Raw genomic sequence first — 56,754 nt, forward strand, 5'->3', positions numbered from 1 at the left:
GGGCTGCTGGGGGACTGTTGGTTCCTGTGTGCCTGCGCCGCCCTGCAGAAGAGCCGCCGCCTCCTGGACCAGGTGTCTGCCTGCCGCCCGCGGCCTCCTCTCCTCTCTCTTCCTGTCTGACCGCGTAGGAAGGAAGCAGGGTGGGGAGGGGGCTCCGCCATCAGGCCCAGCGGCCCCCTCCCCCGCAGGGGCTGGCAGGGCGCTTTCTGCTGCACCCGCTCCACTATCTCCCAAGCCCTGGGCCAGCCGCGTGTGTGTGACACACGCGCGTGCACACACACGTGTACATATGTGTTTTAATTTGACGGCACTGGGTTTTAGTTGCAGCATGTAGGATGTAGTTCCTTGACCAGGGATTAAATCCAAGCCCCTTGAGTTGGGAGCACGAAGATTTAGCCCCCGACCACCAGGGAAGTCCCAGGCAGGCATTTGGAAGAAAAAGACAAACATGCCAGCCCAAAGTAGGAGAGGGACAGTTGAGGGACCCTGTGCTCGTTTGGAGTAAGTTTCCTGGCTAGTTGGGGTGGTGGTTCTCTTTTCTTATAGATTTTGAATATCAATTGGCAAAAGGTGGTTAGAACTGTCTCAGATGTAGGTGGACCCCACAGGAATAGGAGGCTACTCAGACTCCTTCCCCAGGAGCGCTCGCGGCCTGGCTGAGTGTGGCCAGTGAAAGCAGCAGTGTTGACCCCTTTCCCAGCGGCCCCCATGTCCCCGGTGCCGGGCCAAGCCCACCACAGTTGCCAGCTTTCATTCTCACAGGCCTTGCTGGCCTGGACCCCCTCTTACAAACGAGGCGCTGAAACCATGGTCACGTCCCAGCTGACAAGGGCAGAGCCGGGATGCAATGGGGCTGTCTGGGTGTAGACCCCCTCCTGTCTCAGCCCTGGGCCAGAGTCGCAGCCCCAGCCGTGAGCACAGGCCGGGCGCTGGTGGCACTGAGTGCCCAGGCTCCAGCTGGGGTAGCTGCCACCTCCACCATGCAGGCCTCTGAAGTCACGCTTGCCGTGGACTCAGGGCCCGTGCTACCGGGGGGCACAAGCTCATGATGGCTGGCTAGAGCTTTGGGAGGCACCGGTCGCTCACAGCGGCCCTGGCACCTTTCACTGGAAGGTCTGTGACCTTCTGTCCCCCAAGTGGTGTTCGCACGAGCCGGACAGTGAGGCGCGTGCCGGGGGGGGGGGGGCGGCAGCGTCTGGCGCGGTCACGCTCTGGCCAGGGCCGGGACGCACCGCCTGGGCCTTCTCTCACCGTCTCCTTTTTGCCTCCCCCCACGCGCGCTAGGTCTTCCCTCCAGGACAGCCGAGCTGGCTCGACCAGACGTACCGGGGCTCCTTCACCTGTCGAGTCTGGCAGTTTGGACGCTGGGTGGAGGTGACCGTGGATGACCGTCTGCCTTGTCTTGCAGGGAGACTCTGCTTCTCCCGGTGCCAGAGAGAGGACGTGTTCTGGCTCCCCTTGCTGGAGAAGGTCTACGCCAAGTACGCCAGCCGGCGTGGATGGGCTGGGCGGGCAGGCGGGTGGGGGTCCCGGGCCGCGGCACCCTTGTGGGCTCTGAGGGCCTCCAGGGTGGGCTGGCCCGTCCAGACACCGCAGCTCTGAGGCTTGGCCCATGGGCTGCTGCACCCTCGCCCTGCCCTCATGTCACAGTCAGGCACGGGAGCACCGCCTCTAGAGAGAGGGTGTATGTTGTCCTCTCTCCTCAAACCCAAGCGAGACAAGTCTCTCTGTCCACCTGGTTCTCTGGGGACGGGCGGCCTCTCTGCAGGTCTCTGGGAAGGAGTGAGGCGTCCGAGGCGTCAGGCTTGTCTGTCGTGGTCCTGAGACCATGGATGCCCTCTCTGGACGCACTCGCTGGTGGTCGTGCTGAAGGAGGCTGGGTCGGGAGGTGGGCCTTTGCTGCAGGAGTGAGCCCCTCCGTCAGCCTCCCGTTGGGCCCAGGGCCTTGATCACGAGAGGCAGAGGGGTGGGTGCCCACGGCCACTGTGCCCACTCTGCTGGTGCCTGCGTGGGCATTGTGCCCTGGAGGCGAGCTTGTGCCTGGACGTGGTGGGGACAGGGCGGGGTGGAAAGAGAGGTGATCCAGGTGGGTCAGAGGCAGGCCAGGGGGGCAGGAGGCCTGGGGGCCCAGTGCCGGGCCTCACGCCACCTGGCTGTCTCCCCAGGGTCCACGGCTCCTATGAACAGCTGTGGGCAGGGCAGGTGGCAGACGCCCTGGTGGACCTCACTGGTGGCCTGGCCGAAAGGTGGAACCTGAAGGACGTGGCTGGATCCAGTGGCCAGCAGGACAGGCCCCGCGGCACGGAACGCAGGACTTGCCGGCAGCTGCTCAGCTTGAAGGACCGCTGTCTGCTGAGCTGCTCGGTGCTCGGCCCCAGGACAGGTAGTGTGGAGCGGGTGGCGCCCTCGCGGGCCTGCTCACCTGAGCCCTTGCTGGCTCCTGCTGGAGCTTGATACTCGGGTCCTGTTGGGACTGAGTCGAGAGAGGACTTCTGTCCTCAGAGCTGGGGTCCCAGGTGTGCCCTTCCCTCCTGACCAGCCTTCTCCGGAGGGCAGTGTCCCGCCTTCCCTTGACCGGCACTGGCCTCCAGGGCGAGAGGGCATCTGCACTGGGGTCCCAGGCACGCAGAGTGGTGGCACCATCTCTGGCACAGCTGGTGACCGGGCAAAACCAGCACTCAGGTTTCCATGTTAGTGATACATGTGCTCACGAAGCAAGTCTGTTGAAAGAAAAAGTCACCCAAGCTTGATCACCCTGACTTGGTGCCCTTTCTCAGCTGTTTTCTTCGTGAGACGCTCGTGTCCTGTGTTACGTATCACTCTGTGCGCCGTGTGGACTTTGTCAGGATTCTACTTAATCCCTGTATCTGCCGTGCTTTTCTGAATCCGTCCCTTAGTGTCCGATAGTTACGGTCTTTCCAGTCTCACGCTGTTAGAGATGACATTGCAGTGAGCATCTTTGTGCACAACTGCTTTCATATTTAAGGTTATTTCTGTAACGGACTTTTGTCCAAAGTGTCATCTGAGCGAGGACCAAGGCCCAGAGAAGGCGATGGGTAGCAGGGCTGGTGGCAGCTGAGCCCAAATCCACGGCCAGGCGCTCCCAGTGGCCCCACGCTGGATCAGGTCACGCCCCAGCTGACTTGCCCGCCATGGTCAGGATACAGTCACGCCCCAGCTGACTTGCCCGCCCTGGTCAGGATACAGTGCCCGTGCAGTGCAGCTGGGTGGGCTGTGTGTCCGCTCAGTGTGGACTTTGCGGCTGTTCCTCCCCCAGGGACCCGGGAGCTGGGCGAGTTTCATGCTTTCATCGTGTCGGATCTGCACGAGCTCCAGGATCGGGCTGGCCGGAGTGTCCTGCTGCTGCGCATTCAGAACCCCTGGGGCCGGCGGTGCTGGCAGGGGCCCTGGAGGGAGGGGTGAGTGCAAGCGGGCGCTCTGGGCCTCCCTCTGCCCGCGGTGGGCCGTGGGGTGGGGCGGGGCCGCCGTGGCCCAGAGCCGTCTCGATGGTGCGTGCCCAGTGCCTGCGGCTTGGACCAGGGTCAGGACAGTGCCTGCTTGGCCTCCAGCAAGGCCCCCCTGGTACCTGCTTGTGGGCCGCCTGCTCTGTGCAGGGCCCCGGACGGCCTTGGGAGGCTGGCTTCCTGCTGGACCCCGGGACCCCAGTGACGCTGAGGGGCGGGGCCTGTGCTGAGGGCACCCACGGACGGAGGATGGCCCCTGGGCTGCAGGTGGGCGCTTGCTCCTGGGCTTCCGCTCCGCTGAAGGGGGTTCCTTGCAGCGGCGAAGGGTGGAGCCAGGTGGAGCCGGCGGCCCAGGCCGAGCTGCTGTCGCAGCTGCAGGACGGGGAGTTCTGGGTGGAGGAGGACGAGTTTCTGCGGGAGTTTGACGAGGTCACCATCGGCTTCCCCAGCACGGAGGCTGGCCACCTGCAGAGCCTGCACTCAGGTGAGGGAGGCCCGGGCAGACCGCCCGCCTTCTGAAGGGGGGCGGGCCCCCCGACTCCACTCTTGCCCCCCCGGCTTCTCTCGAGGGCGGAGCAATGGCCTCATCCCCGCTGCCCTGGAGGGGACAGGTGACCGGGTGGGAGGTCCTCATGGTGCAGGGGTCCTGATGTCAAGGTGGGGCTGGGGGCGTGAGGGGGACCCCGTCCCTGTGTCTGAGCAGTGTATTCCCGCCCAGGAAAGGTGCTGTGCCACACTCAGGAGTTGCCCGGGGCCTGGGTCAAGGGCCAGTCTGCAGGAGGCTGCCGGAACAACAGCGGCTTCCCCAGCAACCCCAAGTTCTGGCTGCGGGTCTGCGAGCCCAGCGAGGTGTACCTGGGCGTCCTGCAGAGGCCCCGGGGGCGCACAGCTGGCTGCCCGGGCAGAGACTACCAGGCCGTGGGCCTGCACCTCTGGAAGGTAGCCCCACCTGGCACCCTACCCCGTGGGACGTGGAGGCCTGAGCCCCCGGAGCCCTCGAAGGCCCCTTTCTACCCCCACCCCATCAGATCTGAGTCCACAGGATGCGCCTCCCTCCCCAGGCCTGGCTGTGTCTTCTGGCCAAAGGCAAACAGCAGGGAAGGAGCCTGGCTGGGGGGGCCCCTCCTGTGAGCAGAGCTGCTGGGAGGGCTCCAGGGGCGGTCCCGGCCAGCGCCCGGCTCTGCTGCTGCCCACGTGCCCCTGGGAGCTCCTGTCCGCTCCCTGAGCCCCCTCCCTCCAGTGCGGATGGGAGGTCCCGGTTCGTGGGTCACCGCGTTGCTGGCAAGCCTGGCAGGCCCAGGTGGCGTCAGCCACGGGTCTTTACCGGCACGTGTGTCTCACGTGGGACGCAGCTACAGGTTCTCAGGGAGGGACCCGAAGGCCTGGGTACTCCCCGGGGGCCTCCGGCTCTGACGGGCGCCCCGGGGCCTTCCTGCAGGTGGAGAAGCGGCGGGTCAACCTGCCCAGGGCCCTGTCGGCGCCCCCCGTGGCGGGCACCGCGTGCCATGCCTACGACCGTGAGGTGCACCTGCACTGTGAGCTCGGCCCGGGCTTCTACCTGGCCGTGCCCAGCACCTTCCTGAAGGACGCGCCAGGGCGGTTCCTGCTCCGCGTCTTCTCCACCGGGAGAGTCGCCCTCAGGTGAGGGGCGGGGCGGGCAGGGGGCGGGGCGGGGCGGGCAGGGGGCGGGGCGGGGTAGTCCCTTGCTGGCGCCTCGCTCACCAGCCCCTCTTGCTGGTCCCCGCAGCGCCGTCCAGCCGGCCGCCCCAAGCCCCGGCCGCCGGGAGGCGCCGCCGGCGGGCGAGTGGGAGACTGTGCGGCTGCGGGGCTCCTGGAGAGCCGGCCAAACTGCTGGGGGCAGCCGCAACTTCGCCTCCTACGCCAGCAACCCCCGCTTCCCGCTGTCAGTGCCGGCGGGCGCGGGCCCGCGCTGCGTGCGCATCTCCCTGCGCCAGCACTGCCGCGACCACCAGTGCCTCCCCATCGGCTTCCACGTTTTCCAGGCAGGCGGCGGGCGCGGCGCGCGGGGCCGGGGGCGCGGGGGCACCGGCAGCCAGGCAGGCTTGTCCACACCTGGGCTCAGAGCAGCTGGACGCTGGGTCCTGTGTGCGGTGTGAAAGTGGGCTCTGTTGTGTCCGACTCTGCGACCTGGATTCTCATGGTCAGAATACTGGAGGGGGTAGCCTTTCCCTTCTCCAGGGGGTGTTTCCAACCCTGGGATCGAACCCAGGTTTCCTGCATTTCAGGCGGATTCTTTACCAGCTGAGCCACCAGGGAAGCCCCCCTGAGTCCTGAGCTGCCCCCAGAACTGTGCCTGCAGCCAGGAGCCCCCACAGGGTGTGCTGGGCACAGGGTTGAGCGGGAGCCTCCCGAAGGCCACATGAGTCCCCGGCCCCCACCCACCTAGTGCCTGGACCAGCGGGGGCCTCAGCTCGTGGGGACAAGCAGGGAGGGAGGGGCGGCCCACACCGCCCCAGACAGGACAGACGGATGCTCTACCTGCCCATGAGCGCTTCTGGGTCAGAAAGGAAGCGTAGAGCGCGGCCCCGAGGCGCTCAGAGCCCAGGAGTTCAAGGTGGGCCGAGTCCCCAGCAGGAGAGGAGGGAGGCTCTTGGGAGAGAGTGCCATGTCCCCAGCCCCACGTGGCCGGGAGCCGGGGCCCCACAGAGGGCAGACTGGCCCTGGGTGGCCAGGTGGCAGGCGGCCGGGAGATGGCCCGGGAGTCACAGCACCACCCAGAGTGCCTTCCCGGCCTCAGTCTGCCCTGAAATACAGGCAGGACGTCCTTTGCAGACCTGCATTTGGAGTATTGGGGGGGAGGTGAAGTGCCAGAGGTCGCAAACTCCCCACCCCTTCTGTGGGCCCCGCTTGAGGATGGGGCTGGGCAGGGGCCGGTGCCCCGAGGAGGGTATGGGCAGAAGGTGGCCCAGAGCCGTGCTGTCATGGGGCCTTGGGGGCGGCTCTCCTCAAGAAGCTCCTGTGCTCTTGGGCTCCCAACTGCTGTGGGCACCACACTGGCCGTGCTCCACCCAGGCCACCCGGGGCAGGTCCCCAGGGGCTTCGAGAGAAGGGCCAGGGCACGGACAGTGAGATGCCCGCCTGGGGCAGCCAGCACGGCAGCGCTTCTTCAGGTCACTGGGCACGGGGCCACATGGGCGGTGGGGCCCAGTGAGCAGCCTGGCGTGTGACAAGGGCCAGGCTGACTGCCGGCTGTCCCCAGCCAGGGCAGTCCTGCCGGGAAGGAAGCCGGGTCAAGGCTGCAGGAAGGGGACAGGCCTTTGCGGTTCTGGCGGCCGCAGCCAGTCCGGTCACCCACAAGCGGGCCTGCTATCTGAGCCCCGGCCTCCCCCAGGTTCCAGCAGATGGCGGGGGCCAGGACGCATCCTCCCTGCTGCTGCAGGAGCCTCTGCTGAGCTGCGTGCCACACTGCTATGCCCAGGAGGTGAGCCGGCTCTGCCACCTGCCTGCCGGCGCCTATTGCATCGTGCCCTCCACCTACCTGCCAGACACAGAGGGCGCCTTTACGGTGACCGTGGAGACCAGAATCGACAGGTGGGCGCCTGTCCACGCGGCTGTGTGCGGGTGTGGGGCGTGTCCCCAGCACCCCCACCCCTGGTTCTTTCCCAGCGACCCACACACCCCGACTCACACCTGTCCTGCAGAGCACGAGGCCTGTGGGAGGAGAGCCGATGGGCCTGGAGCTCACTGCCCCCTACTCCCTGGGGTGTGGGGAGGCCCAGGGTGAGGGGCCTGGAGCTCACTGCCCCCTACTCCCTGGGGTGTGGGGAGGCCCAGGGTGAGGGGCCTGGTCTTCACTGTCCCCCACACCCACCAGGGTATGGGAGGCCCAGGGGTGAGGGGCCTGGAGCTCACTGCCCCCCACCCCACGCCCCCGGGGTGCGGGGAGGCCTCAGGTGAGAGCCCTAGAACTCACTGCCCCCCACACCCACCGGGGTACGGGAGGCCCAGGGGTGAGGAGCCTGGAGCTTACTGCCCCCCACCCCATGCACTGGTGTGCAGTGAGGCCCAGGGTGAGGGATCTGGAGCTCACTGCCCCCCACACCCCACGCCCCAGATTGTGGGGAGGCCCAGGGTGAGGGGCCTGAAGCTCACTGCCCCCCACTCCCTGGGTTGCAAGGAGGCCCAGGGTGAGGGGCCTGGTCCTCACTGTCCCCCACGCCCACTGGGGTATGGGAAGCCCAGGGGTGAGGGGCCTGGAGCTCACTGCCCCCCACCCCATGCCCCCGGGGTGCGGGGAGGCCCAGGGTGAGGGGCCTGGAGCTCACTGCCCCCCACCCCATGCCCCCGGGGTGTGGGGAGGCCCAGGGTGAGGGGCCTGGAGCTCACTGCCCCCCACCCCATGCCCCCGGGGTGCGGGGAGGCCCAGGGTGAGGGGCCTGGAGCTCACTGCCCCCCACCCCACGCCCCCAGGGTGCGGGGAGGCCCAGGGTGACAGTGGCATCCTCTCGTGCAGGCGCTCCATTCACAGCCAGGAGATGCTGGGGCAGCCCCTCCAGGAGGTGCGTGTTGGGTGCAGAGGGGAGGGCTCTCCCAGTGCCCTGGGGTCTTTGCTGCCTCCCAGACCCTCCCAGCAGCCACCCCACAGGCTAGGCTGGGCCCTCGGACAGAAGGGGCCCTCGTCCCCCCCGGGAGCCCCAGGCAGAGATTCTCAGGGTGGTGGCAGCCCCGCAGTAGGTGAGGAGGCTGGTCGTCTCCCGCCAGCCGGGGCAGCGCCTCCCAGCCCTCGCGCCCTCCATCCGCAGGCCTCCTTCATGGCGGTGATGAAAGCCTGAGCGGCTGACCCTGTGTGCGGGCTCTGGTGACCCACGGTGGCCGGCCTGCGCATGTCCCAGGAGCAGCAGCCCTGCGGTCTAACAGGCGCGGGAAGAGCCCAGGCGGGCACCAGGGTCCTTGTGGCTGAGCCTCCTGGAATCCTCCACGTGGTCTCTCCACTGCCCAGGAAACAGGCCATACAGCGGATGGAGTGCGTCGGGACACACCTTGTTTGAACTATTTGTTAGAAACATTTTTAGGATCCAGTTTATAAATAAACACGAGCACTGAGCAGTGTCCAGCGGGTTCAGGTGGCCAGCAGGAGCAGGTGGGGGCTCACACCGGCCGCTGACACTCGGGGGGTGATGCGGGGCCAGGCAGGGCTGGTGAGGGGAGGAGGTGGTGGGTGGGAGAAGGTGGGCGCAGGGCAGGTCTTGGGCGGGAGCTGGAGGGTTTCCATCCACACAGGTCCCCCCCTCCGACCGTGTCCAGTCTCCTGTCTCCCGGCCGGTGGCGCTCAGGGGTGGACGCTGCCCAGTGGCCGTGTCGGAGCTGCAGGCTGCAGCCCTCTGCTTGTGACTTGGCAGGGGTGTCCCTGCAGGCCTCGACCCCGGGCCCCCAAACCCCTAACCCCTTTGGAGTGGGGGCCCTGACCTTGGCCTGGCGTGTCTCCTGTCCCCACGCGTCCCCCGACTCCGCACCATGTTGTCACTGTGGTCGGGGTGCCTGCCCTGTTGGGCTCCTTGTCCCGAGTTACAACGTCATTTCCTGGGAGGGGCTGCAGGGCCTCTGGTCCTGGCGGGAGTCTTCCCACCCGTTCCTGACTTGCACCCTCGAGGCCGCACCACTAGTCTGCGGCTCCCTGGGAGCAGGCTGCATGCTCTGGAAACCCCAATTCTGAGTCAGGGGGAGATAGGGTGGGACCACTGCCCCTGAGGGGACCATCCCGCAGCTTCAGTGCCTCGGGGGGGGTCCCCGTCCCCACCCTCCCCAAGGTACGGTCTGTGATTTGTCATCTTGGGGGGCGGGGCAGAGGCGTCAGTCTCACCCTTGGCCTTCCTGCCTGCCCTCCGACCCCAGAGAGGGAGTTGGATGTCTGCACAAGCCATCCCAGTTTCATGCTTGGAGACCAGGAAGTGACCCCACCGCACACCGTGAGCGGTCTTGGCAGGGGTCCATGGTCAGCGGCTCGCTGTGTCCTGCTGCAGCGCGGGGGCAGTGTCAGCTGCAGGCCTGAGTGCCTGCGGCCTGGCCCTCCCCACCCCTCCCTGAGCACAGCCGCGGAGCGAGGGTCTGCGGGCCTGGTGGTGGCAGCAGGTGGGGAGTCTGTCGTGCACACTCATTGGGGGAGGCGGCCTTCCTCTGGGGCCTGACCCCCTCTGCAAGTCAGCAGGCCCAGGCCTGCTCCCGCCCTGCTCTGGGGCTGCTCCCCTCGAGGCCAGCGGCAGCCTCACCCCTGGCCCCAGCCTCCTGGCCCATCCCTTGCAGCTGCTCCTGTTCCTGCATCTCAAACCCACTGTCCCCCAGCCCCTCCCCGATCCACCCGGTCAAACGGCGCCAGGACAGGACGAGACCACCCCGTGCCAGGACCACCGCCTCCCTGCCCCCAGGGCCGGTGGGTGACCCAGCTCCAGACTACACGGTATCACCTCTTCTCAGACCGCAGAGGCTGATGCTGAGACAAGTTTGGGGTGCAGGATGTTTACAAGGGAAGATCTGACGTGTACACCCTGGGGCCCACGTGGGGCTGAAACGCAGGTCTCCCGGGCAGGTGTTAACCTCAGGCATCCTCAGAAGAAGGAGCAGAGCTTCATGTGAGCACACAGAAGTGGCCGCCTGCAAGCCAGGATGGGGCCTTCGCCGGGAGCCAGACTGGCCTGGGCCTCAACTGCGGACGTCCAGCTCCCGGAGTTGGAGGCGTCAGCGTCCCTGGTTAAGCCCCGGGCCTGCGGGGCTTTCTCTTGGTCCCGGCGTCGGCTGGGAGCTTCCCTGGGGTGCAGCTTCTCTCTGAGCCTCCACAGGGCGTGCCGTTTACAGCTGCCGCAGCCTCGAAGAAGAACTCGTCCTGAGTCAGTGGGGGAGAGGCCCAGGGGGTGGGGGGCAGGGAACCTCCCCAGACCCGCGGGTCCCCCCAGCCTCAGAGGCCGCTGCGGTCGGCCCTGCCCGACGGCCCCGCCCGGATGACCAGCGTCACTGCGAGCCAGCCCCGGCTGCCTGCTCCCCCCGGGCCATCGGGGGCCTCTGGGGGCGCCCTCGAGCCAGCCACCTCGTCTCAGCTCTGTCATTTAAGAGACTTAGCAGCAGTCCCTTCCCCGCTTGGTCCTGGGAGGCTGGTGACTTCAGTGAGAACAGAGGGCCGGGGCTTCAGGCATGGGCCCTGCGGATCAGCCCCCTTCCCAAAAGCCTGAAAAGTAAGATGCTGCCCACTGCCCATCACCATCAGCCCTTCACCCCCGGGCAAGGCGCCAGAACCCCAGAAGGAGGGCGGAACGCTGCCAACTTTTTTCCAGGAGCTGGCAGGGTGGCCCATGGTTGCCCTTGGTTCCCCTCGGGCCGTCCAGGTCCCACGGCGGGGTCGGGTCAAGGCCAGGACCACAGCCACCGCAGGTGGAAAGGCAGCCAGTGCCTGAGGCAGCTGGTACCAGCCTTGTGCCCTGAGCCAGAGGAAGTGGTGTCTGGGCATGGAGAGGCAGGGAGACGTCGGGGGCAGTCTCCGTGCCCCTCACACCAGGCCCCCTCCCGCCATCAGCCCCTGGGCCTGCCCCAGGTGTTGTGCCATCCCTTCTCAAGAGGCACCGGCCCGCTGAGCTGAGGGGCCTTTCCCCAGGTCAGCCTCCATGCCGGGCAGGCCGGTTCCAGTCGGGGCAGCCACCTCCTAGCCGAGCTGTCAGAGAGCAGTTCATGTTCTCTGGGCTCCAGGGTCCTTGCTGAAAGTGTGGGCAGGCTCTGGCCCATCCCGTGTCCAGACTCTTTCCCTTTGCTTTGCCCTGGAGTCCTCGGTCTGGATGCGTCTGCTGGGGTAGCTCCAGGCCTCCTGACGAGGGACAGGGACCTGCTGCCCAAGGTCCTCACCGTCTGAGCCCATCCCCTCCTGCCCAGCTGGAGGTCCTGATGCATTAGCATCCTCAGGCCTGTCTAATGTCACATCTGATTCGCGCTCCCAGGCCCAGCGCAGAGTTCCCGGGCGGAACGGGGCTGCAGAAGGCAGGACCCCAGGCTCTGGGAGGGCCTGGGGCCCGGGGCAGGCCCACTGCTGCCCCCACCCTCCGCCACACTGACTGACACAGAGCCAAGCCCCGCTCTGGGTTCCACGGAACCCGCGCCCGGCTGAGGGCACTGCACGGAGCCCAGGGCTGGGGCCCACCTGGGGTGCCCGTTCTGTGGGCATGCAGGTGGGTGAAGACCGCCTCCCTCCTGGGGACGTCTCCTGGCTGACCCAGGTGGGCGGGTCTAGGTGCCTCCTTTCCTGACTTTCCCAGCAGACTTTGCCCCGAATGCCTGCCTGAGTTTCCTTGTGGTCTCCACTTCCTGCTCCGGACTCAGCGGGCAGCACCTCCTCGGTGGGAGCCGAGTCGACCCTGGACCTCCTCTCTCCCCGCCCTCCCTTCCTCCCCAGGCGAGGTCAGCCTTGAGGGAGGCAGAGCTCCTAGGGTGAGTATCAAGACCCTAGCTCCCTGAAAGCAGGTGTCGGGGCTGGACGTCCTGGGCAGGAGGCAGGACGGGGCCAGCCAGGCCAGGGCTGAGGCTCTCAGACGCTCCAGGCCCTTTTTCCTGTCTGTCTATCTATCTCTCTCTCTCCATTCACAAGCATGCCCGGCTCAGTGCCCCATGTCTGCCTCATCTGGTTCTCCTGAATTTCTTTTTCTTCCCTAATATTTAACAGATTCATCCTAGCTTTTACTGCCTTTTGAAATGAAAGGAGAAGTCACTTTGTTCCCGAGGATCCTCTGGGCTTTCATGACCCCAACACTCGGCCTTGGACATGGTTGCTCCACCAGACGCAGTCTTTTCTAGCTTTGAGGACAAGCTTTGTAGGCAGGCAGGGCGCACCAGTCCGCGGAGTGCTCAGCTCTGCAGCCCCGGGTCCTATCCCTCCCCTCCCAGGGCCCTCTTCTCACAGGGGAGCCAGAGGCGGCCGTGGGTTCTGGCCGCAGCCCAGGGCGGGTCTGGTCTGTGCAGTGACCTTCAGGCCATTCCCCTGATTCGCAGCAGGTGCAGGCTGCTGGGCCCGGACAGCGCGGCCCTGAGAATCGCATGGGAGCCAGCGTGCTCGGGGCCCCTCAGACACTGGCTGTGGAGGTTTGCTCAGGAGCACGCCTCTGCACAATGTCCCAACTCCCCCATCCCCTGTACAAAGGGCGGCCAGGGCCCGGCCTCGGGTGCCTGGGACTCCTGGTCCTTCACAAGCCACCCAGGAGGTGAGGCTGCTCGCGAGGCTCCAGCACTGGGTTGGGCGGACCCCTGAGGGTCCCCTGCAGGGTCCGGAGCCTGGGCAGGAGTGACGCTGGGGCACTGACGCATGGCATGTGTGCGTCCTGTGGGCTCAGCCCTCAGCCCTAGCCCCGTGGAGGGGACCCGCCGGCATCGGCACAGCTCTGTCCACCACCTTGCTTCCCTGGCCCGTTCATTCTGAAGCCGCTCTGTGAGCTTGTGAGGATGAGGCCTTGGGCATCCCTGCCCTCCAGGTAGGCAGGACGGTGTGCACAAGGTCACCAGAGGCCTGGCAGTGAGGTGACAGATGACAGGGGTCTCACAAGGTCACCAGAAAGGCTTGACAGTGATCTAACGGACGACACAGGGTCTTCAGAAGGTCACCAGAGAGGCCGGGCGGGGGGGGCGGTGGCGGTGGGGGTGGGTGGTCTTCGATTTGCCTGGGGTAGCCAGCTGCAGGGCAGGGCTGGGAGGCACCCTCAGTGCCTGGAGCTCTCCATGCCTGCGGGGAGTGGCCTGGGGTGCATGGAGAGAAGGGTGGAGGTGAGGCCTCAGGCTGAGGGAGGAGCTTGCTCTCAAGTTTTGAGCAGGGCCAGGTGTGTGCCTGTTTGACAGGCACAGGTGTTTGTCTGGTTGAAGTCTCAGGAAGGACTGGAGGGAGGGCCTGGCCAGAAGGCTGCTACATTCTTCCAAGAGAGACAGCAGGGCATCCTGCTGGCAGCCGGCGAGGGGTGAGGGTCGAGGGAGCGGGCTGAGCTGCAGTTCCTCGGAAGCAAAGCTCACACTACAACACTTGCTCAATCAGTCTGGCTGTGCAGACCGCCACAAGGAGCACCGGGACCCTCCAATCCAGGAACATGGTGTGGCTCTTCGTTTCTGAGATCTTTATTTCTCTCAAAAATGTTTTGTAGTTTTGAGCATGCTGGTTTCCATTCCTATTTTACTGACAGTTTCTATCATAAATGAGTGTGGAATTTTGTAGAATGATTTTTTTGCTTCTATTGAGAGGATTATAATGGCACCCCACTCCAGTACTCCTGCCTGGAAAATCCCATGGACGGAGGAGCCTGGTAGGCTGCAGTCCGTGGGGTCGTTAAGAGTCGGATAGGACTGAGCGTCTGCACTTTCACTTTTCACTTTCATGCACTGGAGAAGGAACCCACTCCAGTGTTCTTACCTGGGGAATCCCAGGGACGGGCGAGCCTGGTGGGCTGCCATCTATGGGGTCGCACAGAGTCGGACACGACTGAAGCGGCTTAGCAGCGGCAGCAGCAGAGAGGATTATACATTCTCTTTTGTTTCATTAGAATAGTGAATCACACAGATTGACACTCTCATGTCAGAACACGCTCTGTAGTCCTGGGATGCTCGTTCCCTGTGGATTGCTTGCTCTCTGCACGGGAGGCTTCGGTTGGCTAATTCTTCTGTTTCGGCCGTGCCGGCCCTCGGTTGCAGTGCTCAGGCTTCCCCAGTCGTGATTCCTGGGCTTAGTTGCCCCAAAGCACTTGGGCTCTACCTCGCCAGCCAGGCCCTGAGCCGAGTCCGCTGCACTGAAAGCTGAGTTCTTAGCCTAGGCCACCAGGGAGCCCCCGCTGGCATCTTACCCAGGATCTCTGTGTCTGCGTTCAGGCGCAATGCTGATCTGTAGTTTTCTTGTAATAGAATCTTTGTCTGATTTTTTTAAAAAAATGTTTATCTGTGTATTTGGCGGCACTGGGCCTTAGTGGTGGCACATGGGCTTTTTAGTTGTGGCATGTGGGCCTGAGCTCCCTGACGAGGAGTCAAGCCTGAGTCCCCTGCGCTGGACACAGAGTCCTAACTGCTGGGCCACCGAGCAAGCCCCAGGCTTTGTCTGCTTTTCAGCTCATTTCAGTTCAGTTCAGTCGCTCAGTCGTGTCTGACTCTTTGCGACCCCATGAATCGCAGCACGCCAGGCCTCCCTGTCCATCACCATCTCCCGGAGTTCACTCAGACTCACCTCCATCGAGTCCGTGATGCCATCCAGCCATCTCATCCTCTGTCGTCCCCTTCTCCTCCTGCCCCCAATCCCTCCCAGCATCAGAGTCTTTTCCAATGGGTCAACTCTTCGCATGAGGGGGCCAAAGTACTGGAGTTTCAGCTTTAGCATCATTCCTTCCAAAGAAATCCCAGGGTTGATCTCCTTCAGAATGGACTGGTTGGATCTCCTTGCAGTCCAAGGGACTCTCAGGAGTCTTCTCCAACACCACAGTTCAAAAGCATCCATTCTTCGGCGCTCAGCCTTCTTCACAGTCCAACTCTCACATCCGTACACGACCACAGGAAAAACCATAGCCTTGGCTAGACGGACCTTTGTCTAGTTTTAGTATGAGGGTGAAACTTGGCTTTGAAAATGAGTTGGGAAGTATTCATCCTTATTTATTTTCAGGAAGTGGTTAAGATTGCCGGTATTTCATTGCTAAGTGTTTGATAGAATTCCCCAGTGACACCATCTGGGTCAGGAGCTTTCTTAGTGGAAAGGTTTTTAACTATGAATTCAACAACTTTAATAGATTTAAGCTATTCAAATTTTTTATTTCTTGTACAAATTCTGGCAACTTGTGACATTCAAGAAATTTGTGATTCTTATCTGAGTTGTCAAATGTCTTTGCATAAAGTTATTACTAACTTTCCTTTATTATTCTAATGTCTGTAGATCTAAGTGGCATGTCCTCCTTCATTCTTTTCTTTCTGGACAGGAAAGTTTGATTTACTGGTGGGTGCGAGTAAGGGAGGGGCAAAGCAAAGCTCTCGTGACTGCAGGGCCCGCCATCTGTCTCAGGAGCCACGATTAGGGATTGTTTGACCCCATAGTCGTCCAAGACGAGCCGCTTTTCTGCCACCATATCTTCAGATTCATCCACATTAAACTCAGTAAATGCCCACTCCTTGGAGATGTGGAACTTCTGGCAGGAAAAACGTGAACTTGGCCCTCGCTTCAATTACACACTCCTTGTTCTGCACCTTGGTACAGATGGACACTGTGACTTGGCCAATGTGGATCCTGGCCTCTGTGCCCTGGGGCTTCCAAAGGCACCGTGTACACCTGTCTGGAGCCTAGACTGGGGACAGCATGCCAGTCATGAACGACCCAGGTCCCTTAGAGCAACCTGAACAGGCCGCAGGCTGCATGCCCTACCCAGAAGGCAGACAGCACACAGCACCCCCGCCCCCAGCCATGGGGAAAATGCACCGTTGACTTAATTGGCTGCAAACCTTCATGCTTGACGTTAGTCATTTTCGGACTTTTTTCTTGATCAGTTTAGCCAGAGGTTTATCAACTTCATTGATCTTTTCAGAGAACCAACTTCCATGTTACTGACTTTCCTCTATTGTTATTTTTCTATTTTATTAATCGTTTACCTTTTCTTATTTCCTTCCTTCTTACTTGGTTAGTTTGTTGTTGTTTGCTTCCCAAAGTGAAGTCTTAATGACTTTTGTCCTTTTCTCCTTTCCCAGTATAATCACTTAAAGCTACAATTTTTTCTCTAAACTCTGAATTAGCTTTATCTCACAGATATTGGTAAGTTGCGTTTTCATTATTAATTAGTTCAAAATATTTTCTCACTTCTCTTTGATTACTTATTTAGCCCTTGAATTTATTATAGCTATTTAATTTCCAAATATTTGGGCATTCTTTCAGTTCAGTTCAGTTTAGTCACTCAGTTGTGTCTGACTCTTTGCGACCCCATGAATGACAGCACCCCAGGCCTCCCTGTCCATCACCAACTCCCGGAGTCCACCCAAACCCATGTCCATTGAGTCGGTGTTGCCATCCAACCATCTCATCCTCTGTCGTCCCCTTCTCCTCCTGCCCTCAATCTTTCCCAGCATCAGGGTCTTTTCCAACGAGTTGGCTCTTTGCATCAGGTGGCCAAAGTATTGGAATTTCAGCTTCAACATCAGTCCTTCCAATGAACAGCCAGGACCAATCTCCTTTAGGATGGACTGGTTAGATCTCCTTGCAGTCCAAGGGACTCTCAAGAGTCTTCTCCAACACCACAGTTCAAAAGCATCAATTCTTCTGCGCTCAGCTTTCTTTATAGTTAAGCTCTCACATCCATACATGACCACTGGAAAAACCATAGCCTTGACTAGCAGACCTTTGTTGACAGAGTAGCATCTCTGCTTTGTAACATGCTGTCTAGGTTGGTCATAACTTTCCTTCCAAGGAGGAAGCGTCTTAGCTTAGTTTTTTGTTGCTTATTTCTCATTTAGTTGTGTTGCACTTGAAGAACATATTATATATGATTTAAATCCTCTTAGCTGTACTGAGACTTGCTTTATGACCCAGCATATGGCCTATTTTGAGGGCCATGTATGGGTATACAGTTCTATGGACATTGTGTGGGCAAGTTGATTCACACTGTTCAAATCTATCATAGTCTTAATAATTTTTTCTTAGTTACTGAGAAAGGAGTGTTGGAATAGCTTACTATAATTGTGGATTTGTCTATTTATTCTTCTGAGTTGATCCTTTTATGATTATGAAGCTTAACCTTTTATCTCCAGTAAGATTCCCTGTGTTGAAATCTACTTAGAGATCAATATTGGAGAAGGGAATGGAAACTCATTTCCAGTACTCTTGCCTGGAGAATTCTATGGACAGAGGAGCCTGGCAGGCTACAGTCCATTGGTTGCAAAGAGGTGGACATAACTGAGTGACTAACAGACACAGATGTCAATATACCCAACCCAGCTTTCTTATGATTAGTGACAGTGATGCGACCCCAGGGACTATACACTGCACGGAATTCTCCAGGCCAGAATACTGGAGTGGGTAGCCTTTCCCTTCTCCAGAGGATCTTCCCAACCCAGGAACTGAGCCCAGGTCTGCCACACTGCCAGGCTTCTTTACCAGCTGGGTCACAAGGGAAACCCTTATGATTCTTACGATCAGGCTTTATTTTCTCTCTTCCACTCGTTCACTTCGTCATCACGTTTCACTTTTGATCTGTCTGTAAAGTGTGTGTCACTCACAGTGCATCTTCGCCTCTTGCTCTTTTAATCCAATTTGATAGTCTTTGTCTTTTAATTGACATTTTAGACCAGTTATATTTAATGTAATTGTTGATACGGTTGGGTTAAATCTACCATCTTGCTGTTTTCTGTTTATCTCATCTATTCTTTGCTCCTTTTCCTCTCACTATTGGGTTAACTGGAATACATTGTTTTATATTCCATTTATCTCCTCTGTTATTTTATTTATTATACTTCTTTGTTTTATCTTTTTAGTGGTTGCTATTGGGCTTTCAATATGCATATTTAACTTATGGATGACTGATTGGATGTAAGAGAGAGGGGAAATTTGTGCGTTAAAAATGACACTCGAATATCTGGCCTCGGCAACAAGAGGAGTCATCCTCTTAAATAGGGAACTCTGAAGGAAGATTGCGGTGTGGGGGGTGACAAAGGGGCTTGACGATGTGGTCAGTTTTGGTTCATTTTCTGAGATAGGGAAATTTGAAGGAAGATTACAGAGTCGGGGGGTGATGAAGGGGCTTGACGATGTGGTCAGTTTTGGTCAAGTTGCACTTAAATTGCTTGTTGTGTATCCAAAAGAAGATGCCTGGCGGGCAGTCCATGTGTGGTCCAGAGGTCTGAGCTGGAGCTGGTGGCAGGGTCGTGGGCATGGGGTGATTCTTGAATCAATAGTACTGGGTGAATCTGTTACGAAGAGTGTGTGATCAGGTGAGAAAAGGCCCCAGTGAAACTCAGCCCAAGACCCAAGGACCAAGCCCCAGGGAACCAAGTTAGGACCCACATGGAGAACAACAGGGGTGTGAGAGGAAAGGCCAGAGAGGAAGAGCAGAACAAGGCACGTGTGCCATCACAGAGCCGAAGGGGAAGCGGCCTAGCAAGCGCCCCCGGGTGCCACCTCCAGATGGTCCTGAATCTGGGCGGCGTGCAGGGGGCCTCGGGGTCATCTGAGGACCTCCTCCTACTGTGCACGAGTACCTCGGTCATCTGAGGACCTCCTCCTACTGTGCACGAGTACCTCGGTCATCTGAGGACCTCCTCCTACTGTGCACGAGTACCTCGTGTGCACTGTGCCACCTCCAGACGGTCCTGAGTCTGGGCGGCGTGCAGGGGGCCTCGGGGTCATCTGAGGACCTCCTCCTACTGTGCACGAGTACCTCGGTCATCTGAGGACCTCCTCCTACTGTGCACGAGTACCTCGTGTGCACTGTGCCACCTCCAGACGGTCCTGAGTCTGGGTGGCGTGCAGGGGGCCTCGGGGTCATCTGAGGACCTCCTCCTACTGTGCACGAGTACCTTGGTCATCTGAGGACCTCCTCCTACTGTGCACGAGTACCTCAGTCATCTGAGGACCTCCTCCTACTGTGCACGAGTACCTCGTGTGTGTTTGGATCTGGTCCACATTGCATTAAAGCACTTTTAAAATAAGGAACTAGGGATGGTTCCCCTCTGCCAAGTGCTGCTGGGAGGTGGAATAAGGTGGTGTATTGGGGGTTTGCGGGGGTCTGAGGCGCCGCAGCCAGAGGCCCTCAGGGAGGATGTTTCTGGGCACTGACCGGGGAGGGTCCCCTGGTCCCAGGGGTCCCACACGGTGGTGGAGGCGGAGGGACTGGGGAAGCAGACTCTGCGCGTGTGGATGTCTTTCTGGAGAACTTGGGCCTGGTGGGCTTGAGGCACCGTATATCCTCTAGCTGGGCCCTGCAGAGAGCTGTGCCCTGGGGAGGGTGGGCAGGCAGTGAGCAGGCCCAGGCAAGTCTTCTCCAGAGGGTGAGGTACGGGGCTGCGTTGCAGGACCAGGGAGGACGACGGGCCTGTGCTCTTGGCCTGCAGGGCTTCCCTGGGGGTCCCCCAAGTCCTCTCCCTCCTGCTCGAGCAGCTGCTCAGGCAGCCAGCGGCCCCTGGGGGAACAGGTTCCCCGGTCCCCACCCTGTCCTGGACGCTAATCTGAGCAGCACCCAACCCACAGGCTTTCCGCAGCCCTGCAACCTGACAATCTGCCTGGTTGCTGACTTCCTAGAAGTGCAGGGCCACCACACCGACCTCGAGCAGGAGGCCAGCTGCTCGGCTCAGGGCCTGCCAGAGGGGGCTCAGCAGACGGGGGAGGGGAGCACACGGGGCGCCTGTGGCGAGGGGCCCAGGACAGGCAGGTGGGGGAGGTGGGAGCGTGAGGACGAGCCGGTGCAGGCATCGGGCCCATGAGTGGCCCCGAACTGCCGTATGTGTGCGTGCGTGCATGCGTGCATGCGTGTATACCTATGTGTGCATACATGTATGTGTGCCTGTGATTGTGCCTCTGTGTTTGGTGTATGTACATGTATGTGTGTCCCTGTGTTTGTGTGCATACATGCACACACACACATGTAGACAGGTCGTGGGGGCTGTACTGCACCAACCACATCCAAAAGTCAGCCAAGTGCAGCTCTGCCATCTGCCCTGCCGCCACCCCCCTACTCAGACAGCCCGTCCACTCTCTGTTCGGCAGGAGTCCTCTCTCGGGCACAGGTTGGCCCGGGGTTGCCCTGTGCCATCGGCCCCTCAAGCCTCTGACGCTCAGGGATTTCTCGTCTTTTCAGGACCACTGAGAGAACCCTGTCTCCTACACCACTTTGGAGTCAAAAGTCCCAAATGTACTTTCCACACTGTCTGTCTGTGGATTTTTAGTGGGGTGCTGGCCATCTTTTTAAAAACTTTTTATTTTGGAAAATCTCCAATAGACATAATTTTCATAATAGAGGCTATGATGAGCTCCAAGTGCCCTCTACCCCCAACTTCAACAGTGACCAAATGACTCACACAGTTTTATCTGCCCTCGCTCCACCAACGAAGGCGAAGGCGAAGTCGCTCAGTCGTGTCCGACTCTTTGCGACCCCGTGGACTATGGCCCACCACACTCCTCCGTCCATGGGATTCTCCAGGCAAGAATACTGGAGTGGGTTGCCATTTCCTTCTCCAGGGGATCTTCCTGACCCAGGGATCGACCCCAGGAAGTTTTAAAAGAAGCAGACATTATATTAGGTCATCTACCAAAACTTCAGCCTAAAGGAAAGATAAGGGCTTTAAAGCACACTGCAAGGTCATTGCCACCCCAAATCGGGCGAGCAGCCAGCGCTCACTTTCCCCACTGTTGCGTGTACCTTTAGAACTGTTTATCTGCATGTGCTGGGGTCTGAGGGTTTTGGCCGCAGGCCCGAATCCCGTGTGTGACGGCGAGGCCTCGCCCACCGGCTTCTCAGAGAGTGCAGTCAGCCCTGCCCAGCGGGGCCGCGCTTTTCACGCCCCTGCCTTCCCAGCCCGGGCATCGCCATCGAGGCCTCCTTGGGGGGACCGGCTTGAGGTGCTTCCGCCCCGACTCTACTTCCTGTCTCAGCCTGTCCCCTCAGTCCCCCCGCACTGCAGGGCCACACCTGGGGGGCTCCTCAGTAGAGGAGATCCCCCCCTGTGTTGTCTGACCTGCCCGCGGTCCCACTGGGCAGAGTGGAGCTCCGAGAAGCCCTGCCCTCCCTCCCGGCTCATGTCCGCGCCCTCGCACTGAGTGGGTAAGCTGCACTGCGAACAAGGCGCTCCACTCTGCATCCTGACTGCCTGGCCACCAGCAGTTCGGCAGGCCCAGAGTCCACGTCCCCTCCCGATGGGCGCACCGCCAAGCGTGCCTCATCTCTTCACCTCCCCTTTTTTAAACAAATAGAAGTGTAGTTTGGGCTTCCCTGATGTCTTAGACGGTTAAGAATCCGCCTGCAGTGCAGGACACCCAGGTTTGGTCTCTGGATCAGGAAGATCCCCTGGAGAAGGGCATGGGTACCCACTCCAGTATTCTTGCCTGGAGAATCCTACGGACAGAGGAGCCTGGTGAGCAACAGTCCATGAGGTCGTGAAGGGTTCACACACGACCGAGAGACTAACATTTTCACTTCTTTTTTCTCACACTTGGTTACAATGTGTGTTAATTTCTGCTGCACAGAAAGTGATGCAGTCATACGTGTACACATATGCACACATGTTGTTCAGTCACTAAGTCATGGCCTACTCTTTGCAATCCCTGGACCGCAGCATGCCAGGCTTCCCTGTCCATCACCAGCTCCCAGAGTTTCAAACTCATGTCCATTGAGTGGGTGATGTCATCCAACCATCTTGCCCTCTGTTGCCCCCTTCTCCTCCTGCCCTCAGTCATTCCCAGTATGTGTGTGTGCACATATATATGTCTGTATACAGACTCTGGCATAGTCTTTTCCATTATGGCTCATCACAGAATACCAAAAGTAGTTCCCTGTCCCACAGGAAGACCTTGCTTACCTCTGCTAACCCCAGACTCCCAGCCCGCCCTCCCCCAGCCCCCTTCACCTCCCCACTGACGCTTTTCTTCAGGGCTGGGCGGTGTAGAGCGGCCCCCAGCCCCGGGCACCGTGAGCACCCCTGGGGTGCCACCAGCTGTGTTCTGTGCCCGCCGCAGCTCCTGCCACTGGTGACCAACTCCAGAGCTTAGATCAGGTTCAGGTGTGATTTGGGGGGTTTGGCGGGACCACTTCATGAAGCAACTTTCTTTTTCTAAGTATAGCTGAAAATTCATGAGTGTGAACACTGTGCTCCAACCTGCTGAAAACTGCTCTCCTTGTGGGTGTTAGACGGCCCTGCCTCTGGTCACTGGGAGTGAGCTTGCTGTGGCTCTCGAGTCCCTTTGGTGTTGGTGACCATCTTGATCTGCTTTGCTCTCTGGTATGAAAAGCCATTCTGGGTGCATCTCAAATGTTCCCCAACCCAGACCTAAAAGCATCTACTTCTCTCTGCAGGCCTCCTTCCTCTTCATGAGAAATGCTAGCCAGAGACCACAATCTGGCTGTTAGGCAAGTTGGTTTCTAAGCCTTATCAGCAGTCAGAACAAATACGCTTCATCTTTAAGATAAGACCCAGCACGAGTACAAACTGATGCCCTCCTCGCAGACTCAGGTCTGCTGGCTTCCTTTCTTTTCCGAGTAGGTTTCTGTTTCCTTGTTTGTTTTCCGCTGTCCTGGGTCCTCATAGCTGCGCAGGCTTTTCTCTAGCTGTGGCGAGCGGTCTATTCTCCAGGATGGAGCGAGGGCTCCTTGTTGCAACGGTTCATTTATGCAGAGCACGGGCCCTCCAGGATGGAGTCAGTGCTCCTTGGTGCAAGGGTTCATTCCTGCAGGGCACGGGCTCTGGGCCGCACAGGCTGCAGGAGCTGTGGCTCCGGCTCCAGAGATCAGCTCGATGGCCGCGGCACACAGGCTCGGTTGTTCCGAGGCACCTGGGATCCTCCCACACCAGGGATCGAACCCGCATCTCCTGCACTGCCAGGCAGACTGTCTACCACTAGGCCACCAAGGGAAGCCCCAGGTCTGCTTCATTTTTGCTAAGTTTTATTGCTGATACACGTTATCCTACAGCAGAAGTCTCAACAATGCCCGACACAGTTATTCACTTGCTTTATCCCACAGCACAACAGTCTCAAAATAAAGACCTCACACTACTGTCAACAACATGGTTACTGAAAATAAATGAAGATGCACTTTTACAAAAATCATTCAGTTACACAGACGTACAGGCAAGACAGTGTTTTTAAAATATTTGGAAGGTGATTACGCACAATGGAACATTTTGGCCATTCTCTTTGTCGTCAGGCTGTAAGGATACACAATCGAAATACTGGATTTTAAAATCGCTTGGAAGAATTTGGTAGGGTTATGCTACCAACTGATCTTGTAAATTTATTGTCTTCACCTTGCTTTCAAGTTCAAGAATCCCTTTTAAAATATAATGTAATTTAATTTAGTAATTGCATAAATATTTACCTGGTTCCAAAGCCAAATCTAAAATGAAAGTATATTCTCCAAAGTCCAGTTTCGATCTCTCTCTCCCTTCACCTCTCTTCTCCCTAGTCCCTATAGGTAGCAATTTAATTTTAAACAAAATGTTATGGCTTATTCTTCCATTTGTAAAAAATATAGCCTTCTGCTCCTACATAAATACATGAGCATCAACACCTCACTTAACTGTATATCCTGGAGATGAGCATACGCTCGTGTATGGTCAAAGACATTTCTCTTCGCTTTTTGCAACTGCCCAGTTCTGCATGGCGGGGAAGGGACAGACTCCACGCCACCCGGGCCCGTGGACAGCTGTCTGAGCAGGGTCCAGGCTGTTGCTGCTCCACAGCCCCACAGATCAGCCTCTCCCACACCCTCTCCCTAAGTCCGCCGTCCATCTGTGGAGGAGATTCCCAGAGGTGGGGTTACAAGGTCAAAGGGCCCAGCTGGATGCTGCCCGGTGCCCCTCCAGGGGGTTAGAAGTCAGAGGAGAGTGTCCAAGGGTGTCCTCCCCCCACGGATGGTTATCAGACTTGGCTCTGGCCCACCTGACGGGAGACGGGGCTGCCGTGCCCTGTACGCTGGGTGCCCTCTTTCGAACAATTTCCGTCTCCTTCTCTGTGAACCGTCCAGCCGTCGCATTACCGGTCGGCATCTTGCCCACCCTCCAGAGGGCCTCCTGCCTCAGCGTCACTGGGGTGCTGATCAAGTTGGGCTCCCCCTAGACAGACTGGCTCGTACCAGCCTGAGCTGGAGGCTGCCTGCCCTTGGGGTTGGGGGCGGAGGACCCCTTTGTGGAGAGACAGAGCCCCAGGGTGCTCTGAACCTGGGTGCTGACTTCAAGGCGAAGATGACGTGCATGAGGCACACATCTGCTCTCTGCCCACCAGACTCCCCAGCCTGAGGTTGCCACCAGGGAACAGCGCCTGGAGCTGCTGTCGGGCTGCAGGGGCCCCAACAGGGTGTGGGTCCCTGGAGAGAAAGAGGGGCAGAGAGTGTGGGCAGGAGCTGCCTGGATGGGGCGGGCCCAGATGGCCATCTCTGCTGGGAAGGGAGGCCCGAGACCAGGCAGGCGCTGATGGCCGGAGGCCACAGGGAGGCGGTGTCCCCAGGAGGAGGGCTGGTGTGGGGCAGTGGTCCTTCCAGGCAGACAATCCCCAGGCAGAGAAAGGGGAAGGAGGCCCTGGGGGAGGCAGGAACCTGTGGCCAGCTGTACCAGCTCCTCACCGCTGTGGGGGGCGGGGGGTGGGTCCCAGGGTTCAGAGCAGGAGGCAGAGTGGGCAGCCTGGCAGCCACCCTGGAGGAGGCCCCATGAGCCGCCAGGCACCCCTGCCCTCAGCCCAGCCAGGCCAGGGAGGCAGGGTGGTGCTCACGCGTCCCCATCCTGGGGTCTGCCTGCCCGTGGTGTCTGAGGTGGGGTTGCAGGAGGGGAGCTGCCCCCGGCCCTGGTCCCTGAGTAATGCTACTGTTGGCTGGATGGGGTGTCAGGACCAGGCGCTGGGAAGCCCGAGGCCCCGCTGCCCGGCCCGTGGGTCCGATTCTGTGGGCCAGAATGACAGGTCCACCCCTCAGGCCCAACTACTCCCCAAGGGGGACCCAGAGGTGACCCTGGGGGCAGCCAGGCCAGGCTGGCAGAACCCCACAACACCTCAGGGGTCCCTCACAACCCCTCAGGGGCCCCAGCTATGCAGTTTCTCTTCCTGGGGCAAGTCCCCCAGCTCGGAAAGGACTGGCCATGCCTGGCTGGGCCTCTGTTGGGCACCCTGGGGTCCCAGGGCAAAGGGCTGTGGAAGGGGCTGCAGAGGGCAGTAGGGCTGAGGGGGTCTGTCTGAGAGCACGAGGGGTTTGGGGGGCCACAGGGAAGTGTGTGGTGAGAGCTCAGGGGCACCGTGAGGGCCGGACAGCAGAGCTGCCCACCCTGGGTGCCGGAGTGGGAGTATGCGCCCTGGCCATGTGCCCTTTGGCCACCAGGCCCCTGGCCTAAGCGGTAGTCACAGACGGAGCGGCAGTCCAGAGCCTGGAGGGCATCTGGTGTGCTGGTCATCTGACCAGAGGACCACGGGCTCCGCTGCCCGGGTGAGCCGGCTCCTTTCTGGAAACAGAGCGGTCATCCCTGGGCCCCTCAGCACCCATCCCTTGTGGGCTCACCGGCAGGAGGGCCCAGGGGGCAGTGCAAGCCAGAGGCCACAGGTGGGCGGGCAGTGTGGCCTTCTCGAGCCCGACTGCGCCCCTGGGCCTGGCTGTGTCCCCCAGACTCCACCCCTGAAGTGAGAGCAGGAGCCTGTGGGGACAGCAGGGGGCCTGTCCCCCACCCCGGGCACAGCCAAGCCCTGCTCTCCGGCCACCAGCCCGCTCCCCGCTCAGCCACAGGTGCTGAGCGACGGACACCGGGGCGCGGGCGGGTGAGCAGCCAGGTCTCGGGCCACGGAGCGCTTCCTGGAGCGGCAGAGGCAGCGCTGCAGGGGCTGCAGGGTTCCTGGGGGGCCCCTGGAGCCGGCGTGGGGGTCCCTGCCCGAGCCGGTGGGGGCAGGGTGGGAGGCGGGGTCCCTGGCGCCCTGCGCTTCTCACCGAGGAGGCGGGTGGCAGAGCGGCGGGGGCTGTGTGCGGCGTCCCCTGCCCTCCACCCCCGCGGGTCGGGTCGGGGCCTTGGCTCTCCCTGCCCCTCAGCCACTTCCGCGGCAGGACCCTGTCTGATAGACCGGTGGTCAGTGCGTGATGAGTCACAGGTCACATCCAAGGGCCTGCGGAGGCGGCAGGGTGAGCCTCGCACAGGACAAGTCTCGAGTGGAGGGCGTCTCATGCCAAAGAGCTGCACCCAGGCAGCCACGTCCCGGGGCTGAGGGGCCAGTTCACCGCCCACCCGCTGCAGGCCCTTCCCCGCTGCACATCGCTTCTCCATTTCTATAAACTTGTTTTGTGGAAAAGTTCAACTGTATGTCGAAATAGGGGGTCTCGTACAGAGACTTCCAGTGTGCCTGCCCCACGAGGACCGAGGCCGCCTGGCCTTACGGCAAAGCCCCGTCCCCTGTGTCACCTCAGCCGGTGACTCGGGAGTGAGCGTCCAGCAGGCAGGACCAGCCAAGGCGTGGTGATGAGCCCGAGGACAGGAGCTGGCCCCCGGCCCTGCCCACACTGGCCAGTCCCCGCCGTTCACGCACAGAGGACGCCGGCCCCAGGTGGCTCTCGACAGTCCAGGCCTGCGGGGTCCCTCGGGGGGCTGCGGGCAGAGCTCGGCTCCTCCAACTGCCCCTTCATGAGGGACCGGCCTGCAGGAAGATGGAGGGTGCGAGTCCAGGAAGAAACAGCCAATGGGTGGCCCAGATCCCCAGAGAGACGCGCCTGGAGGTGCAGCGGTCGCCGTGGGGGGACCAGGGAGGAGGGACGAGCGGGCAGCCTGGCCAGGAAGGGCGCAGTGCCCCTGCTCTCCTGTCTTCCTCAGGCCCTGAGGCCGGTCTGGCGGCTCAGGTGACGCCTGAGCCCAGGGCCTCTGGGCAGCGTTGGGCGAGGGAGGAACAGCCAGCCAGTTGAACAGCGCCTGCGGTCTTCAGGTCTGGGGTGGAGTTCAAGGCTGTTTCCTCAAGATGGGGCCTCATTTTCCTGTGAGATGGGGTGAGGATGGTCCCCAGGAGTGAGCGGTGAGCCTGGGGTGAGGATGGTCCCAGGGGTGAGCCTGGGGTGGGGTGAGGAGTCAGCCTGGGGTGGGGTAAGGATGGTCCCGGGGTGAGGGGTGAGCCCGGGGTGGGGTGAGGATGGTCCCAGGGGTGAAAGGTGAGCCTGGGGTGAGGATGGTCCCCAGGGGTGAGAGGTGAGCCTGGGGTGAGGATGGTCCCAGGGTTGAGGGGTGAGCCTGAGGTGAGGATGGTCCCAGGGGTGAGGGGTGAGCCCGGGGTGGGGTGAGGATGGTCCCCAGGGGTGAAGGGTGAGCCTGGGGTGGAGTGAGGATGGTCCCAGGGGTGAGGGGTGAGCCCAGGGTGGGGTGAGGATGGTCCCCAGGGGTGAGGGGTGAGCCTGGGGTGAGGATGGTCCCAGGGGTGAGGGGTGAGCCCAGGGTGGGGTGAGGATGGTCCCAGGGGTGAGCGGTGAGCCTGGGGTGGGGTGAGGATGGTCCCAGGGGTGAGGGGTGAGCCCAGGGTGGGGTGAGGATGGTCCCAGGGGTGAGGGGTGAGCCTGGGGTGGAGTGAGGATGGTCCCAGGGGTGAGGGGTGAGCCTGGGGTGAGGATGGTCCCAGGGGTGAGGGGTGAGCCCGGGGTGAGGATGGTCCCAGGGGTGAGGGGTGAGCCTGGGGTGGGATGAGGATGGTCCCAGGGGTGAAAGGTGAGCCTGGGGTGAGGATGGTCCCCAGGGGTGAGAGGTGAGCCTGGGGTGAGGATGGTCCCAGGGTTGAGGGGTGAGCCTGAGGTGAGGATGGTCCCAGGGGTGAGGGGTGAGCCTGGGGTGGAGTGAGGATGGTCCCAGGGGTGAGGGGTGAGCCCAGGGTGGGGTGAGGATGGTCCCAGGGGTGAGCGGTGAGCCTGGGGTGGGGTGAGGATGGTCCCAGGGGTGAGGGGTGAACCTGGGGTGAGGATGGTCCCAGGGGTGAGGGGTGAACCTGGGGTGAGGATGGTCCCAGGGGTGAGGGGTGAGCCTGGGGTGGGGTGAGGATGGTCCCAGGGGTGAGGGGTGAGCCCGGGGTGGGGTGAGGATGGTCCCCAGGGGTGAGGGGTGAGCCCGGGGTGGGGTGAGGATTGTCCCAGGGGTGAGGGGTGAGCCTGGGGTGGGGTGAGGATGGTCCCCAGGGGTGAGGGGTGAGCCCGGGGTGGGGTGAGGATGGTCCCCAGGGGTGAGGGGTGAGCCTGGGGTGAGGATGGTCCCCAGGGGTGAGGGGTGAGCCCAGGGTGAGGATGGTCCCCAGGGGTGAGAGGTGAGCCTGGGGTGAGGATGGTCCCCAGGGGTGAGGGGTGAGCCTGGGGTGAGGATGGTCCCCAGGGGTGAGGGGTGAGCCTGGGGTGAGGATGGCCCCAGGGGTGAGGGGTGAGCCCGGGGTGGGGTGAGGATGGTCCCAGGGGTGAGGGGTGAGCCCAGGCTGAGGTGAGGATGGTCCCAGGGGTGAGGGGTGAGCCTGGGGTGAGGATGGTCCCAGGGGTGAGGGGTGAGCCTGGGGTGGGGTGAGGATGGTCCCAGGGGTGAGGGGTGAGCCTGGGGTGGAGTGAGGATGGTCCCCAGGGGTGAGGGGTGAGCCCAGGCTGAGGTGAGGATGGTCCCAGGGGTGAGGGGTGAGCCTGGGGTGAGGATGGTCCCAGGGGTGAGGGGTGAGCCTGGGGTGGGGTGAGGATGGTCCCAGGGGTGAGGGGTGAGCCTGGGGTGGAGTGAGGATGGTCCCAGGGGTGAGGGGTGAGCCCGGGGTGGGGTGAGGATGGTCCCAGGGGTGAGGGGTGAGCCCGGGGTGGGGTGAGGATGGTCCCAGGGGTGAGGGGTGATCCTGGGGTGGGGTGAGGATGGTCCCAGGGGTGAGGGGTGAGCCCGGGGTGGGGTGAGGATGGTCCCAGGGGTGAGGGGTGAGCCCAGGCTGAGGTGAGGATGGTCCCAGGGGTGAGGGGTGAGCCTGGGGTGAGGATGGTCCCCAGGGGTGAGGGGTGAGCCCAGGCTGAGGTGAGGATGGTCTCAGGGGTGAGGGGTGAGCCTGGGGTGAGGATGGTCCCCAGGGGTGAGAGGTGAGCCTGGGGTGAGGATGGTCCCAGGGTTGAGGGGTGAGCCTGGGGTGAGGATGGTCCCAGGGGTGAGGGGTGAGCCCGGGGTGGGGTGAAGATGGTCCCAGGGGTGAGGGGTGAGCCCGGGCTGAGGTGAGGATGGTCCCAGGGGTGAGGGGTGAGCCCGGGCTGAGGTGAGGATGGTCTCAGGGGTGAGCGATGAGCCTGGGGTGAGGATGGTCCCCAGGGGTGAGGGGTGAGCCTGGGGTGAGGATGGTCCCCAGGGGTGAGGGGTGAGTCGGGGTGAGGGGCGGGCCCGGCTTCGGGGGAGTTTGAGGCTGGTGGTGGGAGGAGCTGTAGGCCCACCCCTCTCCCCCCCTCCCCCGGCAGCGTCCCCTTCCCTGGCAGCTTCCACGGGTGTCCCCCCTTCCTCCTGTGCCCCCCGTGTGGTGTCCCGTAGTCACCCCTGCCTTGCCCACTACAGTGGCAGCGTGCAAATAACAGGCCCCAGGCCGGCTTGGGGCCAGACCAGTGGTGGGGGCGGGGGGTTGTTTCCCAGCCGAGTTTTGAGAAGAGGGGAACAGAAAGTGCTGGCAGCGACAGAAGGCTGAGCCTAAGGCCCAGAGGCCGGCCCCCGGGGTGCCCTCGGCCCCCTCCCCGAGGTGCCTGGGGCAGGGCTGGCGCTGGGCGAGGCAAGTGAGGTGCTGCCCCCACCCCCTCATCTAAGGGCCCGCGGTCAGCAATCAGGGTAAACTGGCCTCCCGAGCAATACACCGGAGACAAGGCAAGGTCCAGGAAGATGGAAGCAGCAGTTAGACCACGGCGGCTGGTAGGACCAGCGCTCCTTTGCCTCAGGCTGAGGTGGGCGGTGAGGGAGCCCCTGCGCCCGCAGCAGCGGCCACGTCTCCCCGCGGACAGCGCTGCTCCCCCCACCCCCACCCCGCGCCCGGCAGCGCCCAGATTGTGAAAGCGAGGCCGGCCCGCCCCGCCTCTAGCCTCCCCTTCCAGCGCCGAGGCACCGCGGCTCCCGCCCTTCCATCTTGCAGGAAGCCCCTCCCCACTCCGCTCCGCCCACCTCCCAGGTCCGGCTTCAGGGCTGCCTCCTTCTGGAAGCCTCCCGGTCCTGACCGGCCCTCCGTGAACCCCACGAGGTGAGTGCAGGCTCCCCTGTGCCGGGTGTGTCTCCCTGGGCCATCTCCCCAACGCCCTGCCAGCCGTGCCCACGAGTGAGGCGCCCACGGCTAGGGTGGGCATGGAAGGGGGCAGACCAGTGTAGAGCCAGGCCAGAGTGGGCACAGAGTCACAGAGCCCTGGGGAGGACCGCTGGGGGGTCAAGGCCCTCGGCCAGTGGCCACACTGAGCGGCTCGTGACATCCCACCTGCATGTCCTCAGGGTCCTTTGCCCTCGTTCTGGGCCAGTCCTGAGTCCCCCACTCCTGGCTCCCGATGGCGGGGACATCACTCCCACCCCAGGTGATGATGCCGGGGTTGGGGGTGGTGGAGGACAGGGGGTCCCGGAGGCAGCGGGGTTCCCAGGGGCAAGGGTAGGGATGGGGATGGGGGCCCTGGGCACACCCAGCAGCCTCCTAGGGAGCGACTCCACCTTCTGGGCACTTCCCTAGAAGAGGTTCATCTGGACAGGGCAGGGATGCCAACATCCAATCTCAGGAGTGTGTCCCCCTGCTGCAGCGTTGCCAGTGGTCTTTTCTCTCAAACTCCAACTATTCTGAGGGGTGAAGGGCCAGGACCCCGGAGCAGGAGGAGCCCCCTGCCTTCAGTCCCACACTTGGAAACCTGACCCCCCAACAGGCTGCCACGCGAGCTCTTGGGCAGGTGTGAAGCAGGAGAGGCGGGCGCTGGGGCCAGGGGCGCTGAGCAGTGAGGGTGGGGGGCCTCGGAGACGGAGCCTTGTCTGAGCCTGAGCTTGGAGCAGTAACGGGGCTGCGGGCCCTGCCCGCCCTGCTCTGCAGAGGGCGCCTTAGGGCTCTGAGCCCGCCCGGCAGCGGGGATGGGTCTGCTCTGGACTCTGAAGCCGGCTTGGTGGGGCCAGCCCTCTTGGACCCCCGGGAACCCAATGGACCTGGAGGAAAGGACCCAGCCCTGCCCTCCCTCTGGTGGGGGGATGGTGAGTCGGCTGCAGGGCCAGTAGAGGGAAGGGCTGTGGGGTGGGGAGGCGGGGGGGCTGCACCCTACTCCAGGCCGCGGCCACTCATGTTTACATGCGCCTGCTTTGGGCCAAGACTCTGCTTGTCGCCGGGTGCTGGCCACCCGGCTGATTCTCCCATTGGGCCCTGCTGACCCGTGAATGGGACTTGTGAGGCCCTGCTCTCTGCAGGAGCAGGAGGGGTCCCAGCCACAGGCCGGGACAAGGACACGGGGAAAATTCAGGAGAAGGTCTGTGGCTGAACGCCAGGTTGCAGAGGGGCGCAGAGGGCTGCAGAGGCTGGGAGCTGGTGGGGAGGGGATGGTCGGAGAGGAGGGACGGCAGGGGAGGGGCCGACAGTGGGACCCTCCAGCCTGGTCTGCAGGGTGAGCCCAGTCCCCTCCTCCGGGCAGGGTCCCTGGTTCCCGAGTCAGGAGGCCAGCCAGTCCCCTTCGTGGAGCCCCAGGTTCTGCCTGTGGAAACGGGCAGGGTGGGGTCGAACTCGCCCCAGCCCCTCACAGGCCATGCAGGGAGAGGTGCTGAGGTCAGGGGCAGACAGCCCAAGCCTAGCGGACAGGGCGCTGCCCTCGGGTGTTGGGGGAGGGCAGAGTGGTCCCTGTGAGCAGGGTCTGGGGCCCTGAGCTCAGAGAGGAGGGAACAGGAGAGAACATTCTAGAAGGGGAGGGGGTGGTCTGCAAGGCCGGCTTCCGAGGAGGGGCGGTGAGAGGCTAGCTGGTGGAGGGGCGCGGGGGTTGGAGCAGAGCGGCAGGAAACCCACCCGGAGTGGGCTGTGCTGTGCTGCCGTGCGTGCGGAGGTGCAGGGCCTTCCTGCCAGGACGCGGGGGTGGGTCGGGTACTGACCACAGACACGGGGTCCCCGCCCGGGAGATGAGGGGAAGGTGTCTCTGCACCACGGGAGGTCGCGACCTCCGCCTCCGCTGTCTCCAGGAAGACCGCTGCTTCTCTGGGCGTCAACAGAGGCGGCCGCTGGCACCCCACTTCCTCTCCCAGGAATCCCCCAGGCAGCCCCGGTCTGGGCCAGCAAGGGCAGCGGGGAGCCCCGCACACTGTCACTGTTGTGAGCCCGCCCTCTGCCTGCCGGCGTTAAGGAGGGGTGCGGTCGGGACAGCGTGGGGGCCCGGCTCACCCGGCCCTGCTTCCCTACCAGCCCTTCGGCAGGACCTGTCAAGGCGTCAGCAGCTCAGGAGGGAACCAGTGAGTCCGGTCAGTGCCCGCGGGGGCCGGGGGTCTTAGAGGGTGAGGCCCGTGACGGGGTCTCAGGGGGTGAGGCCCGTGACGGGGTCTCAGAGGTTTGAGGGTGGGGGGGTCTCAGGAGTGAGGGTGAGGGGGTCTCAGAAGGGGTCTCAGGGGTGAGGGCCGTGACGGGGTCTCAGAGGTTTGAGGGTGGGGGGGTCTCAGGAGTGAGGGTGAGGGGGTCTCAGGAGTGAGGCTGAGGGGGTCTCAGGAGTGAGGGTGAGGGGGTCTCAGGAGTGAGGGTGAGGGGGTCTCAGAAGGGGTCTCAGGGCTGAGGGCCGTGACGGGGTCTCAGAGGTTTGAGGGTGACTGGATCTCAGAGGGTGAGGGGGTCTCAGGAGTGAAGGTGAGGGGGTCTCAGAGGGTGAGAGTGACGGGGTCTCAGGGGTGAGGGTGCGGGGGTCTCAGAGGGGGAAGGCTGTGATGGGGTCTCAGAGGGGTGAGGGCCGTGACGGGGTCTCCGAGGGTGAGGGTGAGGGGGTCTCCGAGGGGGAGGGGGTGTCTCAGCAGGTGAAGGCTGTGCCGGGGTTCTGAACCTCGGCAGGTAACCCGTAGGAGGAGCCCTGTGGGGGCTGACGGTCTGGCACCGGGACGTCACTCATGGGCAGCAATGCAGAGGGTCTTAGGGTGACTCCTGGGGCCTGGTCCCCCCTTACTCGAGTCTCTGAAGTCTCTCGTGGGCTTAGACCAGTGTCTGAAGCTAGAAGGGAAGATCTGAGGGGGGCCCCTAGCACAGCGAACGCGGCTTTGTGAAACTCGTCCCGGGTCCTGGGCTATTTCTAAGTTGGGGTCCCAGCTCCAGAGGTCTCTACGGTGCCTGGACAACGGGGGTCAGCACTCCACTCTCTGCCCCAGACCCCACTTAGGGCCACAAAGGCACCTCAGCGCCGCAGCGAAGGTGGCCTCCACCCCGCTGGGGGAGTGGACTGACCCGCCACCGCTGTGGGAGCAGGAAGTGAAGCCTCTGGGCTGCTGCCCCCCTCCCCGGGCCGCCTCCCCCAGCAGGAAGTGGCGGTGCCCCCACAGCTGAGCGCTCCGAGCCCCGGCCACCCCCCAGCCCTGCCCTGGGGCCCCGCACCCTCGCCTGGGGTAGGCAGGACCTGAGTGGGTTGCCATGGCTTCTGGGGACCCGATGCTGTTTGAGCTGGACCTTGGGACTTGACCCCTCAAACCTTTTCCACCCCAGGGGAGAGGCCCCATGAGCAGGGGCCTCGCGTGCACCCTGATAATCTTGCGGAGTTGACGTCCTTCTGCCTGACGGTTAGCAGTCATTATAAAGGGGGGAACGTAAAGATGGCAGCTAGATTTTTTAACTTGCTCTCTCCAAACGTTGGACTTCCCTGGTGGCTCAGACTGTGAGAGACCTGGGTTTGATCCCTGGGTTGGGAAGGTTCCCTGGAGAAAGAAGTGGCAACCCGCTCCAGTACTCTTGCCTTGAAAATCCCATGGACGGAGGAGCTTGGTGCAGGCTACTGTCCACGGGGTCGCAAAGAGTCGGGCACGACTGAGTGACTTCACTTTCACTTTCACTTTCTCCAAACATTGCGCCACACGAGGCTGGACTGAAAGTTAACACGCCTACAAGTGTGGAGCAGGACACAGCCCCGAGACAGCCGTCGGGTGCAGGGCATCCCGTGAGGGGCAGGCCTGCCTCCCCCTGCTGTGCCAGGCAGCGTCCGGGTGACCGTCCGCTGCTGCGGGCCTCGCTGCCCAGAGGAGCCAGGGGCAGGTGGGGAGACGGCCCGGAGGCGCGCGTGTGGCAGGATCACCCGGTGCTCCCAGCAGGCTTGGGGGCTCTGGGCCGGGGGCAGGCAGGCAGGCAGGGAGGACCCTCAGCAGTTGCCCCATTGGGTTCTGGAGTCTGGGGAGCCTGCCTGTGTGGGCCTGGGGCCACAAAACAAGGAGTGAACAAGCAGAATCCTTCAAACACGAGGAGAGAGGCTTCGCACACAGTGGAAGCGTTCGTGAAACTTGAATTGCTGGCAAATGGGCACTTAAAATTCAGAAGGGATTCACCGGGATAATTGGGTGGAGTATTTCCGCTCCCACTTGCTGCGGTCTGGGCGCTAGCTCCCCTAATGGACTGTGGCCTGGACGCTCCCAGGGGGCTGTGTCTCGGGAAATGAGTGCCCCGCTGCCACCCCCGGCACCCGTGAGCCTGATACCCCGCCTCTGGATGTTTCTTCCCTTCCTGTGTGTGAGCGGGGGCAGGGGAGCAGACTCCCCCCTCCAATGGACTGAACCCCCTTCTCAAACTCGCCTGAAGGTCAGGGAGCCCCCAGGGGGCCCGGGGCTCATGGAGGGAGGAAGGCCTCTCCCCCGACCCCTCCAGGTCCTTCCAGCCAGAGGAACCAAGGTGGGGGGCAGGAGGGGGTCCGGAGGGTGCCTGCCACTCACACAGGCGTGCTCCATGGGCCCACACGTCTGACACCCACGCCTCTGGGTGCCGCCCAGCTCAGGGTGCCACACCAGGAACATCAGACCGCTGACCAAGTCCATCCCCAGCCTGGTGAGCTGGTCCTGGCAGTCCTGGGCTGTCATGGAGTGTGTGCAGGGGAGTGAGAGGTGTGGAGGCTGAGGCCATGTAGGAGCTTCTGACGATGACCGGGTGGAGGTCACCCAGCAACACCCCAAGGCCGCCAGAACCACAGGGCGGCCCTGACCACGGGGAACTCAAGGGGACTCCTGAACCTGTTGGGGCATCAGGCCAGTCTAGGTGGGCTGAGGGCAGCTGGGGAGGCTCTGGGAGGGGCGGAGGGAGGGAAGCTGGGAACCAGAGCGCCCGACCACCGTCCCCTCAGCAAGAGGACGCGGCACAGGAGGGAGAGAGGGGCTGGGCTTCTCTGGAGGGCCGAGCTGTGCCCCTGCTGCCCTGGACCTCAGTCGCCAGGAGGGGCCCAGTCGGGAGACGCCTGCCCTGCTGAGGTGCAGGAGTGCATCAGACGCGGGTGCCTCCTGCAGCCAGGTCTGCGGAGGACGTGGCGGGGCAGTGAGCCACCCTGGGGCTCCACGGGCCGCCCAGTCTACCCGCTTTCGGACTCCAGTCCCTGTCTTGCAGTCGCCTCTGAGCCCCCCTGCTGAGAATGGCACTGGCCTGGGGCGAGGCTGGCCACCCCTGGGTCCCTGTTCCGAGAGCAGGTGGAGTGGGGGCCCTGGGGTCTGAGAGCAGGTGGAGCCGGCCTGGCTGGGGCTGGGGGTGGACCGTGCACTCCCGCTGTCCTTTCTGCCCAGCAGCCAGCAGGTCCCTGCAGAGGCAGGCTCAGGCACGGGGACCTGGGTCCAGCCCCGGGCTGGCTCCCCGAGCCATCTCAGGCCCACAGGCCTCTGAAGGCCTTGGTTTCCCACAGGTAGCCTGGAGGGTGCCTCGGGGCTTCCTGGGGTGTCCTTGGGCAGGTGGACGTGGGGTTCTTGAGGTGGGGGTGGCCAGGCTTCCCCCGCTGGCCTGCCCACCTCACACCCTGCTCCCCTCTGCAGCCCCAGGATCATGAACAGCAGCAGCTGCAGCTTCTGGGAGCCCCTAGTGGTCAAGGGAGTCTTGCTCACCTACCTGGGCGGGCTCCTGGCGCTCGGCCTGGTGCTCAACGGGCTGGCGCTCTGGGTGCTGTGCTGGCGCCTGCCGCGGTGGACGGAGGCCCGCGTCTACATGGCCAACCTGGCCGTGGCCGACCTCTGCCTGCTCTGCGCCCTGCCCTTCTTCCTGCACTTCAGGGAGGCCTCCAAGGACACGCCGCTCTGCCAGCTCTCCCAGGCCGTGTACCTGCTCAACAGGTACATGAGCATCAGCCTGATCATGGCCATCGCCGTGGACCGCTACCTGGCCGTGCGGCACCCCCTGCGCGCCCGCGGGCTCCGCTCCCCCGGCCGGGCCGCGGCCATGTGCGCCGCGCTCTGGGCCGTGGTCCTCGGCTCCCTGGTGCTCCGCTGGTTCCTGGACGTGCAGGACGGTGGCTTCTGCTTCGCCGTCCGCTCGGGGCGGAACACCTCCACCGAGGTCTTCTCACTGCTGGGCTTCTACCTGCCGCTGGCTGTGCTGGTGTTCTGCTCTCTGCAGGTGGTGACCGCCCTGACCCAGAGGCCCGAGGCCAACCCGGGCCAGGCGGAAGCCACGCGGAAAGCCTCTCGCATGGTGCTGGCGAACCTGGCTGTCTTCGTGGTCTGCTTCCTGCCCTTCCACGTGGTGCTGACCGTGCGCGTGGCCCTGGGCCTGCAGACCTGTGCCCTTAAGACGGCCATCCAGATCACCAGCAGACTCTCAGACGCCAACTGCTGCCTGGACGCCATCTGCTACTACTTCATGGCCAAGGAGTTCAAGGAGGCATCTGTGTCAACCACGTCCCTCAGAGCCGAGGCCCACAAGAGCAAGGACAGTCTGACTGTGACCTTGACCTAGGAGATGAGCCATGGGCTCCCCTGCGGGGGGACCAGTGACCAGAGACCAGCCCCACAGTCTGCCCTGAACTCGCTGTGGGCCGTGGGCTGTGGACACTCAGGAGGCTCAACTCAGCAGGACAACCTGGGCATGGAGCCTGGGGAGGCACCACCCCCACCCCCAGGGCAGAAGAGGGGCAGGATGAGGACAGGAGGACTGGGGCCTGAGCGGGGCCAAGCCCAGGGACCCTGCTGCGTCCAGAGCCGCCTGGCACACCTGGGGCCCTGGGAGGGGGGTGTCTGCCAGATGCCTGAGGCTCTGATAGCCAGCCTTCTGCCACTGCCCCACAGGGGCCAGAATAAAGCTCTCCCCTGGGGCTCTGTGCCACCCACGGCCGCGTAGTGGGAGGTGGAGCGCCAGGGGCGTCCTCCAGGTGGCTTTCTAGGGCTTTCCACTTGGGGGCTCTCCATGGGCCCTGCCAGCTGCTTCCCACCCTGGCCCACTCCCCATTATCTGGGGCGCTGCCACCAGGGAGGGCTGGTCCTCCGCTGCCTTGTCGGTCCCAGGCCTGGCCCAGGCCTGAGTCTGAGCAGCTGGTCCTGAGCTCCAAGTCCAGGTGTAGGGAGAGGTGGGGGGACTGTTAACCTCTGTGTCAGCACGTGACACAGATGTCTACAAGGACCAGAAGTGGAGAAGTCCCAGGAGCCACCTAGGGCCTCAGCCTGGGTGTCAAGTGCTGCTATCGGCAGAGACAGTCTCTGGGACAGAGAAAAAGTGAGAGATGGGAGAGAAGGAGAGACAGATGGGGAGGAAGCAAGAGAGCGGGGGCGGGAGACGGGGGTGGGAGAGTGGGGGCGGGAGAGTGGGGGCGGGAGAGTGGGGGCGGGAGGGGGGATGGAGGGGGGGTGGAGAACGGGGGCGGGAGACGGGGGTGGGAGAGTGGGGGCGGGAGAGTGGGGGCGGGAGGGGGGATGGAGGGGGGTGGAGAGCGGGGGCGGGAGACGGGGGTGGGAGAGTGGGGGCGGGAGAGTGGGGGCGGGAGGGGGGATGGAGGGGGGTGGAGAGCGGGGGCGGGAGACGGGGGCGGGAGAGTGGGGGCGGGAGGGGGGTGGAGGGGGGTGGAGAGCGGGGGCGGGAGACGGGGGCGGGAGAGTGGGGGCGGGAGGGGGGATGGAGGGGGGCGGGAGAGTGGGGGTGGGAGACGGGGGTGGGTAGTGTGGAGGAAAGAGCGGAGACAGTGGCGGGACGGGACGCGAGTGAGGAAGATGATCAGCAGAGAGACAGAACGAGCCTCCAGGGCACGAGCAGAGAGCACGAGGGCAGAGCCGGGAGGAGGGGCAGAGAGACAGACAGACGGTTCAGCCTGCTCTGCCCCAGGCCCAGGTCCCTCCTGCTCTCCTGCCACCCGGGAACCCCAAGGGCCAGCCTGGGACCCCGTCTGGCCCCTCAGAGGGTCCCCGAGAGTGGGTGGAGGTCAGGCGTTCTCAAGGAGGGACCAGGACCAGCTCTTCCAGCCAGAGGAGTTTGGGGCTTCACACCCAGGCCCACAGGAGGAGGGGCCTTCCAGGAGTCATGTGGTCTGGGGCAGACGGAGTAATAGGGTGGAGGGGTGGGCCACAAAGGTCCTGAGCTGATCTGATGAAGCCTTGGGTGAAGAGGCTCAGAAAAGGCAACCTGCCTGGCAGGGTGCCACTGCTCCAGGGCTGGGGGCCCTCATCCCACGGGGCAGGGGAGGTGACAGGTCTACAGTCTGGAGGGGCCCTTGGCAGAACCCCTGAGGTGAGGGAAGGAGGCACCCTGACCCAAGTTGTGTGGGAGCCCAAGGCTGGCACCTGAAATTGGGGAGGGGGAGAGAAAGATGGAGGTGGGGGAGGGGGAGAGAAAGATGGAGGTGGGGGAGGGGAGAGGGAGGGGGAGGGGAGAGGAAGATGGAGGTGGGGGAGGGGAGAGGGAGGGGGGAGGGGAGAGAAAGATGGAGGTGGGGGAGGGGAGAGGAAGGGGGGAGGGGAGAGGAAGATGGAGGGGGAGGGGAGAGGAAGATGGGAGGGAGGGGAGAGGAAGATGGAGGTGGGGGGAGGGGAGAGGATGATGGGAGGGAGGGGAGAGGACTGCGCAGCCTCCCGCTGTGGGCCAGGTGGAGTCCGCCCAGCAGGGCACCCTGGCCCTGAGCCCGCTGAGGCTTCCACATCATCCCACCCCGTCCCAAGCTGCCGACCTCGGCGTCTGTGGCTGCCGTCTGGGGAACGACCACAGTGGCCACAGCGAGGGCAGCGATGTCCTGCTGCAGGTGGTGACCACTGTCTCCGTCTGCCTCCCTGCGGCTCTGGGTCTGCCGTGACTGGCGTAGGTGGACAGAAGCCTGCATCCTGTGGTCAACCAGGCGGCGTCCACTGCCCACTGCTGCTGAGCCGGCCGTATCCTGCCTGAGAGGTGAGGCAGTCTGGCCGGGAGGGCCCCTGGCAAGGAGTCCTGCAGACCGTCCACTAGGCCAACACCTGCAGGAGCAGGTGCATCATCAGCACGGCTTGAGAGGAAGCTCTGGGACCCTGCCACACCCAGACCTCCATGGGTCTTAGGACGTGTCCACTCCACTGCGGCCAAAGGGCCTGGCGGGGAATCGAGTGCCTGGATCAGCACCAACACAAACCCGCACTGTGACGTCCAGGCAGGAGACCACCCTGGGGGCTCGTGCTGGGCCAGGGCAGCAGGGTGGCTGCTCCTGACAGCCTCAGGCGACCAGGCCCCACCTCAGCCTCCCAGGACATACAGGGAGATTTGTTTGGGCAGAATGAGGGCAGACAGGCCTCAGGCAGGGCAGAGCCTCAAGCCAAACCCACCTTCCTGCCGGGCCACCAGCCCCGACCTGTGACACAGTGCGGCAGGGCCCTGGACCCACACGGCGGTCAGTGCGGCTGGTGGGAACCCCCCTCTGCCAGGGTCCTGCCCCGGTGGATCCAGGGTAATTCAAAAGGAAGACGAAGTAGGCGAGGAAAAACTTACTTAATTAGAAATATAAAGAGAGATTAGGAAGAAATAGTGTGGTAGGAAAGTTTAGTGGAGAAAAGCGGCTGAATAACTTGGTTTACGTGGAAAACCAATAAAGTTCCAAGACAAGGAGCTTGCACCATCTACGTTAGGCCGCCGGCGTCCTGTTGAATAGTAGGGGGTGCCCTGCCTTGGGCTCCCTCTCACGTGGCTCTTAAAAGCCGGGGCAAGTAAGTAGACATGGCGAGCCTCCACACCCCAGATGGGAATTCAGCCAGAAAATAGAGTAAGGAAAGAAGACACGGGGGAAACCAGTCTTTCCAGTGACTGGTCCCTCCTCTATTGTCCGGAAAGGCCTTATATACTCTTGCTTTTACATAGAGATCAATGGATAATACAAAATTATGCAGCGTCAGCCGCCCTGACTCTTATCGAGACCAGGCTTTCTCTCTGCATACCTAGTTGTATACATAAGTCTTAGGTGATTTATATCATCTTCTGGCCAGAAGGCCAATTAACATTTTACGGCCCTTTTCTGATAAGGGTTTGTCAACCAGAAGACTTATTAGTGTTGATCTTCCCAAAGTCTGGTGCCACTCTCAGAAAGCACTAAATAAAGTTACATTCTTACACAGCAAGGATACAACAATTTATAACAAGTGAAAGGAGTACAGTGATTTATAACAAAGAGAAAAGTAATTAACTCAAAGGTCTAGTGTTGCTAACATCAAAACTACTGTATTCCTTTTTCTATATCCCAATTACATTGATCAATATCCTTCAGATGCCTAAAAGATAAAGAATATGGAGGGCTGGCGGCAAACATTAACTCAACAAACTCTTCACCAAACTAATTCTTAACTCTAAAAGGCTCTATATCTTTTAGATGTTTTAAGCTTCATGCCTCTCACGGTTGGGGGCTGTAAGCAATCCACAAATTGTAAAGTCCGGGCCGACCGGTCAGGTAAGCTAGAAATCTATCAAAGGGGCTTAAGCCGAGACATTCTTTTCATATGCAGGGGACTGCTAACTGGAGCCCTGAGTTGATCGCTTTTAGAGGCAGCAGAGTGGACAGCACAGTACAGTAAGGCAGGCAGGCTCTGGTTTTTGGGGGCAGATGTTCAGGAAAACCCAGGGGGAAGCCCTGACGCCTGACTCGCCTTGCCCATCAGGCCTCTCCGCATGACCTTGTCATGGGTGGGGTCTCCCGTGCTGGCTCCTGGCATCCCTCTGCCCATGCAGGTGCCCTACCCATGGCCTGGTCCTAGGGTCTTCTCCTGCCAGGAGGCACAGGCCTACCCATTCACCCACCACTAGCACCAGGCACGCTGTTCTGGGGCCAGGCACAGGGGTGCTTCAGATGGCCCACCAGAGAAGCCGTTTATGTGGCCAAGGCTGCTGGCGGCATCAGGGCCCTTGACCACCGCTCCGGTGCCAGGGAGATCAAGCGCAGCCATCTGTCTGTGGCTCAAGCACAGAGCTTCTCCAAAGACCAAGAGCACGGCCACAGCCCCTGCCCCCATTTCCTCTTGGGACTCTCTGATGGCCAGAGCAGCAGCTGGCCAGCAGAAGGAGATGGGGCCCTGGCCCTCCATGCCCCCAAACCCGGAAACTGCAGAGTACAATGTCTGTCCCGCCGGGTTCAATCCTGACCACCGGTTCCTCGGGACTCCTGAAGGGGGGCACTGCCTTGGAAGACAACCTTGAGCTGCAAGTGAGCTGGGAGGGCCAGACCCTCTGCCTCCCCATCCCAGCGCACTCCGTGTGCAGTGAAAAGCATCCCGACACAGCCGGTCCAGCCACCCTCCCCAGCTGGTGCTGCCCTCTGCCCTCAGCCACGGAGGCCCAGCTCTGCCTCCAGGAAGACATGTGCTGCTGGCCGTGGGCACCTCCGCTCACAGAGGCCCAGGGACAGGCGAGGCCCGGGGTTCAGGCTGGTGGCACACTCACTGGAGGAGGGTGGGCTCATTGGCCTGCTACGTCCTCATCCCTGCCTCAGAGGCCCCCAGAGTCACCGTTCAGGGCTGGTCCCCTTGGGGAATCAGGTGCCAGGGACCAGGCCCTCCCACCAGGTCCAGAGACCACTGCCCCCTGGGGGCAACGCTGGGGCTCAGCAGGCGGTGGGGGGCTGGGTGTCAGACCACAGAGCGGGGAGGGGCGCCGTCCACGCAGGGAGCTGGCTAGAGCTCTTGACCCGCTCCCAGGCTGCGTCCTGAGGGTGCACCCAAGCCAATAATTTATCAGTATGCTCAGATAAAACCTGCCGTGTGCCTGGCAGTGGACTCTGAAATGTGCACCCAGAGCCTCACGGGGCTGCACTCTGGGGTCCTTCATGGAGGAATGGAGAGGAGAGAGGCTGGGAAGTGGGCCAGATAAGATGGTGGGGCTGAGAAGGGGCTGCTCTGAAGGTGGGGAAGGGTGTGCCTCAGAGGAGCAGGAGGCGCCCTGCACGTGGGCCCCGCCATGTGCTGCCGGCTGGACGCTGGATGAGGGTCAGGACAGGGAGCCGCCCTGGGGGGGTCCAAGGGGGACATGACCAAGGCCAGGGGGGCACGGGGGGCGTCGGGACAGCAGTGGCAGGTGTAGGCCAGGATGCGGACTCCGAACGTGACTAGGGGGTGACGACGGGACTCCAAGGGACACTCTAGGGGGGCATGGCTAAGGAGGAAGCAAGAGGGCCTCCAACAGAGAGGGTGCCCGGGTTCCAGTGTGGAGGGGTGTGAGGGCCAGAAGGAAGCAGGGAGAGCCAGCAGCAAGGAGGCGGATGTAGCTGTGACCCTGTAACCAGGAGGGTGCTCTCTGGAGAACAGGGGGCGGACTGCCTGAGCGGTCACGCTGTGTCCTGTCTCAAGGACACCCCCGACCATGGCCCCACCTCGCACACTGCGCCTCGCACACTGGGGTGGAGCCGGAGTCACTGTGCTCGGCACTGCTCAGCTTGCTGGGCCCGGCCCGGTGTCCAGCATGTGGCAGGGACAGGCTAGACAGGCCAGCCCTAGAGGGTGGGCGAGGTCAGAGCCTCGGTGTGGAGGCGCAAGGCCAGGCAGCGGGAGCCTCCCACTTCACCCCACCTCTGCTCTCTAGGCCCCGCCCTTCTGGCCAGGCCCCGCCCATGAACAGGCCCCGCCCCTTAGGCTGCACCAAGGAATAGACTCCGCCCCTTATGCCCCACCCCAGAACTTCTTTCCCGGGAGGTTCTCACTCGGTGGGGCTGGGGTTGACTGGTCCCACCCTCCCCTCCCCAAAGACTTTCAGGCTCCAGAAAAAGGGGGCGGCCCCGCACTAGCAAGGAGGGGGCAGAGGCCTGGGCTTTGCCTCCCAGCACACCTGCCTCTCATCGCAGCGTGTCCAGCTGTGATTGAAGTTTCAGTTAATTTACGGAGGGAATGTGAAATCTCACTGTGACCCAGACCACAGGGTGAAAGTAGCCTGCTCGGCAGAGACCCAGCCAGGGCCCACGGGCAGCTCAGGTCGGGGGGTCGTCCCACCTGCCCGGGTCCTGGGTGCAGGACTGCCCCTGTCTGGGAGGGGGACTGTTAGAACACCACTGTGGGGTGGCTTCCAAACAGCAGGTCCCAAGGCTGGAAGTGGACCTCCGGGCACCCTCCTGGTCCAGGTGCCAGCACGGCCGCTTCGTGGTTCACAGACCATTGTCTGCTGCTGGGTCCTCCCTGGTGGAAGGGGTGCAGGAGACCCCTGGCTTCTCTTTCCCAAGGGTGCCAACCCCATTCTGGAGGGCTCCACCCTCATGACCTCATCACCTCCTGAGACCATCACATCCAGCTGGGCTAGGTTAGGCTTCCAACTTTGGAAGTTTGGACATAGACACTGTGAGCACAGCAAGGGAGCTGACTGAGGTGATCGCCCAGCGTGTACCCAGGACCTAGTCGGCATCACCGGTGCTGGCGTCCGTGAGGGGCTTCTAAGCATCCGCGTGAGGACGACTCTGATAGTGAGCTGCCCCTCCCTGGCTTCTCCAGAGACGTGCCCCTCAAGAGAAACAAACCTGAGACCTGGGCACCTGCCCTCCCAGGAGCAGGAGTGCCTGTCTGGCCTCTCCTCTCCCACCGCCTCTGACTGTCACCCCTCAGCGGCCCTGTCCCCTCCCTGCTGTGGCCTCTGGACCCCTCCCTGCTCTGGCCCAGTGTGCCAGGGCCTGCAGGCACCGACCTCTGTGAACAATCGCCCACTGTCCCGTAGTCTAGAGAGTGGTCCTGTGTTCCGGCTGCCCGAGTGCGGATTCAGGTGGCTCCCTCCCGGGCCGCAGAGTTCCACCTGTATCCTGGGATCCTCTGGTTCAGGGTGACCCCTGACACTGGGTAGAGGTGAGCCCCAGGCTCATTCGAGTATTGAACCCATACCCTCGGAGTCTGGCCTTACTTCCCAGCCAGATCCCCACCCCTGCAGACCACAGGGGCCCAGAGGCTGGGGAGCTGCCCCATCCCTGGCAGGGCCTGAGCTGTATCCCCACATTTGGGGGATGGCCGAAACTCCTGAGAGTGACTCTCTGGCTGGGAGTGAGGGGGGTCAGGGTGGCCTTCCTCAGGTACTCCTTCTCAGACATGAAATTCCGAGGACCGGCCCCCCACCCCCAACTGCTGCCAGAGCAGAGGATAGGGAAGGGCCTGTCCTGCCTGCACTCTTCCCCTGAACGACTCAGCAGCGGCTTTCAGCGCTCCTCCTATCTCGTTCCCTGGACTTGCTGCATGGCCCTGTGGGTCCAGACACTGCTGGCCTTGGTCCCTCTATTTGTGACCTAATATCACTGCCAGTGGGTTTCCCATGCGGCACTAGTGGCAAAGAACGTCTCTGCCAATACTGGCGAACCTCTCCAGCACCACGGTCCCAAAGCATCAATTCTTCGGCACTCAGCTTTCTTTATGGTCCAACTCTCACATCCGTATGTGACTACTCAAAAAACCACAGCTTTGACTAGACGAACCTTTGTTGGCAAAGTGATGTCTCTACTTTGTAATACACTGTCTAGGTTTGCAAAAGATTTTCTTCCAAGGAACAAGTGTCTTTTAATTTCATGGCTGCAGTCACCATCTGCAGTGATTTTGGAGCCCAGGAAATTTTGGAGCTGTTTCCACTGTTTCCCCATCTATTTGCCATGAAGTGATGATACCGGATGCCATGATCTTAATTTTCTGAATGTTGAATTTTAAGCCAGCTTTTTCATTCTCCTCTTTCGTTATCCTAAGAATTATAATTCTATCAGGTCTGCATTTGAGATGTCGTTTGATCACTTAAATGATAGCAATAAAACCGAAAGAGAAAAACACCAAAATGATTTTAGAAGACAGAATCCTTGCTGTGGGTCTGCATTATTTTATTACCTTTGTTTGCAACAAGATACTGTAATTACTCTTCCCACAAATGGAATAATATTGAAGCACTTACCTCCCAAGAGAAACTCAAAACTCTTAGTGGAGAAAAGCATGTGTCTTGGCCCTGAATCTTCAGAAGCCTGGTGTGGGGGTGTCACCTCAGAGATGAGCCACTTCCAGGACTCCTTGACTGGAAGCCCTGTGCCCTGCAGTCCCAACAGCTGTGGGTGACACCCAACAGAAGTGAGCGTTAGACTAGAGGGGACAGGAAGGCAAGAGCTGATGAGACTGGGGTGAAAGTTTGGATGAAAATTGTCAAGTTTGAACACGGGCAGTGTTTGCACCTGCTGTAGCTGAAAGTATTCTGGGAAGACATTCTGTGTGTGACTGGGGCATGTCCCCTACCTAATCCTGTACAACAGGAGGCCTGAAAACCCACCCTTTGGCCGCCGTTGATGGAACATTCCAAATGGGGGTCGGTCAGGTGGTCCAGCCCCCAGACGTTATTAATATGAAGGCATATAGGATGGGATCTCCAGGTTCACTATGTCCCGTTAGAGGCTGGAGCGTAGGAAGGATAAAGTGAATTAGAAAGTGATAGGAACTACCTTGTGTCGAGCCCAGGAGGAACCTTAGGGCGGGGGTCAGTGAGCGTCCCCCAGCAGTCACCACTGGGGTGCTGGACCGGAACATTTCCCATGGACACAGCTGGCCCACTAGCCAGCATCAGGTGTGACAGAGACCCCTCCCTGACCCAGGGACACAGAGTAATTACGGAACATCCCATGTGATGCCACAGACCTGCCAGTGGGGAGGTCAGTGACCGGAAGAGTTCCTGAATGAGATGGGAATTTTATTTACCTGTTAATACAGGTGCGTTCTCCCAGGGATGTCCATGAACAGGACAGGTGCGTTCTCTCAGCTATGTCCACGAACAGGACAGGTGTGTGCTCCCAGGGAACGTCCATGAACAGGGAGCATTGTCCCCCCTGCAGTGGCCTTGGGACCCCCTGAGGAGCTGCCAGACACCACTGCCATGTGAGCAGTGCCCACGAGCAGCTCTCAGACCACAGGGCCTGCTGGGTTTCCGTCAGTCGAGGGGAACGGACAGCATCCTCTAGCATGGTCCCCGTCTGGTCAAAGAAGGGAAAGCGAATTGGCTCACGGCCAGTACACGCTGTCGCCTCTACGTTGGGTTTTACTGACTCGTGTGTGGTGGCCAGCAGCCTGGTCATACAGTCATGCAGATGGGCACCGGGAAACTGGTGTTAGGGCCCACGCAGATCGCTATGGAGATTCAAGAGCTGTGTTAAGCTAGGACATTCCAGCACCCATCAGAAGTGCCCCTTCCAGGATCAGAGGTGACTGGAATCAGCAAATGGCTATCCTGGTGCTCTTGCCTAAGGTGGCCCTCCGGGCTCTCAGCATGAGTGGGCATGGGGGCTCTGAGGGTAAGGTGACCCCGGGCTCTCAGCATGTGTGGGCATGGGGGCTCTGCAGCCACGCAGAGATAGGCTGATTCCAGACACGGCCTCCTGCACCTGGACAGCTGGGGGCAGGCTCCCCAGGGGAGGACCCCACAAGGCTGACAAGTCAGACTGATGCCCCGTAGCCCCATAGAGTACAAATGGGTCCTGCCAGGAGCGGACGCCGACTCTGGCCTTGGCTTTGTGGGTCCAGTGGGAGATGCAAGCCCTCGGCTACACACACACACCTGTTCCTTCTCAGCCTCTTCTCAGAAAGCGGAGTAGAGCTCCCCGTGCGCTGCGGGAGGTCCTTGCCGTTGTCTCTTTTATGTACAAGTAGTGTGAGTACATTCATCCCAAACCCAGACCTTTCGCCTACGGTGACCTGACGCTTGTTTTCTGTGAGGAGTTTGCTGCTAATGCTGCCCAGCCAGTCCCAGTCTTGGCCATTGAGGAACCTTGTTCTCTGGGTCGCTGTCTTTCTGACACACTCCTGCCAGTGTGGGTGTGTTTTGGGGGAGGGCAGGGAGGCAGATGCTCCAGGCTCACCCTGAGCCTCTCCAGCCCCAGCTCCAGAAGCAGCCGTTTCTCCTAGCAGTGCCAGAGGAGCCAGCTCTGGGGGCTGCAGCGCTGCTGGGGTGGGGCTGCTCCGGGGTCCTCTCTGCAGACGCAGACTTCTCTCCAGAGGACCCCTCCACCGTGGCAGCCAGGACGGGTGGGGGTGGGCCGGGGCGAGGGAGGGGGCAGCGGTCCAGAGATGAGAGCCCCTTCTAGAGCCGGCCTGGATGCAGGGCCGTGGCATCTGCAGCCCAGGAAGCCACAGGTGGAACCAGGGAGGCCCCGCCCACCAGAGCCGTCCAAGAGCCCCTCCCAGCACCAGCCTGGTCACTCCCTGCCTTCAGAATGGACCGCTCAGACCAGCACAGGGGGCGGGAGAGAAAGGGGTGCAGAGACGGTCCCAGGGCCGCCCCTGGGGCCTCAGCAGAGGGTGGCCCCTCTCACCTGCAGCCAGGTGACGGGCAGACTCTTCACCATCTGAGCCCCAGGGAAGCCCTGCTACAGCACAGCGCCGTGCAGCAGCCGGGGCCAGCTGTGTGCCCAGGCTGGCTTTGTGGGGCTTATGGACACACTCTTAGAACCTGCTTGCGTATAGGGGACTCACTGCACTTCACTCACAAGAGATTTTGATTGATTGTCCAATTTTCCTGTCTCCCTTTTCTGCAAATTTATTAATTAGCTAATTAAAATGTATACATTTGACAACTTCATCTTCCATCAATCAAGCTGAAAGCAGTATCAGTCACTCTGGACAAATGTAGGATTGCAATCATTCCTGACGATTTTCAACTTCGAGAAGGACCTTTCTGCTGATGGACCCGTTGCTGGGACTGTTCGGAGTGTGAATCAAGAAGCTGGCTCCTGGTTCGCACGTCATTTCAAGTAGCTCTCTGCACACTCTTGTCACTGTATCTTCAATTTTACTGAAAAGTTAATTTTAAGTTGCCGTCCATGTAGTAACGGCTTCATCAAAGCCTCTTTTCTGTGTAATTTCCTTAAATTTAATTTTTGTTCCCAAACCTGTGGGCTGTGCTTTGCAATGTTGACATATTACAGAACAGGGACTCCAAGCTCCTGGAATAATTCTAACGACCCGCTGCTATCGTGTATTGCAGCGCCCACGTTGGCGCTTTTCCTGAACTAACTCACCGAACAGCTCACAGCCCGAGCGCCCGGGGTCCCTGTCCTGGAAGCCCTCGTGCAGGGGCTGTGGGGCCTGTCTGTGGGGACAGCTGAGTGGCTGCCCCCCACCGGTCCTGGTGCTGCCAGTGAGGACCCCTCTCTTCGCCCAGGGTGACAGCCTCTCACCCCTGTGGCTGCTGCAGTGACCATCCTCCCAGTGCTGACCCCCTGGGGACAGGGCTGCAGGAACCACCAGCTGAGGGGCTGTGTTCTCTGGGGGTGGGAGATTCCAGGTGAGCTCCAGTCTTTGGGGAGAAAATGGCTGGGGGCTCCTCCGAGCCTGGGGGAGCCCGGGGTCTGCAGTGACGGCCCTGCTGTGGGTGCCTGGCCACGAGGGCCTTCAGGACGGCAGCGTGCAGGGGGATGGTGGGGCTGGGTGCCCTGTGGCCCTGCAGCTGCGGGCTCCAGCCACCGCCCTGGCCGTCCCCAGCAGGCCTCGGCACGGGAGCCGCTGGGCTGCATCCAGGCCGGCCAGTCGCCAGCACTGGGACAGCCCACCCGTGGTCTCCTCAAGGCCGGCTGTGCTCACCCTGGACCGTGGCCTCTCCTCCTCGGTCTTACCTTTGATTTCGGTTGGGAAAGACCAAAGGCGGGAGGAGAAGGGGACGACAGGGGGAGGGGTTCGACGGCATCACCAACTCAATGGACATCCACTCAATGAGCTTGAGTGGACTCTGGAAGCTGGTGATGGACAGGGAGGCCTGGCATGCTGCAGTCCATGGGGTCAAGAGAGTCGGACGCGACTGAGCAACTGAACAACTGTAGAGAAGAGGCCCCAGAGACCCCCTGCCTCCCCCTGCCTGCCCTTCACCAGCCTGCCAGGCCCAGGGACACGGCAGGCCTTACGGACAGTTTATTGACATGTGGTTTCTGGGGAGAAGGGGCTGGAGGTCCGCCCCCTGCCCTCAGCTCAGGGAGCCCCCGGGTCTGGTCACAGTCGGGCCCTAGCTCCCTGCTCACGGGGTCGGAGCCGGCGTGGCTGGAACTCAGTGGCTGCCCCCCAACTACGGGGGGCCCCATCCTCTGCTCCCCTCTTTAGGCGTCTGGCTGCCTCCAGGCCCCGGGACAGGCCTCCCTCTGGGGACCCGGTACTTGCTCTTCTGACTGTAGAGCAGGTTCCTCTGGAAAAGGCGAGGGAGGCGGCCGTGATACAGCAGGACGGCCAGGAGCATGCCTGCGGGAGAGCGAGGGTCACACGGAGGCCGGGGCTCCCCGGGCCCGAGACCGCCGGACGCCACGCCCCACACCCTCCGCCGACAGGGGCCTGCAGACGGGGCCAGGTCTCGCCCTGGCCTGGCTCCTGCCAGCGTCCGCTCCCATGCGGGCCGACCTTCCGGAGGTCAGTGGGGACCGGGAACCGTGCGCACTTGCAGACCATGCTCTGGGCCCCGTGTTCCGGGCACAAGTGCCTCTTCCTCCCGGGGCCATCTCCTGATGCTGGCGTGTCATCCTCGGGGTGGTGAGCATGGAGGTGGGGCCGAGGGGGCCGGGGGTCGGGGGTGAGTCCTGGCCGAACCCTCACCCCTAGGTTTTGCCCGGAGCTTCCAGAGTGGAGGACCCTGGACCCCCACCTGGCCGCCTCTCGTCCCCCGAGGGCGGGAGGCCCCCTTGCCTGAACCAACCCGGCGCATGCACATGGGTCCTGGCCCCCCCGCCTCCGCCCCTCGCGGCTCCCAAGGGGGTCCTGAGGGCTCCAGTGTCGCCATGGCAGCTCAGGGGTCAAAGGCTGGAGCGGTGTCCCCCGGATCCAGGTCATTCCCTGACCTCGCAGCGGGGCTTCACCTTCGGCAGGTGTGAGAAGTTACATTGAGACAAGGTGTCCCTGGAGCAGAATGGACCCCAACCCCGCGTGACTGCTGTCCTTCTCAGGGGACACGTGGCGGACAGGGAGGATGGGCTGGGATGGGACCGATGTGCCCGCAGGCCCCCGACGCCTGGAGGGGCGGGGAGGAGGCCGCGGCCCCAGAAAGGCCCTGCGCCCGGCTTCCCGCGCCCACCTGGGGACAGGTGAGTGGCCTGCTGCCCCAGCCTTCGTGTCACTGTGGTTCCCGGGCCGGCGGCCGAGAGCTCCGAAGGACAGCCCCAGCCCGTCCAGCCGGCGCCCCCGTGGGTTGGGGCCAAAACGCACTATTCCAAATCCCCTCGTCTCCAGCTTCCCTGAGAGGACCCCCCCCCTGCCCCGCCCCGGGTACCCTGGGGAAGGCCCTGGGAGCAGCCCCTGCCTCGACCCCGGCCAGCAAGCTGGACGCCCTGTGGGCCACCCCTGTTCCAGAGGACAGCCCGGGCTGGCCTGCCCCCGCCCCCAGGACCCCCAGCCCCTCACCTGTCACGGGGCCCAGCCAGTACACCTGGAGGTACTCCGGCAAGCTGTGTCCCGAGCAGCGGAAGGTGACCGAGGCGGCCAGTGTGGGGTTCAGGAAGGCGGACGTCAGGGGCCCAGCTGCGGAGAAGTGCAGACGTCAGCCCTGGCCGCCTGCGCCACCTCCCCACTGGACCCGCCCACCCACCTGGGGGGCCCGGCTCCACCCCCTGTGCCAACTGGGACACGGGGAGGCGGCTGCCCAGCCCAGGTCAGAGGTCAGGGGTCACGCAGCAGCCAGACAGGAGTGTCTCCCAACCTCTCACCCCTGCGTGGACTTGGCTCCCCAGCCTTTCTCTGCACACCCTACACCCGAGGGAGGAGCAGCAGGAAGACCAAGGTCAGCAGCAGGTCGGGGCCGAGGCCCAGCGCCCAGGGTCCGAGCTCCACCAGCATCCGCATCTCCAGGCAGCAGGCCCCCAGCTGGGCCGTGCCCGCTGCCTCCCGGGCAAAGTGGGCATAGGTGCCCCCGGGGAGCAGGGCCTTGGCCGCCCTCCTGACCGCCTGGCAGAGGGCGAAGGTGGCCAGGAAGAAGCAGAGGGACACGTTGAGACCAGCCATCGGCCTGGAGGCTCCGGGAGGGCGGGCCGGCAGGGCCTGAGCTGACGTGTCGGGCGGGGAGGGGCCGTGGGAGCCTCACACCTGCGCCCCCCGCAGCGCCTCTCCGGCCCGCCCCTCAGTCGAGCGTCCTCCGGGGACACCCGGCCCCCCTCAGCCACTCCGGGTGCTGCTCCCCAAAGCCGCCATGTCTCCGTGACTCAGCCGGGGCCCCTGGCTCCACCGGGCAGCTCCTGGAGGGCGCCTGTGCTGGTGTCCACCCGGGGGAGGGTTCCCAGGCACCAGCTCCCTCGGGAGGGTGGCAGTGTGCTGGGTCAGGGGCCCCACACAGGGAGCAGGGGCCGCCCTCGCAGGGCTGCACAGGGCACCTTGGAAGCTGAGCCTGCAGAGACAGACCCACCTCACCTCACAGAGTAAGTCCCCTACACGCGAACAGGTTCCATTCCGGGAGCACGTCTGTACGTCCACACAATGGCTACGTAGTTTTGTAACTGTGACAGGCTTATCATACTCTTTACATGAGCATACAGGCTATCTATATACACACCAGACAGTCCAGGGGACTCTCAGCCAGAGCACTGGAGTGGATTGCCCTTCCTTCTCCAGGGGACCTTGCCAACCCAGGGATGCAATGCAGGTCTCCGCAGTGCGGGCAGATTCTTTACCAGCTGAGCTACCAGGGAAGCCCTTTATAATACTCTACACAAATAATACATAAAAAACAAACAAAAACATGTTCAACCTCACAGTACACACAGTGCCTTGAAAAGTGCAGTCGTACGCACCAACAGCCGGCTCACAGGAGCCGGCCCACAGGAGCCGGCCCTCAGGAGCCGGCCCTCAGGAGCCGGCCCACAGGAGCCGGCCCACAGGAGCGGGCCCACAGGAGCGGGCCCACAGGAGGGGGCCCACAGGAGCCGGCCCTCAGGAGCGGGCCCACAGGAGCCGGCCCACAGGAGCCGGCCCACAGGAGCCGGCCCACAGGAGCGGGCCCACAGGAGCCGGCCCTCAGGAGCGGGCCCTCAGGAGCGGGCCCTCAGGAGCGGGCCCACAGGAGCGGGCCCTCAGGAGCCGGCCCACAGGAGCGGGCACAGAGTGAACAGCAAGAAGCGTTACTGACTGGAGGGGTTGGGGGGACAGTGGAGCTGAAGGGTCATCAGCAACAGGAGACGGAGGTTGAGTTGCCGCTTGGCTCGCGCCTGAGGCTGACGGGATGGACGTCCGCGGCTCTGGAAGCTCGCAGCTTGAAGGTTCCTGAGAAGGGGACTTACCACCGTGGACCTTCTGCCTGGAGTGTGGGCATGTGACCTGAGTTTCTAGGGAAGCTAGAAGTTCGAAGTGAGTTTGTCTTGAGCAAAATGGCTGCTTGGGGGCTTCGGCAGCTTCTGGAAGGCCCCGGCACGTGGTGAACTTGGAGGAGAGGGCCTGATCCAGGCAAGTGGGGTCCCCTGTGAACCCCTCTCCACACCCCACTCGAGTCCAGGCGAGCGCCTGGCCTGAGGACGTCGCTGGGCCCTGCTCCCCAGTTCGGAGGGACTGGAAGCCCGGCGCTCTGCCCGTGACTCTGCTGGATGCCAGCCGGGCTGCAAGGACAGATGGCCCAGGTTGTGGTCATGGTCGCTCCGCCGTGACCTCAGGACCTGAAGGAGCAGGGCCCCTGCATGTGTCAGGCCACCGCGGGCCCGGCGGCCACTCTAGGCCGAGGGGACAGGCTGAGCGAGGCTCAGAGGATGCGGAGGGGAGGCCCGAGCCAGGCAGGGGGCCCTGGGGGTGCGCAGTGCCCTCGCCTACAGGCCTGAGCTGGAGCAGAGAGCAGGACCCGGCTGTGGAGGAGGCTCCCAGGGGAGGGGGGTCTAAGCCAGAGGCCTGGGGAGCTGCTGCTGAAGGTCAAAGTCAAGGTCTGCAGGACAAAACCACGCCCCACAGGGGCCAAGGCAGCGGGTGCAGGGCGGCAGAGGGGTCACTGGGCAGGGGCCCCCGGGGAGACAGGCAGCTGGCCCCAGCGTGCCCCTGCAGAGGGGGAGGGGGCCCTGAGCACAGGAGCCAGGGTCTCTGCAGGCAGAGGCCTCACGGCCAGCCACTGCTGCTGGGGAAAGGGTCCAGATGACGCCCCCTTAAGCCCACCTGGAGGCCCCCGGCCCTGCTCCCCTGCGGCTCTGTCCCTCACATCCCCGCCGGCCCCCTCCCTCCTTCCCAGGGGCTCGGCTCCAAAGATGAAAGTGAAAGTCACTCAGTCGAGTCTGACTCTGTGTGACCTCGTGGACTATACAGTCCATGGAATTCTCCAGGCAGGGATACTGGAGTGGGCAGCCTTTCCCTTCTCCAGGGGATCTCCCGAACCCAGGTCTCCCGCGTTGCGGGTGGAGTCTTTACCAGCTGAGCTACCAGGATGAAAGAACTGCCCTCCAAATCAGGGTGAGTTTCCTCCCGAGGAGATCGGCCGGGCGCGGAGCTGCAGGGTGCTGCGCGGGAGGCTGAGGGCCGGGCCTGGCCGTTCACTGCTGGCCGCGCCCTCGCAAACCTACCTCCTGCAGCAGTGCTGGTTTCCACACCCGACACCCTGCTCCGGACGGCGCCCCAGCTGGGGACGCGTCTCCCCGAGCAGGTCACTGCACTTCTAATGTGGGGGGTGGGCTCGAGACCAGCTGAGGCTTCCGTTCTGCCCCCACAAGCTCTCCTGCTACGCAGAGGGGCCCTGCCATCTGACGCTCCCATCCCTGCCCCCTCACAGGTCCATCTGATGTCTTTCCCCACCAGGCTCTCGTCCCCCCACAGCCCAGGCCTGGGCGGGGGAAGCAGGGGGCAGAGACCTGCAGCTTAGGGACAGAAACTGACTGTTTCAGCTTTCCTGGCAGACGATCGTGGGTTCAGAACTCTCCTGGAAGTGGGAAGGTGTCTGGTGCCCGCGTCTCCCCACCCCCACTCCCCGGGAGAGGGGTGGGGCTAACCCAGCAGGAAGGTCCTCAGGACCCTGACCTCACCCAGGAGGCGGACACGCCCCCAGACTCCAGCCTGCCGGTGGGGTGTCTGTCTTTCCCTTCTGGCAGGCCCCGACCCTCTCCAAGGAGCAGGGAGCCTTTTGGACGCCATAGCAACCTGGTGCACTGAAGCCCGTAATAAAAGAAACGCTCATGGACTGAGGCGCTGGGAAGTCATTCTGGCTTTTACCCGAGTTAACTTGTCTTAAAATTGATGTTTATTGGCATGCAGTTGCTTTACGATGCTAATTTCCACTGTGCAGCACAGTGAACCAGCTATACACACGCATATCCCCCCAAGTCAACTTGAACTTGATGCTAACTGGAATAGCCTGTTTGTGGCCCAGCAAACACACATTGTACATCTGCTTTAATTATTAAAGGAAAGGGCGCACCGACCAGAAGGGAAGAATGTCCAGGGCCTCCCTGGCGGCTCAGTGGTAAAGAACTCACCTGCCCATACCGGAGATGCGGGTTTGATCCCTGTGTCCTGGAGATCCCGGTGTAAAACAGACGGCCAGCGGGGGCTGTGGCGTAGCCTGGGGAGCTCAGCTCAGTGCTCAGCGATGCCCGCAGAAGGACGGCATGGTGGGCGTGGGTGGGGGGGAGGCCCGACAGGGAGGGGGCGTGTGTGCGTGCGGCTGGCTCAGTCTGCTGTATAGCAGAGACACAGCATCGTAAAGCAGCCAAACTCCGATTTTAAAAACCACCACACTGTCCTAATCCCTGTGGTTTCGTAGGTCAAAATGGATACTGTGACTTTTCTAACTTTATTTTTCTGGGCTAAATCTTAGCCATTCTAGTGCCTTTACTTTCATGTGACTTTTAGAATCAGGTATTTGATATGTACAGGAATTTTGATTGAGACCATGTTGAACTTAAAGTTAATTTGGCGAGAGATAACATCTTAATAAATATTGAACCTTCTAATTATGAATGCAACTCTTCACTTCACTTAGGTCTTTATCTCATCGGTGTTTTATTATAGTCCTGGCATTTTGACTTTGCATGCATTTTGTTAGACTTATACATATGTAGTTCACATTTTTGCTGCTGCTGTAAATGCGTGCTTAGTTGCTCCGCTGTGTCTGACTGTGCAACCCCACGGACTGTAGCCCGCCAGGCTCCCCTGTCCATGGGATTCTCCAGGTAAGAACACTGGGGAGGGTAGCCGTTTCCTTCTTCAGGGGATCTTCCCAATCCAGGAATCTGCACTGCAGGCGGATTCTCTACCATCTGAGCCACTAGGGAAGCCGCCAGTACAAACAGTACAATTTTTTTAATTCAAAGTTTCAACAGTTTATTGCTAGTATATAAAAATAAAATTTGTGTTTTAATTCTGTAGCTTGTAATAACATATAATGGAAAAGAATCTGAAAAAGAATATACATATATGTGTGTATTTATATAGATATATGCATATATAACCGAGTTACATTGGTGTACACCTGAAACATAGTAAGAAAAAGAAAGTGAAGTCGCTCAGTCGTGTCCAACTCTTTCCGACCCCATGGACACCAGGCTCCTCCGCCCATGGAATTTTCTAGGCAAGAGTACTGGAGTGTGTTGCCATTTCCTTCTCCAGGGAACTTCCCGACCCAGGGATTGAACCCAGGTCTCCCACATTGTAGACAGACGCTTTCCGTCTGAGCCACCAGGGAAGTCGAAACATAGTAACTGTACTTTAATAAAACATAAATAAAATGAGCGTTTGTATATCAACTTGCATTCTGCAGCCTCGGTTAACTCGTGCATTAATTATAGCAGATTTTCGGTCTATTCCTTCAGAACTTTCTGCCTGTCGGGCCATTCTTCTATCCTGATCTGTGCACCCGTTCTCTCCTCATTTTGCCTTACTGCCCTGGTTAGGAGCTCCATTCCCTTGTTGAGTCAGGGTGATGAGAGAGGGCATCCTTGTCTTGTGCCCAGTCTTAAGCTTCAAGTCTTCACTTCTTGCTGTTGAGTATGATGCTAGCTTGGCCTTCCCAGGGGGCACCAGCGGTGAAAAACCCGCTCTCCAGTGCGGGAGACAAAGGAAGCCTGGGTGCGATCCCCGGGTCAGGAAGACACCCCGGAGGAGGGCCCGGCACCCCACTCGAGTGGTCTTGCCTGGAGAATCCCACGGACAGTGGAGCCTGGCAGGCTGCAGTCCATGGGGCCACAGAGAGTCGGACACGCCTGACGTGACAGAGCACACACACGGTGTCAGCTACACACTTAGTGTGGACACGCTTTCCCACGTTAAGGAAGTTATCTTCAAGTTTTGATGAGCAATGAATACTGCATTTTCATCAAATGCTTTTTCTGCATCTATAGAGATAATGTGATTTCTCCTTTGCTGGCTTAATATAGGGAGAAGGCAATGGCACCCCACTCCAGTACTCTTGCCTGGAAAATCCCATGGATGGGGGAGCCTGGTA

At 61.7% G+C, this 56,754-nt stretch overlaps 2 protein-coding genes and 1 non-coding gene across 3 annotated transcripts in view; 2 read left to right on the top strand and 1 right to left on the bottom strand.

Moving 5' to 3' along the window:
- The window catches only part of CAPN10 (calpain 10), a 10,738-nt gene extending 2,293 nt beyond the window's left edge, over positions 1-8,445 (top strand). The window contains exons 2-12 of the mRNA XM_068965680.1: positions 1-72; positions 1,285-1,481; positions 2,166-2,383; positions 3,278-3,419; positions 3,782-3,948; positions 4,183-4,403; positions 4,903-5,105; positions 5,212-5,467; positions 6,817-7,016; positions 7,939-7,984; positions 8,228-8,445. The exon at positions 1-72 is cut by the window's left edge and continues 60 nt beyond it. Of these exons, the coding sequence (XP_068821781.1) occupies positions 1-72; positions 1,285-1,481; positions 2,166-2,383; positions 3,278-3,419; positions 3,782-3,948; positions 4,183-4,403; positions 4,903-5,105; positions 5,212-5,467; positions 6,817-7,016; positions 7,939-7,984; positions 8,228-8,257 (1,752 nt within the window). The 3' untranslated portion in view covers positions 8,258-8,445. The remainder of the gene's footprint in view (positions 73-1,284; positions 1,482-2,165; positions 2,384-3,277; positions 3,420-3,781; positions 3,949-4,182; positions 4,404-4,902; positions 5,106-5,211; positions 5,468-6,816; positions 7,017-7,938; positions 7,985-8,227) is intronic.
- Positions 8,446-15,770: 7,325 nt separating this feature from the next.
- LOC138074739 (small nucleolar RNA SNORA70) lies at positions 15,771-15,900 on the bottom strand. The gene has a single exon (XR_011144551.1). It is a non-coding gene; the product is annotated as a small nucleolar RNA SNORA70 (small nucleolar RNA).
- Positions 15,901-36,033: 20,133 nt separating this feature from the next.
- On the top strand, positions 36,034-36,939 carry GPR35 (G protein-coupled receptor 35). The gene has a single exon (XM_068962038.1). It carries the CDS (start codon positions 36,034-36,036, stop codon positions 36,937-36,939), a length of 906 nt encoding a protein of 301 aa, XP_068818139.1.
- The last annotated feature ends 19,815 nt before the right edge of the window (positions 36,940-56,754 follow it).

The sequence above is a fragment of the Capricornis sumatraensis genome, chromosome 2 (assembly GCF_032405125.1).
Source record: "Capricornis sumatraensis isolate serow.1 chromosome 2, serow.2, whole genome shotgun sequence".
Classification (NCBI taxonomy): domain Eukaryota; kingdom Metazoa; phylum Chordata; class Mammalia; order Artiodactyla; family Bovidae; genus Capricornis; species Capricornis sumatraensis.

What these genes read in the sequence shown, in the direction of transcription:
- GPR35 (XM_068962038.1), top strand. Translation starts at nt 36,034, where the DNA reads ATGAACAGCAGCAGCTGCAGCTTCTGGGAGCCCCTAGTGGTCAAGGGA.